Source organism: Camellia sinensis, chromosome 10 (assembly GCF_055761805.1).
Source record: "Camellia sinensis isolate YWXY chromosome 10, ASM5576180v1, whole genome shotgun sequence".
Taxonomy (NCBI): domain Eukaryota; kingdom Viridiplantae; phylum Streptophyta; class Magnoliopsida; order Ericales; family Theaceae; genus Camellia; species Camellia sinensis.
This window is the reverse complement of record NC_138970.1, coordinates 35,840,368-35,912,456: the sequence shown is the minus strand read 5'-3', so window position 1 is coordinate 35,912,456 and position 72,089 is coordinate 35,840,368. Positions and strand designations below refer to the sequence as shown.

General features: G+C 36.2%; 1 protein-coding gene and 1 non-coding gene across 2 annotated transcripts; one reads left to right on the top strand and one right to left on the bottom strand.

Moving 5' to 3' along the window:
• The first annotated feature begins 36,671 nt into the window (after positions 1 to 36,671).
• TRNAN-GUU (transfer RNA asparagine (anticodon GUU)) lies at positions 36,672 to 36,745 on the top strand. Its single transcript has one exon. It is a non-coding gene; the product is annotated as a tRNA-Asn (tRNA).
• A 5,075-nt stretch (positions 36,746 to 41,820) lies between these two features.
• LOC114318487 (uncharacterized) lies at positions 41,821 to 43,390 on the bottom strand. Its single transcript, XM_082889956.1, has 2 exons — positions 42,428 to 43,390; positions 41,821 to 42,243 (listed from the first exon to the last, which is right to left on the bottom strand). The coding sequence occupies exons 1-2, from the start codon at positions 43,251 to 43,253 to the stop codon at positions 41,879 to 41,881; spliced, it is 1,191 nt and encodes a 396-aa protein (XP_082746082.1). The 5' UTR covers positions 43,254 to 43,390; the 3' UTR covers positions 41,821 to 41,878.
• Between the last annotated feature and the right edge of the window lie 28,699 nt (positions 43,391 to 72,089).

Here is a 72,089-nt window from a genome sequence, read left to right as displayed (position 1 = left end):
TGGTAGCTAATTAATCAATTTACTTGCTTTGTAATTAGTTAGTTAAATATCATGTTGTAATAATTAGTTAACTAGAATAGTTAATTAGTTTCATTTTGTAATAATTAGCCTAATTAGTTTAATTAGCATAGCTAGCTAGTTAGCTTATTCATTCGGACCCTCATTCGCGAGGGCGTAATGTTGTAATAAGTGTGTGTGCGTGTGTGCATGTCTTCCAACCCCACGTCTTTCTCCTTTTTATTTAATCACTTTTGATGGTTAGATTAGAGTCATATTTCAATTAGCATATCTCATGTTTGCATCCATTCATTTGTCTTGCATGTATCGAGGCTCAGCGTATCATTCAAACTGCATTGCAATTTCAATACACTTCTTTGAATACGTGTTTCAAAGCATGCTATCAAAGTGTTGCAAATAAATGTTAAATAGCCGAGCATTAGGCATTTTGTATAGTTAGGATCATACATATTTCTAACTAATTTTTGTTTTGGCTTGGAGTACTCGGCAAGTTTTATGTTTTAGCATGCTTGCATGAATGTGATTGCCATATTGCCATGTTTCGCATACTTACCATGAGGTTATGTGCTTAAATGCTAAACTGCATGAATGCCTGTAGATGGAGGCTTTGTTGTTTGAATTGGAACGATTCAACGAATATGCTTTTTAAGCCGACTTTGTTGTGGCAAAACCTTATTTTAAGCCCACTTGAGGGTGGCAAATTCAAACCATTTTCGAAAATAAACATGAGTTGAATTTATTCCATGTCTTGCGACTAGTCTATACTTGTGTGTGTGCACATCAAAGGATTAGATTAATAATCGGAATGAGAACGCATAATGTTTATAAAAGAACATATCATGATTAGTAGAGGCCGATCTTTGATCGGGCAAGCGAGGGTGCTCATTTCAGGACCTTCCCCTCTCGTACCTAAGTTCCCGAGCCGAGGCAACTTTGGTGATGACGGATACGTGGCCTTTGGCACGAGTCAGGATTTCCTAAATTTCCCCAAAAATAAAATATTTAGGTAGCAACTCTGTAATCTGGCAAAGCAGTCCAATTTTTGGCATTTTTGATCCTAAAATCAAATTTCCAAAATGATTTGCCGGATTTGGACTCTTTGGTGTTTATCAGTTTCACATTGTACTTGTGAGATTAGACTCAGAACTGCGGTAGTCCGAACTATGAGGCCTTCTTTTCAAACCCTTTCTGAAAGGCGGGGGCGCGAAAAAAGGCGAGCCCACAATAATATATAATTATATATATATATATATATATTATGAGTAGACTATTAACATATATATGTAGATATGTCTGTATACAAAATGTAGTGACAGAATTAGATATCTTCTACTTGTCTGACAGTCCACTTGTTTGTCCCAGATGAGCTGCTACACGTGGCTGCTGGAGTAAGCTTGATGTAATATTCTTTTTCTTTGCAGTTGACATTCATTGCAGCTAGTATTTCGATGCGGGCCTGCATATAAAATGTAATTTTATTGTGTTAGTTTACAATTTACAATATGTTAAAGTATGTGCTTAATATTTTCATTCTATTCATATTTGTGTGCCCTCTCATTTTGATGATAAGGATAGTAAAACACTTGCCTTTGTGCTAAGTTGGCTTAAATTTTCTGCGGAATGGCCTGTTAGTTTTTCTATGTAAGCACCAAATATAGGGACTTGTAGAGTGCCACTGTTGTCTGTTATTTCTGTTCTTAATATGCATCTATATCAAATCAAGATATTCAAATGAAATAAGGTGAATAAGAAAATTGGAGCTCAATTTTTAAGAAATTTGAAATCTACAATTGGAATGAAATAAAGTGAACCAAGAAATCATACCATTCAAGATTAATCATTCATTGTAAAACCAGTTTGTTGACAAGGTAAGCATAGTTCAAGTAAATTTGATAATGAAATCTAATTAATCAAACGCGCATGGGGTTGTGCTATTGTGAGCAAAATGTATATAATGTTTAAAAAATTTATATCAATTCAGAAAGAGATCTTGCATTTTTCTATAATAAATTTGATCAATTGAATAGATTACAATTGTAGAGTTGACTTAATATTTTTTTTAATGATATCTGCAAAATGCTCTACTAAATAAAAATAATTTTTTTTTTATTAATGTGGATGAAATAGTTAGGAAAAATTTGTCGTAAAAATTATGCTAATGTTAAACTCTATTGAACATGAAGAACGCCTAGTAACATAGGAACAACTAATATTATACATTGGAGGAGCAACATTATATATATATATATTGAGAAGTTAAATATAGCATAATAATTATATACAATGTAAGTAATTATCTCCTTGTCTTTCTTGATGTACAATATTTTTTATTTGGTGTAACAAAGTTTCATCATTATATTTGCAGTTGTCATATATTTCTTCTCAAGTTGAATATGTAGTTACTGTTGATGAAAGTTTGAGGGATGGCTCATGCGCAAGGGGCTTGGACACCACCTAGTGTATTTAGTCACATTCTTAAATAAATCTGTGCTTATTGCTTATAAATAACTATAACATGCCATCATCAGATTGGTTATTAATTGAGCTACATAAGATTTAATGTTTTGGTTTCCATACATTGGGCTTATTTTATTGATGTTGTGTTTGTTTTGTTATGAGATGATTGGTCCACCATGTGTTTGCAAATATGTTTGACTAAGAGATTGAGATGTTTTGGCTTCCATACATTGTTCACCATGTGTTTGATCAAATTCTAAAAAAAAAAAAAATTAACAAAGCTATTGGCAGTGAAAGTTGTATCTAACAAGTGTTCTTTTGTGGCCCACCAAGTGATTTCTCACATACACTTTAATTGTTATAAACTTCCTTAATTCATTAATCCAGCTTTACAATAAATAATTTCACTGGAGCAAGATTAGTTCAGGAGGAGGTGGAAAAAAATAAGACATTGAATTTAATGAAATGTGAATGATTAAAATTAAAAAAAAAAAATCAAACACAATTGATTGGGAATGTGTAAAAATAAAGGGAATGGAATAACGTGAAATTTGAATGTGAATGGTTTTTAAAAAAAAAAAAAGAATAACGTGAAATGTGAATGATTTAAGAACTAATATTTGATAGCATAACTGAGAGAAAGATATCCTAAGAACTACAAGTATTCAAACATTTGAAAAACATCTTCATTCAAGAACACATAATGTTGAATAAAGCCAAAAAAATAAATAAATAAAAATCAGGTATGCAAACTCTCTTTAAAAAGAGTCTTGCCAATCAACTAAGAAATAAGCAAATGATGAAAAACAACTTGAAAAACAAGTTCTGGACTTACAATTTAAAACAGCTGAAAAATTGACTTAAAATCCACCTTGATGTTGAGAGAAGGAAAAAAAAAAAAAAGAGCAGGAAAAAAAAAACTAGCAAACTAGGAAAAAAGAGCATGAAAAAAAAAGGCGAACCAGAAAAAAAAAACCCGCAGCAAACCAGGAAAAAAATGAGAAACAACATTTAACAACAGAGTTTGATACCTAAGAAGCTTTACTTATCTTGTTGTGGAATACAATAAAGTTGCACACAAATTTTCATGTAAATCTAAATTCTGAGTTGGCATGTTTACATGGCTATTTAGGTTTCTAGAACTTATTAATACAGTGACTATTTGATATATACACTATAATGTGATGGTTGAGCAAGCCTATATTTGAACTTGTCTTTTGAGCCAGTCTTTTTTAATTAATTTTCAGACTACTATATATTAATTTTTTTTGTTCTTCATTGCTCTTAAACGAGGTGTCATATGTACCATATGCAAGTTACGATAATTATATCAAATTAGAAATTAGACAAATTATATTAATTTTTTTTAATTAACTATTTTTTCCCCTAAATCAGTAAAAAAATTCATTACAAATAAGACAAATTATATAAAATTAGACAATTATAATTCAACAGTACATAGTTCAGAACTCATATGATAACAAATTTCAACTATTTTTTTCAAAATCATTTAGAAATTAATCATAAATAAAAGAAATTATATAAAATTAGACAATTGTAAGTCAACAATATATAACAAATTGATTTATACCTTGGTGTTGCTATGCATGCATCTGCATTGTATTCTAAGCAGTTGAATGTTGTTCCTATGTCGTCAATGGTGCTTCCATTGCATTTGTTGCAAGCAATATACCAAGGCCGTTGTGTTAACAGATTTGCACTGATTTTTCTTTTGATCCAAACATTGCCCTAATTGTCATAAAAATTGTTGTACATTTAATGTGTATGTGAATGTATATATGTATGTGTATATGTATATATTTTTTTTTGGCGACACATAGACTTGTTTTCAGTATTCGATAATGTGAAATGCATTCTAAATATACCTGTATATGTGTATATATATATATCTGTCTATATTTTTGAGGGACACATAGACTTGTTTTTAATATTCGATAATGTGAAATGCATTCTGAATATACCTGTTGTGATGGCAAACTATTGATGTCAACTACTTCAAAATTTTCAGAAGATGGTGTTGTGGAGGAAGGAAGAAGTATTTCTTTGCGGGCACAAATTCCTTCAATCTTCAGTTAGCTAGTTTCTTTCCTACATGTATCAAATGGTGTAGATATTAGTTTATGTAGTTTGAAATTGGAAACTTAGAAATATTGTTTTGAATATACCAGATTTGTAGAGCATGGAGTTCTGGAATCCTAGTGTTGAAAATGAATTTAGTTGCAAGAGTAGTTGACAGGGAGCAACCTATAAGTAAGACAATTGTATTTGAAAAAGTGAGTTTTTTATAATGTTATGCTATTTAAAAGAACCTTATAATATAAGCCAAATTGCAATTATATTATGAGGATTATGAACAAATTTATGATATAATGAGAAATTGAAATGCAAATAGAAATGAGAAAACTCCATCACTATTTGTATTTGAACTAATTTTGTCTTATCTTAGTGTGACAATTGGTGGAACATATTATTAATCCCAAACTAAGCAAACAATAATGTATACAAAGTTATTGGGCAGAAAGGAAATGTTAACTTATCGTTAAACTTTGTTGCTCTTAGCTTGGTCATGATAACAGTTGGCTGCTGTGTAATATTTGATGCAATTTGCTCGCATTCATTGCTAGAAAATTCATCCCATGCTAATAGTTTGATAGGATGCAAGCTGCAAAGAAGAAAAAGAAACAGCGTAATACAAATATGTTATGTAATGCTTTTGTTTTGTTTTTTTTTTCTTTTTATATTTTTAGAAGTGTAATAGTGTTCATTAAGATTTGGTTAAATTCATTTGAATTTGCATTCACTAACTTGTAATGAGCTTATGAGCCATCAAGGAGTAACAGATCTCGAACTTGAGCTGAAATACCATCTATGTGCTTTGTGATAGTTCAACCTGGTAGAACATGTATGACAATTGCAGTTATATCTGTCAAAGTTGAATATGAGGGATTAGTTTGTTTGCTTTTTTGAATATATAATGAGATGATACCATCTTGCGTAAATCATTTATGCGGACATGTTATCTTTTTCTTACCGCAATGTATGTTTGTCTCCAAAAATCTTGATGTGCTTGATAATTTGGTGAAATTGTATGGTTCCTCAGTTGGTGTTTCGATTGGCTCACTGATCTCCTCAATTGATAATCTTGAATTTAACATGATCTGGATGTTGTTATCAACAATTCTATGTCGAGATTCAATACGTCTGATGGTGCCATTTGAAAAGTAATATGATGTATGCACTTGTAATAGCGCATCAAATGTCGCAATGTCATCTCCAAAACAAGTTGCTTGGATTCTAAAGCCCTGAGATTGAATAATTACATAATTAGTAAGGAAATATTTGGATGTAAAATTGTATCTTAGGTAATCCAATTTCATTACAGTATAAAAAATGTACCTTAGTGTCAGCCAAAATGAGTCGCTAAATTGTTGTGCCAGATTTGAGAGTATGCGGTGCTTGTTTTTCTACCACACGAAGTTGAGCTTTCCAAGTTCTTATACGATCTGTTAATTGGTCTATTGTCATCGTGTTGTTTTCCATTTCTGTTGGAGAAAGATAATGAATTAGTAATTTCTTTTAAGCTATATTGGTGTGCAAAGCAGTGTGTATACTTGTAATGTTTTTTTTAAGGAAATCTTCGTACACAATATTTCTTGTTTGGTTATGTGAATGAATTCTTTGGTTGAAAGATTTGATTAGAACAGTTACGTTGGTACTACGTTGTGCTTGAGAAAGTGCGACATATAATTGGCCATGAGAAAAAACAGGTTGAGGAAGATATATGCCTACATTGCCTAATGTTTATCCTTGAGATTTGTTAATTGTCATTGCAAAGCAAGATTGCACTGGAAATTGTTTGCGTTTGAATGGAAATGGGAAGTTATATGTTTTTGCTAGTTGTAGTGGGATTCTAGGAATGAAAAAGGGCGGCCTTTGCAATGGCCTGTTGCAATTTCTGCATAGATGACATTAGATTTTAGGGCTTTGCATATGAGCTGGATACCATTGCACATTCCAGCAGATGGATCTATGTTTCAAAGGAGCATGATTGGACAATGTTCTTTTAAATGTAACTCATGAGAAGGTATCCCATTTGGGGTTAAGATATGGAGGAATTCTGGTTGACAATTGTATTGGTTGTCTTGGGTTGGGTTGGTTTGTCGAAGCTAGTATATGTGTGTAACTCGCTTAGAAATTTATTGATCAAAATTGAATTGATTTCGTCGACAAATTCATTTTTTGGAGTTAAAATAGCACGAGATGTTAAGTTTGTAGAATTGGTAGCATTTTTTTCGAAATTTGGATATAGCGATCCCGGGTTTTCCCCTTTATGTACAGTATTCTGGACTTAGGTTCCGCGGTTGAGTATTGTTGCATTTGTTTTATTTCCGTCCTTTAATTCCTTATATTTGAATTTTAGGATGTGTTGGGTAGGTTTGTATCAGGTTGAGAGTGTTTTGAAACAAATGGTTGCTGCCCAAATTTTGGTGTCTTCGCTCGAGCGAGCTCTATGTTTTAGATCCTTCGCTCGAGCCAGGGTTCCTTCGCTCGAGCCAGAGTTGAGTTTTGTGTCTGGTGGCTCAAGCGAGAAGTCTTGCACTCGAGCTTGCGTCTGCGTCTCTTTTTGACCTGAAGGTTGCATTTCTTGGCTCGAGCGAGCAAGGATTATGTTTTGGGTTTCTTCGCTCGAGCGAGCTTTTCTTCGCTCGAGCGTGCTTCTGGGTTGCAGACCTGAAGCTTCGAATTGTTGGCTCGAGCGAGGCTTTCTACGCTTGAGCGAGAATCCTTTGTGTCTGGTCGCTTGAGCGACGACTCCTTCGCTCGAGCGAGCCTCGTATATTTTAGTTCGCAGCAGCTTCTCCTTCTTCACTTTTTCTTCATCTCTTTTGGTTCAAACCCTAGATCCGGCTCCCTCTCTCTCTACACACACCTTCTCTCTAGGGTTTCATCTACTTCTAGAGTGTTTCTACCCCAATCTCTTTGTAAGAAAGATAGAGGGTCGCGAGGGCTTCATTTTAATCTGAAAAGTGGAGGATTTAGAGCACTTTGGGTTTTCTTCATCTTCTTCATTTGGTCTCTTCATTTCGAGGTAGGGATACCCTACTCCATCTTATGAGTTTTGACATAAATTTTAGTCATTTTGATTAAGGGGTGTTGTTTGGTAATTTTGGAAAAGTTAGGGTTTGATTCGTAATTATATAAAGAGGGGTTTTGTGTTTTGAAGCTCCATGTGCATATAAGACTTCGGGAATATGAGTTTGTGAGTCAAATTGGGGGAATTTGGTCTTAGGTTCAACATTTGAGAAAATGGGGAAAATGCCCTAATTGTGTTGAATAATTAATTTGAATAATTAATTTGTGAAAATATGAAATTGAGTTGAAATTCATAAAATTGGGGAATTATGAGATTGAATGGTGTAGTTGGATTAATTAATCACTCACCTATGAAAGTGTTAATATTATATCTGTTGATGCATTTATTATCTGTTTAGAAATAACTGCTTTGGGCTATCGGTGGAGGATAGTCTTGATTGTTGTAGACATTGTATGATGATTAGGGAAAATTGAAACTAATCGCATTGAATATGTCATTGAATATGACGGTTGGAATAATACAGCAAATGTGTGTATTGATTGATCATTGTATATGGTAAGTGTTTAAATACATCGTATATGTATATTACTTGGGAGGAGATAGGGGATATACTCCATGGTTTGAGAGGAGATAGGGGATGGACTCTCAAACCTGTTTAGGAGGAGATAGGGGATGGACTCCACTGATACAGCAAATCTGTGTATCACTTGAAATATGGAAGTGTTGAAGTATGGAAGTGTTTTAATATGAGTTACATTCTTATGTGAATTGTGAAGTATGGAAGTGTTTTAATATATGTTATAGTCTCATTGAATTGTTTGGCCAGGTTCTGTGCCATAATTATGAATCGAAACTGTATAAGTGAAGGAAACTAAAATGAAAAATAGATGTACTTGATATTGAATTGAAAAGTGTTGTGAGTTGGTTTATAAGTGTCCACCATATATCAAATGCTATTGTTTTAGTTATTTCTCATACTTGGTTTAGTATATCTCTCTTGGGCATTGGCTCACCCTATATGGGGCATCATTTTCAGGTTCAGGTGATATGCCACCTCCAAGGACATAGCTTGGGAGGCTTAGAGGCTGAAGATCCCTTTTTGTTGTTTACCTTTTTGTGTATTACATGTAAATTCAAGCCGAGGGCTTAATGTGCATGAGTTAGTACTCCCTTTTTGTAACCAAGTGTTGGCTTGGAAAGTTGTAAGCCCGTAGGGTATTTACTATTGTTGTCAACATGTAATACTTTGGTGATAAATACTCTGATAAATAGATGTACACTTTATTCTCTTCAATATATTGTCAATTTCTTGTATCATGGACGTATGAATTATGGGTTTATTTTGAGGGCGTTACAACTTGGTATCAGAGCGTACCGGGTTCGAATACTTTGGGTACGCGGGAAGTGGTTAGTACCACAATGGGTTTGTCTCTCTTGTTTGAGACTTAAGTGTAATGTTATGTAATTATTTGATAACATGTTTATGTGACTATATGGGTATGGGATTTAATTTGTAGGATGTTGATTGGATCCTTGGGTTTCTGGGAGGTCCTGTTGGAAAAGCACTTGATCAATGCTGTTTCTAATCGGAACTCTAGTAACGCCTCGGGACTGTCATTATCCGGAAATGAAATTCGTAAGTGCTTATGTGATTATGTGCTTACGTTGAATGAATTACAGTTGTCCATTGCATCAGGACGTGAGTATTATAGCTTCGGCACATTTATGAATGTGCTAATGTTCTTCATTACCTTTATTAGGATGTCAGGACGAGGACGTGGTGGTAGGCGAGGTAGGCCTAAGAGACAGGAGATGCCTATACTGGATGAGATTCCGGCGCAGCAGGAGGGTGTTGGTCAGGCCAATGTGGCCGAGCCAGTAGGTCAGCAGGACATGGGCGCCTTAGCCCGCAAGATGGCAGGAGCATTGAGGGAATCCATGGACATTCTCAGAGCTGAGAATCAAGTCCAAGCCCATGTTACTGAGACAGGGCCTTCTTTTCTGAAGAGGGAGTTTTTTCGGTCCAATCCGGATGAGTTTATGGGGGCTCCTAAAGAGCCACTGAAGGCTAATGAATGGCTTGAGCAGATGACGTAAACGTTTGAGATGCTTGGCGTCGAAGACGGGGCATTGAAAGTGACCTTGGCGTCTTTCTAGTTGAAGGGAGACGCGGGTCAGTGGTGGAAGTTCGTGCGAGGTCGTATTGGAGGGACTTGGGAGGCTTTCGTTGATGCCTTTCAGGAGAAGTTTTTGTCTCCCGTTATCAGGGAGAAGTTGAGAGATCAGTTCTGTCAGCTCAAGCAGCTGAGTTCATCATTGGCCAAGTTTGAGGCCGCATTTACCAGTTTATCTAGATTTTCACCTGAGCTAGTGGCGTCTGAGGAACGCCGTTGTCTGGAGTTCGAAAGGAAGTTGAGGCACAGACTCAAGGTTAGGGTTGCTGGGTCCATGACTCGGGAGTATGGACGCCTTGTGGATGTTGCGGCCCATATGGAGATTATTATGCACGAGGAGGAGGAGAGGTTGAGGGGCTCCAAGAGGAGTCATGGTGGCCAGTAGGATGGCAGGAGGCAGAGGGGTTCTAACCCTCAGCAGTCACAGGGTGCTTTTGTGAGATCTACCTTTCCAGTGCTGAGTTCAGGTTCTAGGAGAGGCAGTCAGTGAGACGTTACTTGTTACAAATGTGGTCAGCTAGGCCACAAGTCTCCAGCTTGCTTGCAGAGGGGAGGAGGGCAGATAGCAGCTTCATCTTCGGCTCGTCCTCAGAGCCAAAGTCAGGGCAGAGGTCAACCAATTTCTTGCTACCAGTGTGGTCAGGCGGGGCATCTGAAGAGGTTCTGCCCGCAGTTGAGTGGCACATCTGGTGCATCTGGTTCGAGGCAAACTCAGAGCCATCAGCCAGCTCAGTCAGTTCAGGCCTCGAAGGCCAATCAGGGAGCCTCATCGTCTCAGTCTATACAGTAGACTTATGCTCCGAGAGGTGAGCAGGTAGATCAGAGACCTTCAGGGCATGTGTATGCTGTTACCACGCAGGATCTTGTATCGGCTCCATCTGTTGTGAGAGGTACCTTTTTGTTTTGCAACTCGGTTGCTAATGTGTTGATCGATACGGGTGCATCCTATTCCTTTATATCTACTGCATTTGCATCTGTTTTGGGGTTGGAGTTGGGGCAGTTAGCATCTCTTATTTGTGTTGTATCACCTGTTGGGGGTGAGTTGATTTTGAAGCAGGGATGTAGAGGTTGTGATATTGAGGTGGCCGACCGCCGGCTTCCATTTTCTTTTGTAGTTATGGCTATGCCGGGTTTTAATGTGATTTTGGGTATGGACTGGCTATCGTCATACCGGGCTGTTATTGATTGCTACCGCCAGCGGGTTACTGTGTGTACCTTGAGCGGGGATTGTTTCCACTTCTTGGGAGACCGGGTTGGTAGTGTTTTGCCACTAGTGTATGATCCGCGAGGGCGGAGTGAGCTTAGTTGTCTACTCGCTAGCTGTATGAGTAGTGAGTGTGATAAGACCCAGACTGTATTGCCGAGAGTGATTTGTGAGTACTCGGACATCTTTCTCGAGGATCTTGTTAGTTTGCTACCCTATCGGTAGGTGGATTTTTCTATTGATTTAGTGCTCGGCACAGCGCCAATTTCCATGGCACCTTACCGTTTTGCCCCCAGCCGAGTTGAGTGAGTTGAAGATTCAACTCCAAAAATTGCTAGATAAGGGCTTTATTCACCCTAGTACTTCGCCGTGGGGAGCACTGGCCCTCTTTGCTAAGAAGAAAGATGGGGCTTTGAGACTTTGCATTGATTACCGGAAATTGAATCGGGCTACGGTTAAGAACAAGTACCCTATGCCTTGTATAGATGATTTGTTTGACCAGTTGAAAAGGTCCCGTTGTTTCTCTAAGATAGACTTGAGATGGGGTTACCATCAATTGAGGGTCAGGGAGGAAGATGTTCCGAAGACGGCATTCCGTACGCAGTCTGGCCATTACGAGTTTTTGGTGATGCTTTTTGGGCTCACCAATGCACCGGCAGTGTTTATGAACTTGATGAACCGGATATTCCAGGAATTCTTAGATCATTTTGTGGTCGTTTTCGTGGACGACATCTTGATTTATTCACCTTCGAATGAGGAGCACGAGAAACACTTGAGAGTGGTGCTTGAGTTGCTTAGAGCCCATAGGCTGTATGCCAAGTATGGAAAGTGTGAGTTTTGGCTAACAGAGGTTAAGTTCTTAGGCCATGTAGTCTCCAGGAAAGGGGTGTCTGTTGATACGTCAAAGATTGAGGCAGTGCAAGATTGGGCACAGCCTAAGAGTGTTTTTGAGATCTACAGTTTTCTAGGATTAGTTGGGTATTATCGCCGGTTTGTGAAAGATTTTTCCAGGCTAGCTTCACCATTGACTAGATTGACGCGAAAATGGGTCAAATTTGTATGGAGTGAGACTTGTGAAAAGTCGTTCCAAGAGCTGAAAGTTAGACTTACTATCGCTCCAGTTTTGATTATTCCGGAGAGAGGCTTGGGTTATGCGGTTTTTTGTGATGCCTCACGAGAGGGTCTGGGTTGTGTGTTGATGCAAGAGGGGAAAGTGGTAGCCAATGGCTCGTGGCAATTGAAAATACAAGAAAGGAATTACCCTACACATGACCTAGAGTTAGTAGCTGTGATTTTTGCCTTGAAGATTTGGAGGCACTACCTTTATGGTGAGAGATTCGAGGTGTTCTCAGATCATAAGAGTCTGAAGTATCTGTTTACACAGAAAGACTTGAATTTGAGGCAAAAGAGGTGGATGGAGTTTATTGAGGATTACGACTTCGAGTTGCATTATCACCTGGGGAAGGCCAATGTTGTGGCCGATGCCCTTAGCAGGAAATCCATTAGTGATGTAGCTTGTATAGCCAACCGGGAGTGGGAGACGTTGGGTGCACTTGGTGAGTTTGATTTGCTTCTAGGCGAATCTATTGAGTCTGCGGCCTTGTTTTTTGTAGTTGCGCAGCCTACACTTGTGAGTCGAGTGCTAGAGGCACAGGGGAGTGACCTTGAGACAGAATCCCTCCGGGGGAAGATCTCCAGTGGGAAGGTTGAGAAGGGTTTAACGGTGTATCCCAACTTGAGTGTGAGATACCGAGACCGTCTGCTTGTGTCGGAGTTTTGCCGAGAGAAGGTACTCCTAGAGTTTCACCATTCAGGCCTTGCGGTGCATCCGGAAGGCACTAAGATGTATCGTGCTTTGGGTCGCCAGTTTTGGTGGCGGGGTATGAAGAAGGATGTGGCAGTTTTCGTGTCTAAGTGCCTTACTTGTCAGCAAGTGAAGGCTGAACATCAGAGGCCAGCGGGTTTGTTGCAACCCTTGTCTATTGTCGACTGAAAGTGGGAGCATGTCACTATGGACTTCGTTGTAGGTCTTCCGAGGACTCAGCGGGGTAGTGATGCTATTTGGGTGGTTGTAGACCAGTTGACTAAGTCGGCGCACTTTATCCCTATGAGAGATTCGGTAGATCATCTTGCCGACTTATATATTCAAGACATAGTGAGGTTACACGGGGTCCCAGTGTCGATCGTCTCAGATAGAGATCCACGTTTTACTGCTAGGTTGTGGCAGAGTTTGCAGAGTTTGCAGAGTGCCTTGGGCACTAGGTTGACCTTTAGCACGGCTTATCATCCTCAGACTGACGGGCAGTCCGAGCGTACTATTCAGATCCTTGAGGACATGCTTCGAGGTTGTGTCCTGGACTTTAGTGGGTCGTGGGAGAGGCATTTGCCCTTAGTGTAGTTTGCCTACAACAACGGTTTCCAATCGAGTATTGGTATGGCACCGTTTGAGGCCTTGTATAGCCGATCGTGTAGGTCTCCAGTGTATTGGGCCGAGGTGAGTGATGCACTTTTGTTGGGCCCGGAGTTGGTTCGGGAAACGACGGAGAAAGTTGAGCTTATCCGTAAGAGACTTGTTATAGCCCAGAGTCGTCAAAACTGTTATGTCGACCGTAGGAGGAGGCCTTTGGTATTTAAGGTGGGTGATCATGTCTTCTTGAAAATATCACCTAGGCGGGGTTTGATATGGTTTGGTAAGAGTGGGAAGTTGTCCCCTTGGTTTATTGGCCCTTTTAAGATCCTTGAGAGGATTGGCGAGGTTGCCTACCGTTTAGCTTTGCCGCTGCAGTTGTCCAGAGTGCATGACGTGTTTCATGTTAGTATGCTTTGGAAGTACGAGCCGGATCCGTCTCATGTATTGGATTGGACCGACTTAGAGGTTGATGAGGATGCCTCGTATGGGGAGAGACCGGTGCGGGTCTTAGATAGGCGGGAACAGGTCTTGTGAGGCAAGACGATACCCTTGGTAAAAGTTTTGTGGAAATATCACGGGGTTGAGGAAGCCACATGGGAACGTGAGTAGGATGTCCGTGAGAAATATCCGGACTTGTTTGTTAATGTTTAACCATGTATTGGAATTTTGTTGTATTGATAAACTTTAAGAGCATTGAATGTGTCTTAAGTTGTAAAACATTGTATATGTTTTGGTATATGGAAGTATTATTGAATATGCCTTGAAAATGGGAGTTTAATTTAACATTGTATATGTTGAATGTGTTGTAGAAATGCAAATATATCATTAACATTGAAAATGTTATGGAATTGTAAGGCATGTATATTGAGACTTGTTGGAATTCATTGAAAATGTAAGACATGTTAATAATGCATGTTGAATTATATTGTAATTTGCCTCTTGAAAAGAGATGGGATGACTAGTAATGGGTCAAGATGTTGGTTATTGAATTGTAATATTGTTGGGAATTGAGAAATCATGTTTTTGAAACTTATATCTAATTTCGGGGACGAAATTCTTAAAGAGGGGGAGTTTATAGCGATCCCGGGTTTTCCCCTTTATGTACAGTATTCCGGACTTAGGTTCCGCGGTTGAGTATTGTTGCATTTGTTTCATTTCCGTCCTTTAATTCCTTATATTTGAATTTTAGGATGTGTTGGGCAGGTTTGTATCAGGTTAGGAGTGTTTTGAAACAAATGGTTGCTGCCCAGATTTTGGTGTCTTCGCTCAAGCGACAAAGAGAGACTTTTGTCGCTCGAGCGAGCTCTGTGGTTTAGATCCTTCGCTCGAATTCTTTCTCTCGAGTGAGAGTTGAGTTTTGTGTCTGGTGGCTTGAGCGAGAAGTCTTGCGCTCGAGCTTGCGTCTGCGTCTCTTTTTGACCTGAAGGTTGCATTTCTTGGCTCGAGCGAGCTTTCCTTCGCTCGAGCGAACGAGGACTATGTTTTAGGTTTCTTCGCTCGAGTGTGCTTCTGGGTTGCAAACCTGAAGCTTCGAATTGTTGGCTCGAGCGAGACTTTCTCCGCTCGAGCGAGGATCCTTTGTGTCTGGTCACTCGAGCGACCACTCCTTCGCTCGAGCGAGGCTCGTATATTTCAGTTCGCAACAGCTTCTCCTTCTTCACTTTTTCTCCATCTCTTTTGGTTCAAATCCTAGATCCGACTCCCTCTCTCTCTACACACACCTTCTCTCTAGGGTTTCATCTACTTCTAGAGTGTTTCTACCCTAATCTCTTTGTAAGAAAGATAGAGGGTCGCGAGAGCTTCACTTTAATCTGAAAAGTGGAGGATTTGGAGCACTTTGGGTTTTCTTCATCTTCTCCATTTGGTCTCTTCATTTCGAGGTAGGGATACCCTACTCCATCTTATGAGTTTTGACATAAATTTTAGTCATTTTGATTAAGTACTGTTGTTTGGTAATTTTGGAAAAGTTAGGGTTTGATTCGTAATTATATAAAGAGAGGTTTTGTGTTTTGAAGCTCTATGTGCATATAAGACTTTGGGAATATGAGTTTGTGAGTCAAATTGGGGGAATTTGGTCTTAGGTTCAACATTTGAGAAAATGGAGAAAATGCCCTAATTGTGTTGAATAATTAATTTGAATACTTAATTTGTGAAAATATGAAATTGAGTTGAAATTAATTATGAGATTGAATGGTGTAGTTAGATTAATTAATCACTCACCTATGAAAGTGTTGATATTATATCTGTTAATGCATTTATTATTTGTTTAGAAATAACTGCTTTGGGCTACCGGTGAAGGATAGTCTTGATTGTTGTAGACATTGTATGATGATTAGGGAAAACTGAAACTAATCGCATTGAATGTGTTATTGAATATGATGGTTGGAATAATACAGCAAATGTGTGTATTGATTGATCATTGTATATGACAAGTGTTTAAATACATCATATATGTATATTGCTTGGGTGGAGATAGGGGATGTACTCCATGGTTTGAGAGGAGATAGGGGATGGACTCTCAAACCTGTTTGGGAGGAGATAGGGGATGGACTCCATTGATACAACAAATCTGTGTATCACTTGAAATATGGAAGTGTTTTAATATGAGTTACATTCTCATGTGAATTGTGAAGTATGGAAGTGTTTTAATATGTGTTATAGTTTCATTGAATTGTTTGGCCAGGTTCTAAGCCATAATTATGAATCGAAACTGTATAAGTGAAGGAAACTGAAATGAAAAATGGATGTACTTGATGTTGAATTGAAAAGTGTTATGAGTTGGTTTATAAGTGTCAACCATATATCAAATGCTATTGTTTTAGTTATTTCTCGTACTTGGTTTAGTATATCTCTACTAGGCATTGGCTCATCTTATACGGGACATCATTTTCAGGTTCAGGTGATATGCCACCTCCAAAGACATAGCTGTAGACACCCCATTTTTGACCGACCTTAAGACTCAGACGTCACCGATTGAGCGCTTGGTGATATTGCATAATGTGCTCGTTCAGAAGTTTCAGAGTCTTGGCTGCGAGCCCTGCCTCCGGACTTCCGAACCCTCTTCTGTGCCTTGCCTCGGTTTGCGAACCAGACTCGGTTTTCTCTGTTTCTTTTCCCAAGGGGAGGGAGAGGTCCCGTAGACCATCTCTCAGTGGCCGTAGGCTACATTTTGTAGCCGCAGGCCATTTTGCCCATTTCGGAGCCCAGTTTCCGGTTTTTCGGGACCGTTGGCCGTGCGCCTCGGTTCGGGACCGCTTAACCATCTCTGTTTACTCTAAATTTTGGCATACATCTTATTTTCTCCCTTTCAAGTGACACTGGGGCCTGAGAAACCCACTTCGTGGCCGAACGCCACTTTCGGTGCTTGGCAGCCCATTTTCGGGACCCCGAACTGCGTGTTTTGGCCCCCGAGCATTCGTTTTGCATTGCTTTTCGTTCATTTTTGGCAGGTGCCTCTGTTTCATCACCAGGAAGGTCACTGGAGGGTGGGAGGCCAGCAATTATCTTGGCAACCAGTTATATTCCATTTTCGCCCTCCGACGCCCGTTTTTCGCGCTTCCGAGCCAATGTTGAACACCTTGGGTCCACTTTCTTCAACCCCAAACCACATATTTGTGATGTACACACATGGGAGGACCCTAAAAGTTCATGGCCGGCCACTAATGTTTCTTGACCCTTTTGAACCCCTCCTTCCGAGCCAATGTTGAACACCCTTGGGCCACTTTCTTGAACTTTGAACCACATATTTGTGATGTACACACATGGGAGGACCCTAAAAGTTTATGGCCGGCCATTAATTCCATTTGAACCTTTTGAACCCCTCCTCAAAATGGCTTGTTCTCTCTCCTGTTTTAGAGTTTCCAAATTCGAACCACAGGGTTGTGATGAGGGGACCCGGGAGGCCACCTTTTTGTGGTGGCCGGCCACTATTTGAACTTGGCCTTTTTGACCCCTAGCCGGCCGGCTAGGGGTGGTGGCCGGCCGACCACCTGCAACAAAAATACCTGGCCGGCCTGCTTCCTCACTGTGTGTACTTTACAGCTGTACAGCTGTTTCCCCCAGAAAATATCTATATCCGGGGGATATTTTGTGGGGAAACAAGGGCCTCAATTCCCTCCACTTTGGCCTAAGGTCTTCTCTCCCTCTCTTGCATAGATTGCTGGCCTCCCAACTCAAGAAAGAGGGTTAGAAGGATTGGTTGGAGCATATACATACATATCACCCCATTTCCTTCAAGTTTTGGGCTCCATTTCTTCATCATCTTCAAGCTCTACCATCACCACTCCATTTCAGCAGCAAGGGGAGGAACTCCAGCAGCTTAGAGTCATCAAAGTTGGTCCAAGGAGCAACAAAAGCATTGGTCTTCAAGGGTGAGTAGCATTCCCCCCCTTTTTGGTCCATTTCTTGCACCATTTATAAGCCATACATGCTTATTGATTTGAGCTCCGACCAAAACTGAAAAGGTCATTTTTTTGAGCTCATTTTCTTGTTTCATTAAGGGCTCAACCCGATTTGAGCCCTCCATATTGCACTTGCTTCAATATCCTCCTTGAATGCCATTTTCTTGCATGCTTTGGCAGCCTATCATGCTTCTGTTTTTGGTCTTTTTAAAGGCCTAGAAATAGTCTTATTTTGACCTTCTTAACATGTTTCATTAAGGGTCTTTGGCTGTTTGGTGAATATTTTATAGACTTTGTGTTATAGCCTCTTTTGAGCCTTATTTTGCATTGCATTTCTAGCATGTTTGTATACTGTTTTGGAGTTTTTACAGTTCTGTAAATAGTCATATTTTTGGTCCCTCTTCAATGTTGTAGAAGGGAATTTTTCAGTTTGGGCTTTTCATATACCACTTGCCTCTTTGGCCACCTTTTGGCCCTTTTTCTTGCATGGGAGTGCAGCCATACTTGTGTTTGTTTTTGAGGTTTTTATAGTTCTGTAAAATGTCTTATTTTTGGCCCCTCTTCAATGTTGTTGAAGGGCCCTAACCTATTTGGAGTCAGCAGCTGTGAGTTGCTTCATAATCTCATGTTTAGGGCCATTTTTGCATGCCATTGTTGCCCTATCTTTGCTTACTGTTTAGCCATGATTTGTACTGGAAAAATGCCTATTTCGGGGCTGCCTCGCTTCTGTCTTTTCATTGCATGTTCATATTGTGCATGTTTGGTATAGCTATAGGCCATTTCAGGTCCCAAAATTCATGTTTCGGGACTATTCCATGCATCGGGTGTGTTTTCGCCTCATTTCGGGGCTGTTTTCCCCCACATTTCATTGCTGAAAATCCATTAACATGTTTGCATGCCATTTCCATGCCATTGCATTGCATATACCATTGCCTCGGTTTGCGTGCCCGTGTGCACGCATTTCGAGGCACTTCATCTTCATCTACCGGCCTCTTATGTGAGTGTGGCTGAGGCTCTCTCATGTTAGTATAAGTCCATGTTGCATTTTTCATGCCATTTTAGCCATAGTGCATTGCGTATGCCATTGCCTCGGTTTGCGTGCCCGTGCGCACGTATTTCGAGGCACTTCATTTTCATTCACCGGCCTCTTATGTGAGTATGGCTGAGGCTCTCTCATGTTAGTATAAGTCCATGTTGCATTTTCCATGCCATTTTAGCCATAGTGCATTGCGTATGCCATTGCCTCGGTTTGCGTGCCCGTGTGCACGCATTTCGAGGCACTTCATTTTCATCCACCGGCCTCTTATGTGAGTGTGGCTGAGGCTCTCTCATGTTAGTGTAAGCCCATATCACATTCCCATGTCATTTGCATTGCATATGCCATTGCCTCGTTTTGCGTGCCCGTGTGCACCCATTTCGGGGCATCTCATTTTTACAGCATAGTGCATACTAGGTTGTATCTTAAATCGCATTCTGTCATTTTCTCGGTTTGCGTGCCCGTGTGCACGCATTTCGAGGCATGTCATTCCATAGCATTGTGTATGTTAGGATTGTATCTTAGTTGCATTTCATGCATGTCATGCATATTGCATCGTGTTCGGGATAGGAGTTAGCCTGGGCACGGGAAACGAGGTGCGTTTCGTACTCCGAGTGACGGAACGTGTCTCAATTCCCTAGTCACCGACACTCCGGATTACCCATGATGGAGTTAGGTTCTTGTTGTGTTTATACGTGCATTCATTCTATATTGAGTTGCACATTTCGACTCCTCTGCCAGCATGCATCGATATGCGTGATTGGCGGCACGACGATCGAGGTATGCATATATTTGTGAAAATACATTGCTATGCCCCTTTCCTGCTCTCTGTTGCAGCAAAATGAAGAATCAACAACTTTTTGGAGTTTGGCGCGCATTTCAAGGAAAGGTGTAAACAGAGGCTAATTGGGGCATCCCAGTGGATTTCCGCGCAAGGCAGCCCAAACATACATCATTCATCAGAAGCAAGGCAGTCCCTGGCTTGCACGCCAGTTTTACAGCTTTCTTAGTTAATTTGATTAATTAATTAGGAATTTGTATATTATTTGGACTGTAATATTTGGACTGTAATATTCTTTTATTTGGGACTGTATTATTTATTCGGACCCTCTGTGCGAGGGAATAATTGTAATAAGTGTGCGTGTGTGTGTTGTATGTCTTCCAACCCCACGTCTTTCTCCCTTTTATTTATCCGCTTTTGATGGTTAGATTAGGGCATGTTTAAATTAGCATACAGTATGACAGCATGTTTGCATCATTCATCTGTATTGCATGCACCGGGCTCGGCGCATCATACTAACTGCATTTGTATTTCAATTACAAGTTGAATACATGTTAGCTGTAGCATTCCATATGCCACGTTTAGAATAGCCGAGCCTGCTATAGTTGCATTTTGCATGTGTTGCATTAGGCATTTCTGTACACTTAGGATCATGCATGATTTCTAATGTAGTTTCTGTCTTGGCTTGGAGTACTCGGTAAGTTTTATGCTTTAGCATCCTTGCATGCGTGCGAGTGACTGCCATGAATAGCATGCTTACCATGAGGCTAAATGCTTATGTGATATATCTGCCTGAGTGCCTGTGGGTGAAGGTTGGGTTACTTGGATTGGAATAAATCATCAACTGTTTGTTTTAAGCCCACTAGATAGTGGCAAAACCATCTCTTCTAAGCCCACCTGAGGGTGGCAAAATCTGCATTTTAAGCCTACTTGCGAGTAGCAAACCATCTTTCAAAAAACGAACATGAAATGTTTTGTTCCAATTCAGGCGATCCAGTCTATACTTGTATGATGTGCGCATCACATAGTAACCTAGGCTAATAACCGGAATAAGAACACACAAAGTTTTCAAAAATAGATATCATGGTTAGTAGAGGCCGATCTTTGATCGGGCGAGCAGGGGTGCTCACGAAGTGACCTTCCCCAATCGTACCCAAGTTCCCGAACCGAAGCAACTTTGGTGATGACGGACACGTGGCCTTTGGCACCGAGTCAGGGTTTCCTAAATTTCCCATTAAAAAAACATTTAGGCGGCGACTCTGTATCTGGCAAAGCAGTCCATGTTTGGCACTTCTTTCAAAAATCTGTTTTTCTCAAAACGATTTGCCGGATTTGGACTCTTTGGTTTAGACTTAGAACCGTGACAATTTGAGAGTCCTGAGCTGTAGTGACCCCCAAAATGAACAGAACGGGAGCTTGTTCCTCCCGGGGCGTTCGGGGACGTCTACAATAGCTTGGAAGGCTTAGAGGCTGAAGATCCCTTTTTGTTGTTTACCTTTTTGTGTATTACATGTAAATTCAAGCCAAGGACTTAATGTGTATGAGTTAGTACTCTCTTTTTGTAACCAAGTGTTGGCTTGGAAAGTTGTAAGCCCGTAGGGCATTTACTTTTGTTGTCAACATGTAATACTTTGGTGATAAATACTCTGATAAATAGATGTACACTTTATTCTCTTGAATATATTGTCAATTTCTTGTATCATGGATGTATGAATTATGGGTTTATTTTGAGGGTGTTACATTGGATAAATAGAATCTATTAGATTTTGTGTAGGATTGGTTTCATCTTCCATGGTAACAAGCATATCTTCAGGTATGGTAATAATTTCTTCATCTGTATTTGTTTCATTGTCGTTGCCTACTTATAGAAGGAATTCGCAAAATTGTGGGTCATGCAAGGCTTTTATATTTTATGTGAGATGAAGAATGTGAAAATTTGGCCACAATATTGATTCCATTAAACTATTATTAATGCATTCTTCGTGTGTAGCTCGAGGAGTAACTGGTAAGACTTGGTGAAAATCGCCACCAAAAACTACAACTTTGTCAGCAAAATATTTTTCATTAGAGCATATGTCACGAAGCATGCTTTCAAAACCTTCAATACTTTGTTTTTTAGACATAGATGATTGATCCCAAATAATCAATTTTGGTTTTCGAATAAGAATGGCTAAAGAGCTTTGTTTGCAAACATTACAACCAGAGTAATTGTCTGCATGTAGGGGGATTTTAAACCGTGAATGGACAGTACGACCACCTGGAAGGTTAGAGGCTGCAATGTCAGTACTTGTTATTGCTAGCGCTATTAATCCTTTAGATCGCAATGTAGTTAGTAGTGCTTTATATAAGAAAGTCTTTCATGTACCACCAGGGCCATCAATAAAGAAACTTTCGCCAATGTTTTCGTTGATATGATGCATAATGATGTTATATGCTATTCTTTGTTCATTGTTTAATAGATTTATGGTGGCTAGATCCTCATCAGATATTGGTATGTTTAGTTCATCCTCAACTTCTTTGCTTGTTTTTTCGACAGTAATATGAGCTTTGTTATATGCTGGAAGATCATAACCACTAATTTGTTTGCCCATTGATTCAATGAAATTTGCAATGTGGTTAAGAGTGTAGCTTTGTATTTGATCATTTGTTAGATGCGGCATTTTGCTTATAATCTTCTAATAAATTGTCATAAAATTTATCCCATAATGTTCTTGGGTTGTTAGGCTCATAGAAGACTAATAATGTGGCGAACAAGCGGCACAAAGCAAATGGCATTTGGAAGGTGCTTGCCTCAGTTAGGCATTCTTCAGTAGCATTATCTTTTTCAAGTAGGCCATATTTTTCAACTGTTTCTCTAAAGGAATTGTATGTCATTCCATTAATGGTACGCAAGTTTGTGAAATTGGTAGCTCCTTTAATATGTGTTAGAAGTATTTGTAAAAAATAACATTCTCCTTCTAAAGGGTTAGCTGCTACAATTCGACTAATTTTTCTGTGTTTTTTCCTAGGTTTCCAATGTTTGCTTTGATTGTTCCAAACATAATGTTCAGGAAATTCGGAATATAACAATTGTCGAGTATGTGAGCTTGAACTATTTGTTGAGAAATATTTAGTGAGCATTGTTTTTTAGGCATGTTCTGAATTTAAAATGTTGTATAGGCTTTCATGTTGTCAGAAATTTATTGATTGCATGTTTGGTAAGTGTAATTGGAAGGCTATTACAACTAGTGAAATGTCATTTAATGGGAATTTGAATATATGCCATGCAGCTTCTGGTGGAGATATCCAACGACCATTTTGAAATGTGGTGATTTCATAAACTAAAGTTTCACTCTCATTTGTAATAAGTTGAAAAGCAACACGATCATGACCTTTGTATATATATTTGTAAAGATATTTTACTACTTTTATTGTTGGGCAGATTTCCACATTAATATGGCAATCAAATTTTGCAAGTAAGTATGGATTATAAGGAACAACCCATCGATTATCTAGAAGAGATCCACGAACATTTACAACTATTCCAGAGTTTCTTCTACGATAAATTGGATAAAAGTTTTTGCCACTTTTTCTCACTTCTGAAAATTCTCGAGGATATTTGTTCTTGCATTCGTGTTTTTTGTTCATACATACATTGTGTGGGTTTAGAATCCCACACGGGCCATGCATCATATATTTTATAACTGCATTGTATAAGTGTGGGTTTATGTTTTTGTCAGAAATTTCAGTAGAGATGTATTTGTCATATTGACCAGGATTTAATATTTTTGTGTCACGACCCAAACCCGCCCCTATAGGTTTAGCATCGTAACTGGTCAGTAATCCGTGGACTACCAAAGGCCTCTGAACAGATTAACAAGATTAAGGGGCTAGCGGAAGCAAATACATAAATATAATTGTCCAATGAGCTGTGTTGACTTATATGAAACGGAATATTTAAAAACTTTATATACATATGCAATAGTCATTCACACATTATACCCACACACATTATAGTATCTTAAGTCCAGCCAACAGAATTAAAATAAGTTATACATATACATAGAATCAACAGAACTTGAACTCAGGACACTTCGGGAACCTCTACGTAAGGCACAATGGTTGGCTGACAACAGAACACAGATCCAGACAAAAGCCTTCAGGCTCGGGCTCCAGAATGCTCACCTATACATATATATACACACAGTGAGCTAAAATCCAATGAATAACATTAAGGTAAAGGGGTTACTAAACGGAATCCGAATATATTACAAGCGAAAAACAGATCATAGCATAATCATCCTCATATCAAAACATAATAATGGTACATCCCATAGAACACATCACAGAACGTCTTCCGACTAGAGTAATCGGTTCCGAATACCGATTAAACACATATCACCACAATGAAGTGGCTAACGAGATCTCGTAAACACATGAATGTCATGGACCCGCATTTTCATGCCGTCCCCCATGACTTGGGACTATCTATGGATGCCATAATAGATTTCAAATACGGAATATCCGTTCACAAAAACAGATATCATTTCAGAAAACATAGCTTATCACATTTCAGTTGGAACATAATTCATATAAATGTGTCTTTACGATAACATTACTCACAGTGGTTCCAGTATGTGGTCAATCAATCCTCGAGTCTTGACCTACAACCACAAAATACATAACACAAGCATATCTTATCATTACACATGTACACGGCCAACACGGTTTAGCTTACATTATATTGATTCTTGTTCTTCCTTAACACATTGCTCAAAACACACTATTGAATCTCATAACTTAGTATATTCTTTTCTTAGTGTATTTCATTAAGGCTTAGGAATGCCTAAGATGCAATGAGGATGCCACAACATGCCTTGGAACAGTTAGTCAAAATTTCTGAAAATAAGGTCCACGCTCAAGCGTAGCTTTCCCCGCTCGAGCGGACATGCAAAATGTGAATGGTCGCTCGAGCGCACATTCATTCGCTCAAGCGATTTGTAAAAGACATGAAACTTCTGGGAGCTTGCAATTCACGCTCGAGCGGACTTTTGGTCGCTCGAGCGGAGTGCACGCACTCAGACTGGTCGCTCGAGCGTGAACTCCCACGCTCGAGCGTAGATGCAAATTCTGGAATTTCCAGATTGCACCTTCAAGCTCAAAACTCGAATTCCAACCTTCAAAACACATCTCTTAGGCCCCAAAACTTGAGATAACATAGTAAACTTGTAAAACATGAAGAATTTAGGATCATTTTATAAAATTATGGCCCAAGGGTTTGTTAAAAACTCATAATTTCAACTTAAAACATGATGAATGTTCATGAACACAACATGCATGAATTTTTCTTGTATCAAACTTCTCAAAACATGATCAAACACCACAAAACAACTTGAAACTTGATGATTTCCCCAAATGAAGATGAATTTCAAACATGCAAGAGAAAATTCTTGGAGTTCATGCTCAATTTGTGAGAAAATGTACATGAATGCATGAATTGTAACTCAAATCTCTATTCTAAGCTCAATATACACATCAAACTCGTAATCTTGAAGAAATTTCATGCTAAATGACTTAGTTACACAATCTAGAGGTTGTAATCTTACCTAGAGTTTTGAATTACTCTTGTTCTAGCACAATCTTTGACCAATTCAAGCTATGGACTTTAATTTCTCTTTAATCTCCTCCTTTCTCTCATTAGAATTGTGCTCCCTCTCTCTCTCTAAAATGTTTCACCAAATTTAAGCACTAAGGGGCAAAAGAATTGAGCTCAAAAATGAGCTTAAGGGTTATATATAAAACTATGATGCTAAAATACACTAATTAGAACATAAGGTTGCCAAACGCGACTTAACGAATCAGACTGAATCAATTTTTAATAAAATTTGCCATATGGTTCTAAAAATTCCAAATAACATATCGGTGTAGCCAATTTCGGTTTCGGATGCCGATAAGGCTTTCAATTTACATATTAAAGTGGAATTCCAAACAGATATTTCTATAAGTAATAGATAGAAAGCCAAATATCATGCAAATCACATAATAAACTCATAATTTATTTTGTTCGCTTAATTAACATCCTTGTACCGGTTAGTGGCTAATTGTGGATCGGGGTTATTACATTTTGCATGTCTTTTTAGAATGATTAAAAAATGGATATGAGGAAGTCTACACTTTTGATACTCAATGACATACATGTAAGCAATTACAGGTCCAAAAAGTTATTTTTTGATAATTTCAACTTTTAGCTCAACTATTTTGACACGAAAAATACGAGCAATAAGGTCTGGTCTATTTTGGGCTTCTTCAGTATGCTTTAATTCAGCTTTGATTTCAGGCCAAGAAGGGTTGCATGTCATTGTCAAGAATATATCAGGCTTTCCATATCGTTGAACTAAAGTCATAGCATCTAAATATCTCCGCTTCATATCTCTTGGGCCACCAATAAATGATACTGAAAGAACAACTCGGCGACCTACATTTGATGCCTTCGTTTTGCCTAGTGTTACACTATCTGCAATTTCTTGATAAAGGTCAGTTCGAATAGTATCTTGGTTTGCTTGTATGTAATCTAGTCAAGTACTTTCAATCTTAATGTACATGTCAACAATAAATTGTTGTAATAATCAGGCAGAATGGAGTAAGATAGAAGGATTTGTTGATCTAATTTGCAATAGGTAGCAATAGTATGTGCGGCATGAAATTGGTGCCTGAGAAGTTGTCATTAATTGGGATGCTACACTCGATAACAAACAATGAACATAAGTTTTATTAGTTAATTCTATATTTTGGAGGCATACATTTTGATCTGAATCATTTGTAATTTACCTTCTTTTTGTACACCCCAAAACTCTGATGAGGCTATTGGCAAAAACATTGAGTCACAATTGTTTGTAGCAGATTTGTTTGATTTGCTACTCTTTTTTTTTTCTTTTCACACACCACGATGCCATCCAATTTCACCATAAGGAAATAGTAGTGAATATTGGAGAGGATCGTAACAACCATAGTAATGAAAAACTCTTTGGTTGCCACCTGATTTACAATGTACAATAATGTCACGTGTTTTATTCCTTGCACTTTCTTCTTCGACCCAAATAGTTGCAACTTGTGAAGCAATAGGTGCATTATACATTCTTTGGTCTAAGTTAGGGTTCGTGCGAATGACAATGCTTTGTTCTTCATCAAGGCCAATAGCTTTTAAGCTACGCAAGAATTGAACATAAGGATTTTGTGACAATATATTCATAATTGTTCGAATAATAGTTTGGGGTAGCTGAGGGGAAAGTTGGGAACGATGTTGTAATTCATGATCAGTATCGAAGAAATAAAGTTGAAGATATTTTGGAGTTATATTGGGTGATTCCAAGGAATTGATATAATGATATATTTGTCCTTGAGCTCGAAAAGTATATATGCCTTTTTGTTTTCTTGCTACATTGGTATCAAGTTTGACACCCATAGAAGTAAAGGCAAAAAGGTTATTGTATGTACGAATATTAGCTCGAAAATGTTGGGCATCATCGTTGGGAGTAGTTAGCAGTTCACATAGAGCTTTAGGTGGATGATTAATAGAAAGTTGTATATCGCCTTTTTCACAACATGTTCCTCTAGGTTCGCATGCAAAAATTTTTGCGTGACAAAATCGGCAACATGATGCCCTAGGAAGAGAAGAAGCTTTGGATGGCGGAATTGAAAAGCTGTGATAAATTCTACGATTTGTTTGAGGGCCTTCCATGACAACAAAAATAGCATGTCAATACATTTATTATAAAATATTTGTCAATTTGTGACAAAATATTGGATGCTTACGTTTGGGTGTTGGTTTTGCTAACATGTTTGCAACACCAATTGTGAATGGTGTTCCTTGCAACTGGGTTAGAGTGGCTTTTTGTGAGGATGAGCTACCTAATCTCATAAAAGGATAATGAAGTTGTCAAACATGTGAGTTGAATATTTAAGATATATATATATATTTTGGACAATCAAATGAATAAAAATTTTCGTGTGATATTTGACAAACTTACCAATTAGAGAGGAAGATATTGCAATAACATTTTGGATTGCAGTACTTGAAGGAATTGCATGAATACCACTTCTACTTGTATTACTCGATGTCGAGGTGGTATCAATATAATGTTTCACATGAAAGTTGAAAAGAATTAATAGATTCATAGCTGTAAGATTGGGACATTAGAATTTTTGGGTTTTATTTTGGGCCTATAGATTGAATAATTTTACCATTGTTTGTTGTCACTCCACATGTTAATTGTGATTTAGCTTTTGCACAATTTTCCTTTTGACGTTGTGCCCTTTGTTTTTTTTTTTTTTGATCATCTGTTAATCGTGCATAATATGCACACTAACATTCTCGATTCTTTTCGCGTCAACGAGCTGGAAAACTATATACGATTATTACTTATGTTGTGACAAGGCTATGAGTATTTTAAGTTTAAGCGTACCTGTATGTTCATTGATATCACCTTTTATTTTGTTTTGTTGAGAATCGCTCATGCTTGCATAAATAAAAAGAATACAACAATATTTTTATTCTATCATCTTTTCTAATAATATTGAAGTTCAAATGCACAATTTATTCACAAACTATAAAGCAAAAATCACAATGTATATATATATATATATATATTATCACAAATATACATAGCTAACCTTTTGATGAAGAGTCGATCGTGAATGCAAGCAAGGTTTAGTCCAACAAGCCACCTTTGAAATGCAAGATTCTGGTAAGATTATTTAGATAATGCAAAAGCTTTGTTAACTATGTGGGATAAGCATTTTGGAAAACCAGAGAAGCAATCCAAAGGTATAAGGAAGAGAAACATTTAATTGCATATAAGTTTCTTTATGTAATTTATACATACTATCATATTCACGCAATATTCATAGTTAGTAATTCATGTTGTTCTGATACATGGAAGTTTTAAAATATAATCTATATATGTCTATGCATTATATATATATTATCACAAATATATATATAACAAACCTTTTGATGACGAGGCGATCGTGAATGCAAGCAAGGTTTAGTCCAATATTCATATTGTTTTGTACAAATGGTTCAATGGATAGTGTTTTGCTTAAATTTAATATTTTCTTTGCGATTTAATTTGATTTTCTTTTGGCTAGAATTTTTTTTTTTTTGGTTGGAACTTTGGCTTGTAGTTTTTCGAACTTTTCTTTCTAAACAGATTTTGAAGGCCTTTTTTCTTATGTTGCTTCTTTAGAAAAGTTGGTTTCTTATTATTTCCTCTATGTGCTTAACATTTTTTTTTTTTTTTTGATTTGTGAACTCGATAATTGAAGTCATTATTAAAGATTAAAGCGTATTGTCTAAAATATCATACATTATTCTTAATCGAAAACCAATTCAGTGATTTGAAGAATGATGTGAATTAAACTGTTCCAGTTCAATAATCGTTCAGCAAATCTACTAGAACTTTTGTTTCCAATTCTTGCTACTGCAAATTCAATCAATGAACTCTTGGGTAAAGTTCATTCACTTGTTCGAAAAAAATCCAAGGTTTTGTCCCCGTGCTTGATGTCTAGATATTTATAGATGTCTTGGTAAACAATTTATTCTTTATGATTTGATTTTGCCCCCTTTTTTTCTTTTTTTCTTTTTAATATATAGGGTAAGCATTTTGCAAAACCAGAGAAGCAATCCAAAAGTAGAAGAAAGAGAAATTTTTAGTTGAATATAACTTTGTTTATGTAATATATAGATACTATCATATTCATGCAATATTCATTTTTTATGTATATATATTAATGCAATATTTATTTGAGGAGTTCATTATATTCATTGGTGAGACCATATTCATGTTCATCTTTCTGCTATTCTTCATTCTTTTGCGACCCAAAAATTATTTGGCATTAAAATGTTTAGGGATTAGGAATTATATATATTTTTTGTTTGATAAATAAGGCATTAGGAATTATATTTCAATCAATATGAAAATAACAATAGGAAGAGTTCTTAGGACTAAATCTTAATTTTCTAGGCATTTTACTCATTAATACTTGATAGAGCTAAATCTCAAAGCCATTTTGCTATCAAGTATGGCATTTGATGGATTGGATGAGAGCTCAATTACACTGTAGTTTTTGACACAAGATTTCGAACTTCTTTCGAACTTCTTTGTTGACCATGGATTTATTCTTAAATCATGTTGGTGGTAGAGTAAGTTTTCTCATGTTTCACATAAGATATTTAAAACTCAGGTCTATTTTGTAAGATGTATAAATCTTTGGTTTCTCCTTTCTTTTAAGTTTTTCTTTTTCTTTTTCTTTTTAAATTTCTTTTCCACTTTAAAACAGTGGACAATTATATTTCAAATATAAAAAATAAAAATAAAAATAAAGCGTTAAAACTTTGCAATCTAAGAACGTGAATTTCTTGGAATTGACCAAACCCTTTCGGTAGCAATGGTTCAATGGCTAGTGTTTTGCCTGAATCTAATATTTTCTTTGATGTTTAATTTGATCTTCTTTTGGCTAGTTTTCTTCTTCTTCTTTTTTTCTTTTTTTTTTCTTTTTTTTTTTTTTTTTTTTTGTGTGTGTGTGTTGTTGGAACTCATAGTTTTTGGCTTGTAATTTTTTGAACTTTTCTTTCTAAGCAGATTTTGAAGGCCTTTTTTCTTGTCCTGCTTCTATAGATTACTTGTTTTCCAATTATTTCTCCTCGTTTGATATTTTGGCAGTTTCTAACCTTTGGGAGACAGCAACTTTGTACGTATCAGCAAACCTGATTTGGTTCACCTAGATGAAGCTTTTATGCTTCCAGGAAAAGAAGAAAAAAACAAAAACAAAAACATATGTTATCAAGTACCAAAAGTTTGGCTTTCTATCTAAGCAAAATAAGTTGAAAATTTTGCTTGGTGGATCTCAATTGATATTGTTTACAACAAGGTTATCTCTCGAATAGAAAACAAATAGTGTGGAGTGTAGAGCAATGTAGGTGGAGGCAATATATGCAACCACATTGCTTCAAAATTTGTACATATTTTGTCACAATTCAATAGGTAAACAATGGCAGTGGGATACTCGTGGCTGCTGCAATAGAACTGTTGCTCAGGTTTGTTATCTTGTGTTAAAAAACTATTCTTTGTGCCTACATCTCTCAGGTTGTGAGTTGCTTTCCCAGCCTTGTTTTGTGTGTTTTTTTCTGTTCCAATCATATGTTTTTTCTTCCTGGTTTGCCCCATTTTTTTTCCCCCTAGTTTGCTGGTTTTTTTTTTTTTTTTCTTTCCTGGTTTGCTGTTTCAACTGCGCAAATCATTCTTGAAAAATTCAACTATTCAAATCAAATTCATATCAAAACAACATAGCTCTTAGATTTCTTATTTCAAATAACAAAGCAAATTCCAAGAAATTTTTGGGAGCTTGCTGACTGAAGTTTTCTAATACAAACAGTGGACTAATCAAGGGATGACATATGCTAAAGTAAATGAAATCACACAGCTGTAGATGATGAGAGCAGAAAAGTTTTATATATTATTTGGTGATAGAAGAAAAATTTTGTATTTTACTTTCTTGTATTTTATGCAAAGGTGATGCAAGGTTGATCATTGTGACTTTTGGGGCTGACTTGTATTATTTGTGATACTAAAGGCTGATTATCTTTGTTCGCAAACCTGTCCACCTATTAATTTTTGCTGTTTTAGTAAGCTGGTGAATGGTTGTCAAGTAGAAGGTAATGTGGTATCAGTGACAATTATATTGGAGGGGATTTGATATTTTATTTTGGATGATTGTTTTTATTCTAATAAGAAAAGAAATTATTGCTTTAATTCAGATGCCTTTTAAGAAATGGATCATGAGTCGATCTTTTCTGGTTGCATTTCTATTAAATTTTAATGCATCCCCCTTTTAGTCATTCTTGGAAATTGGATGCATGCTTACTTTGCTCTTCTTGTATATGTAGATGTTATACTTCTTTTCACTATATTGTGGAGATGAGTTTGATTTCTTCTTGGGAGCTAACTTATAACAGAAATCATGTTTGCTTTGTAGTCATTTATATTTTCCTGATTTGGCTGGTATGCTCCTAAAAGTTGACAAGTTATTTTTTGACTCTCTTAAGAGTCCTAAATTGCATTGATGTAGGTAGTGAAACACATCTATGACAGAATTATTATGTGGTCTTCATGTTGGGGTTTTGGATTGTTGAGATTAAAAAAAAATTGGGGTTGTCTACTCATTCACATATAAGAGAATCAGTGGACAATTTTGCCCAATATGTTATAGACTTTGGAAATTAGCCAAATATGACATCTAACTTAGACATGAATCAGAAGCCCGGTGAAATTTTTTTATTGTTATGGAAAATTTTTCTAACTTACACATTGTGAAAAATGTAGTTATGATTGATTAGAGTACAAAATATGAAATATTTGTGTATTTGATATTGGTGATTTTCTTAAAAAAACCTTGTATCTTTGCCTTTTTGTATTATTTCAATTGGATGTTTTTTTTTTCCTGCTCTTTTTCTTCCTGGTTTCTCGGATTTTTTTTCCCCCTGGTTTGCCGTTTTTTTCTTCTTGATTTGCTGTTTCAACTACCCAAATCATTCTTGAAAAATTCAACTATTCAAATCAAATTCATATCATTGTTAAAATCACATGTCAACTACATATAAATTTTCACTATTCTTATTTTTGAAGTTCACTATGGTTTGGCTCAAAAATTCAACGACAAATGAATTCCAAAATGATACGAAGGAGGTGATGTACACAAATTTATTTTTTTTTTCGTTAGTTATCAAGTACTAAAAGTTTGGGTTTGTATCTAAGCAATCTAAGTGGGACATTTTACTTGGTGGATCGCAATTGATATTGTTTATACTAAGGTTAATTCATTTACATATATTTGCTGCATTTTTTTTTTTTTCAATTTTCCATACTTTGCTACTCTTTTTTTTTTTTCCCCTACTCCTCTTTTTTTTTTTTCTCAACATCATGGTGGAATTATTGATTGTAAAGCCGGATTGATGAATTACGAAAGTTTATGAAAGTTAAAGTGTATGTGAGAAATCACTTTTCACTGCCAAAACACATGCTGAACAATGTATGGAAGCCCAAACATCTCAATCTCTTAGTCAAACATATTTGCAAATACACGGTGGACAAATCATCCCATAACAAAACAAACACAACATCAATAAAATAAGCCCAATGTATTGAAGCCAAAACATCTCAATCTTTTAGTCAAACATATTTGCAAACACATGGTGGACAAATCATCCCATAACAAAACAAACACAGACTCACTAAAATAAGCCCATTAATTAATGTATAGTCACACAAGCAGACAGAGAGACAGAGAAGATGAGCATACTGGTTATTTTGTTTGCTACAGCTACAGATAGAACCAACAACAGCAGCAGAAGGTATGTATATAATTCTACACAGTCGGCCAGATGATGCAAAGCACATGTAAGACAATCGGTGATTTGCAGATTGGAAAATTGGAACCACATAATTTCTCGACACCAATTTATTACTCAGCATGACTCACCTGCTTGATTCTGTATCTCGGGAACACAAGCATCACCATTTGAGAACGACAACAACAAACACCGTCTCACCTCGTTGGAACTCACAGGTGAAACATAACAATCATTAGAAGAAACTTCCACCGCTTCCATGTATAGGTGTTTTGTTTTTTTGTTCCTATTTTGAAAGTTCAACCAATTAATATATTAGGGCCAATTAGACAATTTGATTAGATGCAAAGAGGGCAAATCAGACAATTTCACGCGTTAGATGCAAAGGACTTGCTTACTTTCATTCTTTTATATATAGGTTATAGATTAGAGGTGATTTCAGTTTGATTTTGGACAGTTTGTGAATTGGTTTGGACCTGTCCATATATATGCGGTTTGGAGAAAATTCAGCTCACAACTGTCCACAGTGTGGGTTGTGACTTGTGCAGATATGGTTCACGGATGTACGGGAGGTTGCGGGCATTTTGCGAATTGGACTTTTTTTCTTTAAAATTTTATTTTAGAGCATTTTTTTCTCATTTTGTAAATATTTATTTTGGGTCATTTTCCCCCCATTTTTTAAAATGCTCCTACATTAATAATTAATGAATTAAAACTTATAAAATTAAAAACACAACAAAATCAAATCCTAACACAAAGTCCAGTCCTAAATTAGATCATTAATCTCATTCACTATCTACTACTCAACAATACAATTAAATTAAAATTATTCAAAATCCTAAGCTTACCTAGAAGTCCAGGTTTAAAAAATAAAAAATAAATAAAAAAAGGTCTAAGTGTGGGCAGGTTAAACTCACAACCCGTCCGCAACTCGCAATCATGCCATATTCCAAAACACATCCACCCGCATTGGGTCTGCGAAACCGCCTATTTATATACGGATCAGTTCGGATTGGACGGGTTGAGAAGTTTGGATAACCCTATGCACAACCCTAACTTAGATAGATAGTTTGTGGATGCTTTGAGAAATTGCTATTTCAGTAGACTATTTTAGTTTTTGGCTATTTTAGTAGGCTAAAATTTTTGTTTATGTTTACTTTAGTTTTGGAATTATGATTTGAGTGTAAAATTATGATTTAAGTGTGGAATTGTGAATTGAATTTTGACAAGAGAAAATCTGTTTGGTTAGGAGTTTTAAAAAGAGTTTTGAATTTTGAAAAGAGTTTTGAATTGTATTTTGAGTTTTGAGTTTTTGAATTTTGAGCTGTATTTTGAAATTTTGAATTTATTTTTTAAAAATATTAAAAAATATTTAAGAAAATTTTATTTTTTATTTTAAATATATAACTTTATTTAAATATTATATTTTTACACACTCAAACTCAATTCAAAAATAATTTTTAAGACTCAACTAAACGCATAATTCGAAAGTTCACACTACTTTCAAAACCCTATATTTAAATCGTAACCAAATATATAAATATATATATATATATATTAAAAATATATATTTATAAAATAAAATAAAATATTTAAAATAAAAATTATATATTTAAAATAAAAAATATTTTTTTAATTTTTTAATAATTTAAAAATATATTTAAAATATTTAAAAAAAAACACAGTACACAAATATATGAAATATAGTGCATATTAAAATAAATAAATAAAAATTTAAAATATAAAATATTTACCCTAAAAAAATAAAGTTAAGAAATTTTTTTAATATTTTAAAAAAAAACAAATCCAAAAAATTTTACAATACAATTCAAAATTCTTTTCAAAACTTATAACCAAACAAATTTTAAATTTTAAAAACTCAACTCAAAACTCATAACTCAAAACATGACTTTGCACTCAAATCATAATTCAAAAAATAATTTTAAAAAACAAAATAAATTTTTTCTTTTTAATTTTTGAATTTCTTTTTTAAAATAAAATTTTGAAAAGAGTTTGATTTTGAATTTTGAATTTTGAATTGAGTTTTGAGTTGTTTGTTTAGTTATGAGTTTTGAAAATAATTTTTGAATTGAGTTTTGAGTTTTGAGTTTTGAATTTTAAGAAAAAAAAATTTGGTTATAAGTTTTGAAATTTTTTATTAGAATCACAATTCTACAATACAACTAAACGATATCTTTGTGTTTGAGAAGATAGTTAGATTTTTTTAATAGTTTGATGTGATATTTGTGAGAGAAAAAATAAAATAATTATGAATTTGATGTGACATTTTGTCTTTTTGTAAATTTTAGCATAAACAAAGCAAAGTAGTGTTGGATCATGAGTTTCAAGAAAAAAATTATAATTTAGATGATAATCTAGGGAAATTTTATGGTACACACCCCTTTAGGGGTGTATACCATGTGTACCTTATCATAATAAAAAAAATGTTAGAGATTTTAAATATTCCACCAAATGTCTTACACGGGTAGGGTCTCTAATATTACCCCACGTCCATATATGACATTTGGTAAAATTTTTAAGATATCTAACATTACTCTATCATAATTGGCGTAACTTCGTTACAATATTCCGTAACATCAATCACAAAATGCGTAACATTGTAATAAATGAGTGTAACAAAATATCTAAAATTTTAGGAAGATTTATTAGAAAATTCTTTTTCAAGTGTTTATATCACAATTAGTTTATAAGATATTCTTATATTCTAATAAGTCCTATTATTTGAACATTTGATCTACCAAATCATAATTCTCATAGTTAAGACATTTTATGAACATTTCTACCCTTACGAATATTTTTTAAACGGTTAGCAATTTTGTGACATAAACATTCATATTTTACAATGTGAATATTCACATTGACGGTATGAACATTCACATTGACGGTATGAATATTAACATTGACGATGTGAACACTTACATCTAGAATATTCACACTGTAAATGTGAATTATTAGAGTTATTTTGGTAACTATGTTATCCATAGAACTTATTAGAATATAGAAAAAATAATGTGAACTAAATGGAACATAAGTAGGTGAAAAGGAATTTATAAAAAAGTGTCCCAAAATTTTATAGGTCACGTAACAAAAATTTGTGACTTAGGCCTCGTTTGGGAATATGTTAATTTAGTAACTTTTTGGTTATTTGGCTAAAATATGAGCTAAAAAAATTAGTATGTTTGGAATGACTTTTTAGCTTTTTACAAAAGATGCACAAAAAGTAGAGAGAGAAAAAAATTTTTGACTTTTAAGTATGGATTGTTGGCGTTTTGACTTTTTTAATAACTTTTTGACTTTTTAGCTAAGCCGGTTGCTTCCCAAACGAGGCTTTAGTTAGAACATTTTTAGTACAGTAATTTATGATGAAATTACTCATTTTGTAATTGATATTACGAAATTTTATAATAAAATTATATTAATTTATAATAAGGTATATATGATACACACCATTGCACTGGTGTGTAGTGTAAGATTGATAGTCTATAAGTATTATTAGAAACTTTCATAAATGTTATTTACAAAAAAATATATATATATAAATAAAATATGTGACGTAACATTGCTGGGAAACTTTTGGTCTGTTGATGGCAAATTCTCTTACTACCAAGAAGTTAGGAAATGGAACGTTGTTAATTATAAATATTCTGTGAAATAAACCGTAGACAAAAGTGCTGGAATAGCTCAGTTGGCTAGAGCGTGTGGCTGTTAACCACAAGGTCGGAGGTTCAAGCCCTCCTTCTAGCTAAGTCTCTCTCATTTCAGTTTTACCAAAATTTAATTTTAATGAAGTCTCGTTTTTTTTTTTTTTTCCAAATCATAAAGCCCCATATATTTACCCAACTTTCACAAATGCCTCCGTTTGGAAAGGACTTTTTAGTTTTTTTAACTTTTTTTGTGAGAAAAGAGTGTAATAATTATGAGTTGAATGTGATGTTTTATTTATTTTGACTAAAATAGCCTATTTATTTTTTTTTTTGCTAAAAAAACCTAAAAACCTTCTTCTCAAACCCTTCTTCCCAAACGGTAAGTTTTTTTTTTTTTTTTAAACTTATTTAAACATTTTCTTTTAATTTATTTAATTGTTTTTGTCTCACATATTCTCAAAATAAAAATAAACAATTGCAAGTAGCTCATAAATTTGACCAAACAACCCGAACAAGCATATGCCAAAGTTGAATTTGTAGTACTTATTGTCAGGTACGGTTTCAAAACATTTGGTGAGCTATCCTTTTCAATTTCTTTTTCAAACCATTTAATTCCTTGTCTTTCCACAGTTTAAAGAAAAAAAACCAAGAATTTTTTTGGGTGAAGACAATCATTTAATCCATTTTTGAAAAGTTAAAATAAATAAATTAGGTAAGATGGGTTGATCATAATAATAGTACCTTTCCCATTAAAAAAAATGAGTGTTTTGTCCATTAGGTGCAACCTCAATGAGTTGTATCCCACCGACTATAATTTCTGTCGATCAAGAGTGAAACAATTCTTTAAACTCGACCTCAATAATTCCGAGAACTTGACTTGGTAAATAGGGTTTAAGACTTGAGAGTTTACTCTTTTCAAGATCTCAAATTTGACTTACTAGTAAAAACGTTTAGGCCATAGGCCGTAAGGTTTAAAAACTCTATTTCAAAAGGTTTGCTCTACTGGTGCCTTGGTGGTAGGTCCCTTCCTATGGGTTGGATTAAATCAGGTCGGGAACCGGCTGTCCCAGGGCCTGAGCCTACGGAGGTCGTGATGTCCCCACATAACCTCTTTTTTTTTCGTTCAAAAAAAAAAAGAAAAAGGTTTGTGCAGGACTTTAAAAAAAAAAAAAAATCTCCAAATTTTCATTACCACTCCAAAAGAATTGAGTTTTATTTTTTAAATTTTTATTAACAAAAAGAATAATTTTTACCGATGTAAGCTTAATCATAGAGGGATAACTTTTGAAGGTAGACCCTATAAGGAGTCGAGACCCCAAAAGTCACCTTTAAATGATTGTTACATAACCTGACCACTTAACCATGTAAAGAAATAAAGTATAAGAAGAGTATACTGTAACTGCATCAATAAATTGAACCAAGTTAGTTTAAAAAAAAAGGCCTAACCACATAGGGGTAACCTTTGGAGTTAGATCTTAAGAAGCCAAGGCTCCAGAGGTTACCATTAGGTAGTTACCATACAGCAAGGTCACTCAATTATACAACGATAAGATACAGACTTACACATAGGTGGAAATTTGAACTCATACTCCTAACACTGAGGACGATTTGCCCAGGCTCAAAAAATTTGTCCTACCAACCATATATGTTAGTACCTCAAGACTTAAGCCACAAAATCTTGTCAGGATGCCACAACCCTTGTGTTGAACCAAGTCAGTTTATTTGTTAGTGAAGGATAAAATCAGGTTATAGAAGCCGCAAGTGAACACTTTATTCAATGAATTGCAGCAGGCTAGAAGGCGCAAATGAAGACTTTATTCAATAAATTGAACCAATTAGTTTTTTGGTTTTTTTTTTAAGGATAAAATCATTGTCAAGAAAGAAAAAAAAGGACCATTCGTTTAATAAATGGCAAAATAGTTTTTTTTTTTTTTTTTTTAGTGAAAAAGTTGGATGGGTTCTTAATTTATTTATTTTTAATTCTTTTAATCAAAAACAAATAAATTACTATGTTTAGTGGATTAGACTCGAACTGAATCTAGCATAATCAATCTAATGTGATCTGATTAAACATTAATAAGAATCTAAATCTCATAATGATCAATTCGAATCCTAGTTCCATTTATACCGATATCTAATCAGTAAACTTGATCCATAATATAGGGATTATTCAAATGGACTCGTACTCTATCAAACTTGACCCATAGTTTGTGCATTTCTTTTTTTTCTTTTTCTTTTTTAAATAATGTGTTAAATTGTTTTATTTTAGAAATATTTCTGCAATAATTCAAATGAGTTGCAGGAAGCTTCCGTGTTACAACTTACAACATTTATCAAAAAAAATTTGTTATAAATCTTTAATTTTTTATTAAATAAATAATTAAATAACTCACATAAATATAAAATTTACAAAATTTAATTTTCTTAACGTCACCAAACTTCAAGGGTAGGCGACAAGTACATACAAGAAACACGTTTGCATTGCGAAAACACTTTCAGAAAATTCTACTTTTCAGAACACTTTTCAAAAAATTTTACTTTCTTATTTTTCGTATTTTTTTGTTTTTACTGAATTTTTTTAATATTTTAAGTATTTTTTTTACTTTTTAAACACACCTAACATAAATACGCTTAAAAAGTAAAAAAAATGTAAAAAAAATCTTTTAAAAATTCACTAAATACCAAAAATACAAAAAAAAAATACAAAAATTCAGTATATTTTTTGTATTTCTATGTATTTATTAATTTTTTAAAATATTTTACTTTTTAGATACCTGTAACTAAGGTGCATATAAAAAAATTAAAAAAAAATATTTACTAAAAACAAAGAATACGAAAATCAAAAAATTCAATTTTCAAAAAATTTAATCCAAAAAATTTAAACCAAACACACTTACCCAAAAGTCACAGGCACAGGCTTTAGATTTAGACCAACGTGTGATGAGGGTGGTGAGTCCTAGGTCCTCATAAAACTACCGCACGAACACGAAGTCGGTGACCCTCATTCACTCACACCACAATCTCAGTTCACATTATTGTAAATTTTTTACACTCACCCTCTCAAAATAACAGTTTTTTAGGGAATTTAAATTTTTTTTTGATAATATAATTATTATATTCTAAAATTATTAATTTTTTTAAATTATTTTTTGATAATATATTTTTTGAGAATATTAATTGTCATAATTATATTTTTTGTATTATTAATGAATTTAAAAAAAAGACAAAATAAGAAATTCATATTATTTTAATCATTAATTTTTAAAAATAAATTAATATTTTGAGATAACGAAAAAATAAAATAAGAGACTAATATTTTGAGATAGAAAGAATAGTTTTTAAATTTTTTTATTAAAATATAAGATAAAAAAATAAAATTTTTATAAATAAATTTTTTCATTTTTTTATCAAAAAAAATGCAAGAAGTAAAAAGAATAGAAAAGAATTTTAACACTTTTATATAATTTTTTCATTTTTTAACTTCTTAATTATTATTATTATTATTTATTTATTTATTTTTGACTAAAGCACTCTCATACCAAACAAACCATTAATAACGTGTCTGTTTAGTAAAAATCTTGTTCGGAGGTTGGGTGATGGTCGCACCAGATGATAAGTGGTGGCCAGTGGGATTGAAGAAAGAAGAGTCTGACAACTTAGGCCAAGTTTGGGAAGATTCAAAAAAGTCAAAAAGCCAAAAAGTTACTCAAAAAGCTAAAAAGTTAACACTATTCACCAAAAGTCAACAATTACGGCTGCACAACTCCCAATTCAAATTTTTCCCTACAAATCAATTTTTACAATTTTTTATTACACATTTTTCAATAAAAAGTCAAAAAGTTAACCCAAACATCCATATTTTCAACCTCAATTTTTTAGTCCAAAAAGACAAAAAGTGCACTTTTTTAGTCTTCCCAAACTTGGCCTTATTTTAAAAATAAGTGAAAATACCTATCTTTATTTTCAAAAAAAATTCAAATTAATTCCACTTCTTTTAAAAGCAAAATCAATTTATCAAACCAAATTTTGTTTCCAGTCTCCCAAAACAATGCCTAACTTTGATTAGAGTTGTGTATGATGCGATTCGACAATTTGAGAATAAGATTACAAATTAAATTGTGAATGATAGATTGATAAATAAATCATAATTTGGGGCGATTTTAATTTTCTAGTTTATTGAAAAAATTTCTTAAACAATTATGAAATATTTACATAATATAAAACATTAATTTGTATAATATTTTAGGTAAATTACAATAAACCCCTGCCTGTGTTTGGCAAGTGGGTTTGCAGGCTTTTTTGGCTATTTTAGCCACAAAAAACAAAATAGACTGTTTTAGCCATAACAAACAAAACATCACATCTAACCCATAATCATTACATTCTTCTCTCACAAAAAAACTCAAAAAAGCCAAAAAGCCAAAAAGCTCTTCCCATACCAAACTTTTAAGCTCAGGCTAAAATAGCCAAAAAAGTCAAAAAGCCAAAAAGCCAACCCACTTCCCAAACGGAAGCTGAAATTTGATTAAAAGACGAATTGTTTCATGTGGTTTTAGAAATTACATTTCATTCCCAGATGTTTCAAATTTCATAACAAATTGTCCATTTTATTAATAAATCATCAAGTCAATTAACAGTTTTTAATAATATTAAAAATATGCTTCAATTAATAATTTAGGTAATTTTATTATTGTGTATAGGAGAACAATTATGAATTTTATTTTTTTAGTTAATTCCGTTAAATAAAAAATTCTAACAAAGAATATTTGTAATTTTTCAAACCACAGACAATCTGTATGTTAAGAAAACCTCAGCGGGTATATAAGTAATTTACCCTTATATTTTTTATATATATAACACAAACTAATTTTTCATAATATATATATAACTACTAATTTACAATAAATTTCATATCTTAAATATGTCTCACATTTATTTTTACTTTAATATTTTATTAGAAATTAAAAAAAAAAATATATATATATATATATATATGTATTAATTATAATAAAGTGGAGTGATTTCAAAGACAGATTATAAATTTCAAAATTTAATCCGCAATTAGCAAATGAATCACTATGAATTGGGTAATTTTAACAATTTGACAATATTTTGCACATCCCTAACTTGGTTTATAAAAATATGAAAAACAAAGCATATCATCACCTTACCAAGTTCTGTAAAATGAAACTTGCACATTTTATTCAAAATTTTCACAAAGTTTCAACTAGAATTACAAAGCTAATTTGTTCATGTTACATAGGACTAGTTCATCTACAACCTGGTGAAACAAGAAGTCAAGAATTTGTTGCCCAAACACAGTACAAATCTCTTCAATATCTTCAAATTCAATGACTTTCTCATTAACCCAATGTGTCTCTTCTATGCCTTTCTCTGTCAATCTAAGAATCTGAGTCAACATTACATCATAATACTGGGTCTCACTAGTCTGCTTTTCCTTGTCATCTCTGTTCTTTGCTTTTATCACATGATGCTCATCTGCTATGAAGTTTCGAGTGTAATTTGAAGAAGGGTTGTTGCTGTCATTGTTAGCAACATTTGATGATCTTGAATTTGAAATTGTTACGTTTGTGTGACCTGTTACAAACATTAAAAATAAGACTATAAGCTTGGATGATGATGATACAGTTTCTGTTTTCGAAAATGCAAAAAACAAAAACGAAACGAATAAAAACACAGAAATTACAAAACAGAGTATAAAAAAAGTACATGGTGATTCCAAAAACTAACCTGATGTAGACTCATGATGAAGATCAAGAACCGAAACAGGACTCAAATTTTCCAAAACACACGGATTGTTGGACTTTCTTAGCCATGTTGTTTCGACTCTTTTTCTTGTTCCCAATCTTCAATTCACTCTTTGTTTTCTTCTGATTCACATTCTTAACTCCGCTTTTTTTTGCTATCAAACTTTCACGAGCTTGTCTTTGAACAACAACAACCTTATTCTTACGATCCAAATTAACATTGTCAACCTTCAAAGAACAATTTCTACACAGCTTGTTTGGCTGATCTTCCTTTCTCCTAAAAACCTTCCTCTTGTTTTCAAACTTTGTCTCGCTTAAATTCTCTCTGCTTCTCTCTGTTTTCATCTCTTGCTGCTTCAAATCTTTCAAAGCCATGTCAGAACTCAAACCCATTTTGTTCCCTCCATTTCCACCTACTTTCTCGAGGCACAAAACAAAAAAATCAAGATTCTGCTTTTTTGGTTGTTGTTGTTGCTGAAGAAAGGTTGGAACTTCGCGAAACGATAGTGATGTTCTGAACCGGCGATGGTGGGAAAGAGTGGGATTAAAATCTGGGAAGTAATTGACGGAATTGACTGATCTGCTACGGAGAATGGATGAGTCTTTTGGAACCAAGTTGAGATGTGGGAGTGAGTCTAGACCCATGAGTCTTGCAACTATCCCTGGAGTTTTGACTTGGGTTTTGAAATCATTTTTTGAGTTTTCGAAGGTGGTGGTTGAGATGGTGATGGTGGGATCGATGATGAGATCAGATGGGTGGGTTGGGAGGTTGCCGGTGCAAAGGAGGCGGCGGAGGATACCAGAGAAACACTTGGACGTGGAGTTCTGTGAGTTGGTCATGTTTGACAGAGAGAGATAGACTGTACTGTGTTTTGAAAGAGAATCGGGTAAAAGGGGGTAGACTGGTAGTGGTGTCACTAAAAGGCAACGAAGTCACAGGCACAGGCTTCAGATTTAGACCAACGTGTGATGAGGGTAGTGAGTCCTCGGCCTACATTATTGTTAAGGGGTAGTTCCTAGGTCCTCAAAAAAACTACTGCACGAAGTCGGTAAGCCCATTCACACACAATCTTAGTTCACATTATTGTGAATTTTTTATTCGTTCAGTCTCCAAATAATAGTATTTTTTTAAAGAAATTAATTTTTTCCAGTGTAATTATTATATTTTAAAATTATTCCTTTATAGTATATTTTTTAAAAAATATTAATTATTATAATTATACTTTTTATATTGTTAACGAATTTAAAAGAAGGAAAAAATAAAAAAAATTATATTATTTTAATCTTTAATTTTTTAAAAAGAACTAATATTTTAGAATAATAAAAAATAGAATAAAGGAATAATATTTTAAGACAGAAGAAGTAGTTTTTAAATTCTTTTTATTAAAATATAAGGTAAAAAAATTAAAAAAATTTATAAATGAATTTTTCATTTTTTTTATCAAAAAAACATGCAAGAAGTAAAAAGAATAGAGAGGAATTTTGACTCCTTTATATAGTTTTTTAATTTTTTAACTTTTTATTTTATTTATTTATTCATTGTGATTAAAACACTTGTATACCAAACAAACCATTAATAACTTGTCTGTTTATATTTCATAAAAAGTCAAAAAGTGCACTTATTTAAATCATTCTAAACAACTCCTAAAAATCTTGTTAAGAGGTTGGCTGATGGTCGCAGCAGATGATAAGTGGTGGCAGAGATGGTGGGATTGAAGCAAGAAGAATGACAACTTTATTTTAAAAATAAGTGAAAATACCTATCTTTATTTCCAAAAAGTTTCAAATTAATTCCATTTTTTTTAAAAGCAAAATCAATATATCAAACCTACAAATTTTGTTTCCAGTTTCCCAAAATAATGCCTAACTTTTCATTATTTTGATTAGGGTGTATATAGTGAGATTCGGATGATTTGAAAATAAAATTATAAATTAAATCGTGAATGACAGATTGATAAATAATCAAATTACGGTTTGAGGTAATCTTAATTTGTTACTTAATTGAAGAATTTTCTTAAACAATTATGAAGTATTTGCATAATATAAAAACATTAATTTGCATAATATTTTAGGTAAATTACAAATATATTCCCTAAAGTTTAATTAAAGTACGAATTGCCTCCTGTGGTTCTAGAAATTATATATAATTATTAATTTACAACAAATTTCACATCTTAAATATGTCTCACATTCATTTATACTTTAATACTTCATTAGAAATTACAAAATATATATATGTATTAACTATAACAAAGTGAAACGATTTCAAAGACAGTATAAATTTCAAAATTTAATCCGAAATTAGCAAATGAATCACTGTGGATTGGGCGATTTTCGAAATTTAACAATATTTTGCACAGCCCTAGTTTATGAAAATATGAAAAACAAAACACATCATCATCTTACCAAGTTCTGTAAAATGAAACTTGCATATTTTTTTCAAAATTTTCACAAAGTTTCAACAAGAATTACAATGCAAATCTGTTCATATTACATAGGACTAGTTCATCTACAACCTGGTGAAACAGTAAGTCAAGAATTTGTTGCCCAAACACAGTACAAATCTCTTCAACATCTTCAAATTCAATGACTTTCTCATTAACCCAATGTGTCTCTTGTATGCCTTTCTCTGTCAATCTAAGAATTGTTGGAAATGGTAGAAAAATTTTAGGTAAAATCAGAATTTTTTTTCAAGTTTGGTCTATTTTTTAGGTGGGCTCCGAGTGGCGATTTACTCGGGTCAAAGTGGTAACGCGTTCTATGCCGCGTTGTGATTCACGTGGTATATTTGGTTGCTCAAAACCATTACCGAGTGAATGGGAAATTGAAGCCAAAATGTGCTCCATGGAAATGGAGTTTTAGTGGAAATTCCTTAAGGTTGTAAATTGGCTTGTCCCACATTGATTCGGTGGGAAGTTTTGAAAGGGTTTATAAGGCTTGGGTGAGATACTTAGGGTGTGCTCCAAGGGGTACCCAAATGTTTTAGAGGGAGAGGTTATTGGCAAAATGGGCTAGACCCATTGGACCCAAAAATCACCACACGCGCGCACCGCCACCGTCCGGGCGGGCTGGGCTTGGGCGCGGGTGTGTGGTTGGGTTGGGCTTCTAATCTTTTTGGAATTAATGCACACCCAAACAAGGCCCTTCTCGTTTTTTGCTATCTGTTTGAATTATCAACATGTTCAAATCTGTTTGAATTCAAAACCAACAGATATCATACCTGTTCAATTTAAAACCAAGAGCCACCTTTACATCTATAAATAGGACCACCCTCATTTGATATTTTTCATTCAGAAATTTCGTATTTCAACTGCTGAATATATATTCTTCATCTTGCTGCATTTTATTTCTGAAAGAAAGAGTGTAAACACTTAGTGTGTTCGTAAAGCAAACAATTTGTAGTGCTACTATTGTTTGTGGTAAGATCATTTCATCTTGGGAGATAGATGTCCAAATTCTGAAAGCACCGTGGAAAGAACGAATCTGTCTTAAGGACACAGTGTTAAACACTGGACTTTATCAGAAAATCTATTCAAATAAATTAACCAAGTAAGTTGTTTAATTTTATTATGTTTTTATTTGTTTATTTAATCAGATTTTATTTTTGTTTTTGTAACAAAACAAAATCTGTGATTTTATTTATTTATTTTTATTTCGAGTTTGATTTTTGTAATCAAACAAATTCTCTCATTTTCTTTATTTCTTTATATTCTTGTTGTTGTTTTGTACACAACAGAATTTAATCTTTTTAAATACAGTGAAGATTGTCCAACAATCTTAAGACAGAATCCTTTTTTGGTATCTTCATTATATTTAATTTTCTGTGTTTTCAAAGTAATATTCTGGTTGGAAAAACAAATAGTGATTTATGCTATTTGACAGATAGTAGTAATATACTGTCTCTTTTCTTTGACAACTAGTAGTAATTTACTGGTGTCATTAACAATTGCAGAATATTAATTGGTATTACCGAAAATTATTGTGATATTTTATTTTTCTAAGTTTTAGTAACAAGGAAAATAAAATTATTTTGTTGTTATAATTTATTTTTTGGTTTTAGTAACTAGAAAATTAATTTGTGTTTTAATTTTTTCTGATTTTTGTAATAAGAGATTATGGCTACTACAACTAAAACTGCATCTGGCAGTGGTACTCCTATTGTTATACCTACATCGGTCCCTATCCAGAACCATGTTCATGTACCAATCAATCATGGAGAAAAATCGGAAAAATTTAACAGTACCGAGTTTAAGAGATGGCAGCAGAAGATGCTGTTCTATCTTACGACTCTTAATTTGGCCCGGTTTCTCCATGAAGAGGCTCCAGCACTTAAAGAGGGTGAAAGTGATCGGCAAGTTGTTGCCGCTGTAGATGCTTGGAAATATTCAGATTTGCTGTACAGAAACTACATCCTGAATGGCCTTGACAATATGCTATATAATGTATACAGTCCTCTGAAAACAGCAAAAGAATTGTGGGATTCTTTGGAGAAGAAATACAAGACAGAAGATGCCGGCACGAAGAAATTTGTCGTCGGTAAATTTCTGGACTTTGTAATGGTAGACTCCCAAACGGTAATTTCTCAAGTTCAAAATTTTCAAATAATTTTGCATGATATTCATTCAGAAGGTATGTCTCTTAGCGAGTCATTCCAAGTCGCTGCTTTAGTGGAAAAGTTACCACCGGCTTGGAAAGATTTCAAAAATTATTTAAAACATAAATGCAAAGAGATGACTATGGATGAATTGATTGTAAGATTAAGAATTGAAGAAGATAACCGAAAGGCTGAAAAGAGGAATGGGAAAAATCCCATTGAGTCCAAGGCTAATGTGGTAGAACAAGTTCATAAACCACATAACAAAAGGAGAAAGTTTACTGGAGATGGTCCTAAACAAGGCGATAGTAGCAAGAAGTTCAAAGGAAAATGCTATAATTGTGGCAAAACTGGACATCGAGCTTCTGACTGCCGCCGCCCTAAGAAGGGTCATGGAAGTACAAGTAAGAAGACCACCAATCAGGCCAATGTAACAGAATTGGATTACATCTCTGACGGAGTGAATGACATCAACCTCTCTTCTGTGGTGTCTGAGGCTAACTTGGTTGGAAATCCCAAAGAGTGGTGGGTTGACACTGGAGCAACTCGTCACATTTGTGCAGACAAGAAGATGTTCACTACCTACAATGAGGCTGCAAATGGTGAACAACTTTTTATGGGAAATTCTTCTACTTCTACTGTGGCTGGACAAGGGAAAGTGATCTTGAAGATGACATCAGGGAAAGAACTAACCCTCAACAACGTACTGCATGTACCTGACATCCGGAAGAATTTAGTTTCTGGGTCTTTGTTAAGTAAAAATGGTTTTAGGCTTGTATTTGAGTTTGATAAATTTGTATTAACAAAGAGTGGTATGTATGTTGGTAAGGGATACATGAGTGATGGTCTCTTTAAGTTGAATGTAATGACAGTTGTACCGAAAGTTGCTATGAATAAGAATAACACATCTTTTGTTTATATTCTTGAGTCAAATTTATGGCATGGTAGATTAGGACATGTGAATTTTGATGCTTTGCGTAGATTAATTGGTTTAGATCATATACCAAAGTTTGAAATTAATCTTAATCATAAATGTGAAATTTGTGTAGAAGCGAAACTAATTAAGGCTCCATTTAAATCGGTTGAAAGAAAAACCGAACCTCTAGAATTAATTCATACTGATGTATGTGATTTAAAATTTATTCAAACTAGAGGAGGCAAAAAGTATTTCATAACATTTATCGATGATTGCACAAGATATTGTTATGTTTATTTACTTAGAAGTAAAGATGAAGCCTTAGAAATGTTTAAACTCTACAAAACAGAAGTTGAAAATCAACTTGGTAAAACCATTAAAATGGTTAGAAGTGATAGGGGTGTTGAATATGATGCACCATTAAATGAATTTTGTGCACAACATGGCATTATTCACCAAACTACAGCCCCTTATTCTCCACAGCAAAATGGAATTGCTTAAAGGAAGAATAGAACCCTAAAAGAAATTATGAATGCCATGTTACTAACTTCAGGTTTACCACAGAACTTGTGGGGGGAAGCAATATTGTCTGCTAATTATGTTCTTAATAGAATGCCCCACAAGAAAACCAACAGCACTCCTTATGAATTGTGGAAAGGTCGACCACCTTCCTATAAATACTTAAAAGTGTGGGGGTGTTTGGCAAAAGTTGAAGTTCTTGTTCCTAAAAAGACTAAGATTGGACCAAAAACAGTAGACTGTGTGTTTATTGGTTATGCTCAGAATAGTAGTGCATATCGGTTTCTGACTTACAAATCAGAAATACCTGATATAAATGTGAACACTATTATAGAGTCAAGGAATGCTGTGTTTTTTGAACATGTCTTTCCTTACAAGAAAGGACATGAATTAAGTTCACAGAAAAGAACTTATGATTGTACACAAAGTTAAGAGACTAATGACAATCAAACACAAGAAACTAGTAATAGTCTCGATGTCACGACCCAAACCCGGCCCTATGGGTTTAGCACCGTAACCGGCCAGTAATCCGAGATTACCGAAGGCCTGCAGAACAGTAAAACAGAGTACAGGGCCTGGCGGAAGCCAAAACAGTAAATAAACAATGTCCAATGAGCTGTGACAGTCTGTATGCAAAAAGACTTTCATACATTTGTACGTAGACAGTACAGAACAGTATGCACAATATTTACAATCATTCAGACTAGGGACTTCATCCCTTACATAACAGTACAGTAACATGCAGTCTATACAGTCCATTCGGTTATTACAAAACAGTAAGACAGTACAGAAGGGGGAATTGTAAAACACCCCTAAGCCTTAACACGATAGGCTCGGAACCTCGCAGTGAGGCACATAGGCTGGCTTGACAAAACTGGAGTTAGCCTCGACGCTCCTAGCTGCGGTCTAGTGCCTGAACACCTACATATATATATGAGCAGTGAGCTAAAGCCCAGTGAATAACATAATGCGTAAAGGGGTTAAGAACGAATGTCCTTACGGTATGAAAACAGTTCAATTAAACAGTATTTCAGTTGCTCAGTCAGTACAGTCATATGTGGTACACCCATTAGCATAACAGTGCAGTAAGCAGTAGGTCTTAAAAGACCGAACAGTAATGATGGCCATCAGTCAGTAAACAGTGGTGGTTCCAACAAGGGAACCGACAGAGAATTCTGTCACAGTAACAGTAAACAGTAGGTGCTAAGGATGCCACAATACAGTTCAGAATATAGGACATACATTCATTCAATTAACAGTAATCAGTTCAGAAAACAGTATAGTTCAGTTGTTCAGAAGATAATCATTTGTGAACATATCTTTACACAATCGTTACTCACAGAGTTTGGGCTACGGTATGCTAGAGCGTGCCTCCCCAGTCGCCAACCCTACACAGTTAACAGATTGAACACACTAAGCTACACAGTTGGGAAAGATAGTAACTTAACCACTAATGCCTCGGTGTGTTCTACATCTATATCCTCAGTAAGATGCCTTAAACTAGGCCTAAGAATGCCTAGAATGGGATAAGGATGCAAGGATGTACTCAAAAAGCAATTTCAGAAGTTTCAGAAAAACAGAGTCCCGCTCGAGCGCAGGTTTACTCGCTCGAGCGGACATGCAACAAAGGTACACGCTCGAGCGTCAACTCTCCCGCTCGAGCGTACTGTAAAAGTACTGGATGGGTGAAATCTCCGCTCGACGGGCGCTCGACGCCCGCTCAATCGTGAGACACATGCCTCCGCTCGAGCGCCCAATCCTCTGCTCGAGCGGACTGTAAAACAGTGCAGAGAAAATACTGGATGCTCGCATTCCACGCTCGAGCGTCACTAGTCCCCACTCAAGCGGAAGTGCAAAATCTGGAAAACCCAGATTGCACCTCCAAGCCAAAAACCAAGTTTTAACAACTCAAAACTCGACCTCTTGGGCTGAATTTCCAGAAAACATTTGTAAACACATGGAATAACATGGCTCAAAACTCAATTTGAGAAATCAAAGCCCAAGGGTGTTTAATTCAAACTCAATTTCAAACCATTTTTCAAGAACAAACCTCAAACATGACATGTATGATCTTCAAATAACTTTCAAACTTCAAAACATGCTCTAGCAAGCCAATTGATTCACAAACAAGATGAAAACATGGCCTACACTCAAAACATGGACATGCATGTAACAATTTGCCATGAACTCAACTCAAAATCCAACAATACTAACATGCATGCATGAATTATGCTCTATTTCAACATACATGGACTAATCAAGGCTCAAATCACTAGAGGCTCAAGAACTAAGCATGAACAAGTTCAAATACATTACTAGAAGGTTAAATTCTCTTACCTATGTCTTGAATTATAGGCAAGGAAGCTCAATTATGCAAATTTATAGTCCAATCCTCTTAATTTCCAAGCAAGACCAAGCAAAGTGAGATGAAATCTAACTCTCTCCCTTATCTCTCTCTCTCTGGTCGGCAAAGGCAAGGAATGAGCTGAGTAAATGTTTTGTAATGCATAAGAATGAGTCCTCAAAGTATTAAGTAAGTGACCCACTAGGATGGCAATTTAGTAATTAAGCCTAACTCTTTAATTGGCTCATTTTAATCTAATTTAATCATACCAGATCAATTTTCGGATAACTATACCATAAAATCACATAAATTACAATGATCATAAAACATCAATCAATTCCCGGCTCGGCCGCCGATAAGGCCTCCAATTAGCAGTTTGAACATAAAACATGAACAGATCAAGTAAACAATCAAACAGATAGAATACAGATCAACACACATACTCAGTCGATTCAGTTCCAGTTTTCAGTCAGTCAGTTCAGTACTTTATTCAGTTCACTTATCAGTCATAATCAGTTCAGTTATTAGTCATAATCAGTTCAGTTATTAGTCATAATCAGTTCAATTCAACGGTAATCAGTGTTTATCGGTAAGCAGTGGTGAGGGTTATTACACTCGACCAACAGGATTTAACTAATGATGAACCAAGACGAAGTAAGAGAGCAAGAACATCAAAATCCTTTGGTCTAGATTTTCTGACATACTTGTTAGAAAATGAACCTCAAAGCTTTAAGGTAGCAATGACAGGTCCTGAAGCACCTTTGTGGAAAGAGGCTGTTAATAATGAAATTGAATCCATTATGCAAAATCATACTTGGGAATTGGTGGATCTTCCACCAGGTTCTAAACCTCTTGGATATAAATGGATATTCAAGAGAAAAATGAAAGCAGATGGTTCAATTGATAAGTATAAAGCAAGACTTGTTGTTAAAGGTTACAGACAAAAGGAAGGTCTGGACTATTTTGACACATATTCCCCTGTGACAAGAATAACATCCATTCGCATGCTTATTTCTATAGCAGCGTTGTTTAATTTAGAAATACATCAAATGGATGTTAAGACAGCTTCCTTAAACGGTGATCTAAATGAAGAGATCTATATGGAACAACCCGAAGGGTTTGTAGTATCAGGGCAAGAAAAGAAAGTTTGTCGACTTGTAAAATCCCTTTATGGATTAAAACAAGCACCTAAGCAATGGCATGAAAAATTTGATCATGCAATGCTTACTAATGGGTTTAAGATAAACGAATGTGACAAATGCGTCTATGTTAAAAATACTAACCAAGGATATGTCATAGTTTGTCTTTATGTGGATAACATGCTTATCATTGGAAGCAGTCAAAACATGATCAAATCAACTAAGCAGATGCTTAACAAAAGATTTGATATGAAAGATATGGGGGTCGCAGATGTTATATTAGGAATGAAAATTACTAAAACATCTGACGGATATGCATTATCTCAATCTCATTATATTGAGAAAATTCTTGATAAATTTATCAAGGATGATTTGAATTTAGCTAGAACACCTGTAGACATCAGTCTTTATTTATCGAAAAATAAAGGTGATGCAGTGTCTCAGTTAAAATACTTCCAAATCATTGGAAGCCTAATGTACCTAATGAATTGTACTCGTCCTGATATAGCTTATGCTATCAGTAAATTGAGTAGGTACACTAGTAACCCTGGAGAAGATCATTGGAAAGCGATCATTCAGGTTCTTAGATATGTAAGATTTACTCGTGATCATGGTTTGAACTTTACTCGATATCCAGCAGTACTCGAAGGTTATTGTGATGCCAATTGGATATCGGATACTAAAGATTCAAAATCCACTAGTGGATATGTCTTTACTCTAGGAGGCGCTGCTGTTTCTTGGAAGTCCACGAAACAAACTTGCATCGCACGATCCACAATGGAATCTGAGTTCATTGCTTTAAACAAAGCAGGTGAAGAAGCAGAATGGCTTCGTCACTTCTTAGAAGACATTCCAATGTGGCCAAAACCTGTGCCAGCTATTTACATTCATTGTGATAGTCAATCTGCATTAGGTAGGGCACAGAATCACATGTATAACGGTAAGTCACGACATATTCGTCGTCGACATAATACCGTAAGGCAATTGTTGTCAAACGGAATAATCTCAATAGATTATATAAAATCTAAAGAGAATATTGCGGATCCGTTAACAAAAGGTTTGACAAAAGAGCTAGTGTATAGTTCATCGAAGGGGATGAGGTTAAAGCCTATTACATAAGAGTCGTCATAATGGTAACCCTACTTATATGACTGGAGATCCCAAAAACTAAGTTCAAAGGGACAACTAAGTTATGTATGGCTCACCAGAAATCACCAAGGGATTAAAAATTCCCTACCCATTCCTATGGTGAGAGTGATATCTGCAACATATGTTGTATGTAGGGGTATAAGGATAAGCTTTGCTTTTAATGATTACTTATATCTTGATTAAGGTATATAATCAAGACGAGTATAAGGAGATACTCACAATAATAATCACCTATATGAGTGTTGAACTGGGACCGGTTCTAAGAGAATGAAAACGCTAAATTCTCTAGAAACACTTATGAAAACCAAGCGCGTTCAAGGCCAAAATGAACACAACAGTGAGAACCACGATGTGTTAGAAGATATTTTGTGTGAAATCTATTGTCTTGGCTTACACAAACAGCTGAACAATTCAAGGCATCGCGTCCATTGGTTAGCCAGTAAGTCCGATAGGTTATCACTAGGGAAGGTTCAAGGCCGAAAACTACCTATCCTGATGCAAGATATTTTCGACTTATACTCTTTCGTTAAAGTTTGCATATTGTTGCATTTCTGTTGTCATCAAATTCCATTCATGTGGGGGATTGTTGGAAATGGTAGAAAAATTCTGGGTAAAACCAGAATTTTTTCTCAAATTTAGTCTATTTTTTAGGTGGGCCCCGAGTATCGATTTACTCGACTCAAAGTGGTAACGCGTTCTATGCCGCGTTGTGATTCATGTGGTATATTTGGTTGCTCAAAACCATTACCGAGTGAATGGGAAATTGAAGCCAAAGTGTGCTCCATGGAAATGGAGTTTTGGTAGAAATTCCTTAAGGTTGTAAATTGGCTTGTCCTACATTGATTTGGTGGAAAGTTTTGAAAGGGTTTATAAGGCTTGGGTGAGATACTTGGGGTGTGCCCCAAGGGGTACCCAAGTGTTTTAGAGGGAGAGGTTATGGGCAAAATGGGCTAGACCCATTGGACCCAAAAATCATCACACACGCGCGCTCGCGCCGCAGCCGCCGTCGGTCCGGTCGGGAGGGCTGGGCTGGGCCTGCGCTTGGGCTTGGGCGCGGGTGCGTGGTGTGTGGTTGGGTTGGGCTTCTAATCTTTTTGGGCCAAAAACATTTGAATTTAATTTTATTTTTTGGTAAAATAAAATCCATAGTTCAAATTAAACTGATTTGGATTTTCTGTACATCCAATTAGGGCCCTTCCCGTTTTCAAACAGAAATAAACTAGTTTGGAATTAATGCACACCCAAACAGGGCCCTTCCCGTTTTTTTCTATCTGTTTGAATTATCAACAGATTCAAATCTGTTTGAATTCAAAACCAACAGGTATCATACCTGTTCAATTTAAAACCAAGAGCCACCTTTACATCTATAAATAGGACCACCCTCATTTGATATTTTTCATTCAGAAATTTCATATTTCACCTCTGCTAATTATATTCTTCATCTTGCTGCATTTTATTTCTGAAAGAAAGAGTGTAAACACTTAGTGTGTTCGTAAGGCAAACAATTTGTAGTGCTGTTATTGTTTGTGGTAAGATCATTTCATCCTGGGAGATAGACGTCCAAATTCTGAAAGCACCGTGGAGAGGACGAATCTGTCTTAAGGATACAGTGTTAAACACTGGACTTGATCAGAAAATCTATTCAAATAAATTAACCAAGTAAGTTGTTTAATTTTATTTTGTTTTTTATTTGTTTATTTAATAGATTTTGTTTTTGTTTTTGTAACAAAATAAAATCTGTGGTTTTATTTATTTATTTTTATTTCGAGTTTGATTTTTGTAATCAAACAAATTCTCTCATTTTCTTTATTTCTTTATATTCTTGTTGTTGTTTTGTACACAACAGAATTTAATCTTTTTAAATACAGTGAAGATTGTCCAACAAGAATCTCAGTCAACATTCCATTATAATACTGGGTCTCACCAGTCTTCTTTGCCTTGTCATCTCTGTTCTTCTTTACTTTTATCACATGATGCTCATCTGCTATGAAGTTTCGAGTGTAATTTGAAGAAGGGTTGTTGTCATTGTCAGTAACATTTGATGATCTTGAATTTGAAATTGTTATGTTTGTGTGTCCTGTTACAGACATTAAAAATAAGACTATAAGCTTGGATGATGATGATACAGTTTCTGTTTTCGAAAACATAAAAAAACAAAAACGAAACGAATAAAACCACAGAAATTACAAAACAGAGCATAAAAAAAGTACATGGAATTGTCATTCCAAAAACAAACCTGACGTAGACTAATGATGAAGACTCAAACTGTGATAATGAAGATCAAGAACCGAAACAGGACTCAAATTCTCCGAAACACACACGAATTGTTGGACTTTCTTAGCTATGTTGTTTCGACTCTTTTTATTGTTCCCAATCTTCAATTCACTCCCTGTTTTCTTCTGATTCACATTCTTAACTCCATTATTTTTCGCAATCAAACTTTCACGAGATTATCTCTGAACAACAACAACCTTATTCTTACGATCCAAATTAACATTGTCAACCTTTGAAGAACAATTTCCACACAGCCTGTTTGGCTGATCTTCCTTTCTCCTAAAAACCATCCTCTTGTTTTCAAACTTTGTCTCGCTTAAATTCTCTCTGTTTCTCTCTGTTTTCATCTCTTTCTGCTTCAAATCTTTCAAAGCCATGTCAGAACTCAAACCCATTTTGATCCCTCCATTTCCACCTACATTCGCGAGGCACAAAACCAAAAAAATCAAGATTATGCTTTTTTGGTTGTTGTTGTTGTTGGAGAAAGGTTGGAACTTCACGAAACGATAGTGATGTTCTGACCCGGCGATGGTGGGAAAGAGTGGGATCGAAATCTGGCAAGTAATCAACGTAATTGACTGATCTGCTACGGAGAATGGAGGAGTCTTTTGGAACCAAGTTGAGGTTGGGAGTGAGTCTAGACCCATGAGTCTTGCAACTACTCCTGGGTCTTAACTTGGGTTTTGAAATCATTTTTTGGGTTTTCAAATGTGGTGGTTGGGATGGTGGTGGTAGGATCGGTGATGAGATCTGATGGGTGGGTTGGGAGGTTGTCGGTGCAAAGGAGGCGGCAGAGGATGAAATCATTTTTTGGGTTTTCAAAGGTGGTGGTTGGGATGGTGGTGGTAGGATCGGTGATGAGATCTGATGGGTGGGTTGGGAGGTTGCCGGTGCAAAAGAGGCGGCAGAGGATGCTAGAGAAATACTCGGAAGTGAAATTCTCTGACTTGGTCATGTTTGAGAGAGAGAGAGAGAGAGAGAGAGAGAGAGAGAGAGAGAGAGAGAGAGAGAGAGACTGCGGAAAGGCAAAAATTATGTTTCCAAAGAGAATAAGTAAAAGGGGTAGACTGGTAGTGGTGTCACTAGAAGGCAACGAATGGTTGTATCCTAATTTTCATAATTTGAATGCTTCTTATTTTAAGACACATTAGGAAAAATATTTGTATAAAAAATTAAGAGGATTAGATATTAGTTGTTATGTATTTGAAAAAAAAAATTATATTATAAAAAGAGATAATTATTTTTAAAATTATATTTATCATCTATTTTTTGAAACAAATATGATTCAAATATATAGCTATTAATATTCAATTATCTTAATTTTTTACATAAATATTTTAATTGAAGAATTTTAAAAAATGAACAGTTCAAATCATCAAAATCGATTCTAAAATAGACTTACTAAAACCAAAGGCTCCCTCAAATTGAAATAATAACTTTAATAAAAAAACAAATCCTTTCTAATACCATGACATGGCTTATGTGTTAATGATGTACACAAAAAAAAAGTTATAGATAAAACATGTTCAGTTTTTTTTTTTTTAGGTAGTTAAATAAATGAATAAATTATAAATACACCTCTGAGATATATTTAAAATATGAATTATTTCATGTGATTTTGAAAATTATATCATGTCCTTGAAGTTTTTTATTTCATAACAAATGGTCATTTTACCAATAAATCATCTAGTCACAGCTATTATTGATGTCAACAAAATATTTCAATAAATAATTCAACTAATTTTATTATTATATGGTAGAGTATTTAGAAATTTTATTTTTTTTAATTAATTTTGTTAAATAAACAATTCTTACAAGCATTTATAATTTTCTAAACTACAGTGGACAATTTATATTTTAAATAAATCTCAGAGAGTTTATTTATAATTAACCTAAATAAATAAACAAAGATAACCTATTTTATGTTGATAATTATTCAATAATTTCATAATATTACATGATAAATATTTACCGAGTGGACAATATTTTTTTTTCAGTCAATGTTTGTTTTAATTTTGGAAAATTCTAACATACACACCCTTAAAAAAAGTGTATCATATACACCTCTAATTATATTATTTTCTTCTTTAATTATGACCAATTTTTTTCTTTAATTGTAATATTATTTTAGTTATGACTCATGAATTCTGTAATTATGTCTTATGTTTTATTTAGTTACTAGCATGTCATTCGTGCTATGCACAGATTGTGTTTACAATTATCTATATATGTGAATTGCTTTTTTTAAATGTCTTTTTTTTTAAATGTCTCTTTTTTTTTCTTTTTTATATTATATTAAAGTTTAATATTTTGATAATAATCATATGTGTTGGACTTTTCAAAGAATTAAATGTCTTTTTTATTTTATTTTATTTTATATTATATTAAAGTTTAATATTTTAATAATAATCATATGTGTTGAACTTTTCAAAGAATTCATATGTATTGGACTTTTCAAGGAATTTGTTTTATACTTGTTCTTAATGTATTAAAGTGTTATTATGAGGGATAATAGTCATATGTGTTGGGACTTTTCAAGGAATTCATATGTGTTGGACTTTTCAATTTTTTTTTTTTTTTTTTTTTATACTTGTTCTTATTCTTAATGCATTAAAGTGTTATTATGAGTGTAAGGCTTGAGGGTTAAGAGAAGTTAATAAATGCTATGTTTTAAAAAAAAATCAAAAAATCAAAAAATTTAAATTGGAATATTGAAGCTTCCACAAGACTTGGGGTTAGAAACTCTTTTTTGCTTAATAAATAGATGCCATTTTGTTATGTTATGACTTAGAAAGTATAAAATTATATAACTTTTTACTTTTGTTATAAGGTGCATGTTTTTTAAGAGTGTGTATCACAGCATTTTTCTTTAATTTTTCATTTACCAAAAGTATTACACAGACAATATCATATAATTTTAATAATTTTTTAAAGCATGTATAAAAAAATGATTAAAAAAACTCTGTATGTAAATCATTTATTTTGTAAAATTTATCGAACAAATCCTTGGTGTAAACAATTAAATTAATAGAGTATTGGTAGATGATCTGATTATATTATTATATAATATAAGTAAAAATGTTGTAGCCATTTTGAGGTTGAAAGTCTCAATCTAATTTTCTTAGTTTTTTTGAATTTTATAACACTTAAAATACATGAGTCATTCTATGATTAGCTCAAACTATAATTTATATAAATTAAGGTAATTTTTAAATCCTCTCAATCATTACCAAAATTTATGAGTATTGCTTCCTTAAATTTTGTGATTATTATTCCTAGAATTACCTTATTCTAATTGGAATTATAATCTATATGATTATATATACCAAACTTCAAAGACTTCTATAATTATATTTAAAAAGTTTAAGAAATATAACATTGGGAAGAGAGCTTCACATTAGGTCCTCAATTTTTATTTTTTGTTTTTTTGTTTTTTTTTTCTTTGAAATACAATCAAACATAATTCTTTAAGTTTACAAAAAAAAAAAAAAATAGAAATACAAAAAAAATTATTTAGAGATTTTAGCTTGAAAAACAAGCGAATGGTGCAAATTAACTTATGAATATGATCCACATATTTTAAATGACGGATGGATATTCATATTCTCTATTTAATATGAGTTGTTGTTGGGTTATTTTAGCCAATTTCTTTGTATATATCCTTTTTTTTTAATAAAGTTTTTTATATTTATTTTTTTATAAATGAAAAAAAATAAAAAATACAAAAAAATTAATTTTATAGCCGGCTAAATCTAGCTCTAGTACAACAAGAGCACCAAGCTCCCTCCTATAGATAAAACAAAACAAAAGGCCAAGGATCCCTTGTCCCCAAATATCCCTGTCCTCCTGTCCCAAATCACTCGCAACCATTGGATATGTTTTGAGATTCTCATATAATCCAATGGTTGTGAGCGATTTGGGATAGGAGGACATGAATATTTGGGGACAGGAGATCCTTGCTCAAAACAAAAGTGATGGTAATCTTGGGTTTGACATCCTTATAATAATGACATAAGGGGAATCATATGGAATTTTTATTACAGTTGTGGGGATATATTTTCTGAATACCAACACGTGGCATGGTGACGCCGACGTGTCAGCCGAGGTGCCACGTGTCCTGGTCGTGACGCCGAGATGATCTCGGCGAGGCCGAGGTTAACTCCGAAGATATCGGAATCCGAGATAAACGAATAATGGACAAGAGTCCTAGGGCGAAGAAGGGACGTAGCCAAGATAAGGATAAAGCTCTTAGGGAGTTTATCTTTATCTCTTAAAGAGTCCAAAGTAAGCACTAAATTGGACTTCATAGAAGTCATACTTCTAGTAGGACTTGGATTGAGTATATTAAGTTTTGCGTATAGAAGTTTTGAGTATTAAGTTTTGCACTTGATTATCTTTGAGATATATACTGACTTGATCGTCGGAGTGCCCCCGGGTGGAAGAACCACCGTCGGAGCCTTTTCTTTCTGTTACAGGTTACTGAAGCCATCTATTCTGCCTGTGCTCTCCAGCTGGTTACTAAGCAGGCAGTGTGGTCAGATTTTCACCCATACAATTTGGCGCCGTCTGTAGGAACGAAGGAAGAATAGATGGCCAGTAACGGACAGCAGGAAAATATTGGGGATAACGCTCCTGCTGGGAGTGGCAGACCAATTGACCTTGACATTGAAGGAGACAACCACAATACAGAAGCCCGTGACCAGGGTCACAGAGAGAAAGACGTCATCCAGGAAAGCGACACGTCAAAAAGAACAGACCAAGGAAAGTACTACAATGAAGATAACCTCCAGGTATGGAGGGACAGATGCCTACGGAGGGATGAGGAAGTAAAAGAATTGGCGAACAAGTTGGCAGACCTTCAGTCAGTCGTCAACTTCATGATGCAGAATAATGTTATGCAGCCACCATACCCGCTGCAAGATACGCCGATGCCAGCAACCAACGCCCAGAAGGGCGGAAGAAAAACAATCCCCGACGTCCCTCAGCATACCAGGAGCGGAAGGCATTCTCACCGACCTTCCAGGGAAGTTGGACGAGAAGAACCGGGGCAAGAAGAGTCCCGAAGGACGCACCATATGAAGAATCCAGAGCCCAAAGAACATTGGCATGTTTAAAGGCAAGCACTCTGCTTTGACACAACCCATGGAGAAAGATCCAAACGGGCCCACCACAAGGACGAAAGCAGTGTACCAAAAAGACTAAAATCCATAGACAGCCGAGCTCCAGGAAGGAGCAAAGAAGACCTGAGGGACTACCTCAAAAGGAGGCAGCAGAATGTTGAAGCCGAGGTAAACTCCCCAGTAAAGCCGAAGACAGCCTTCTCGATGGAACTGGACAAATTCGAACCACCAAAAAGATTCAGTATGCCGAGGTTTCAAATTTATGATGGCAAGTCAGATCCAAACTTTCATGTTGGACTATACTTGAATTCAATGGCGTTATATAGCGGGAACGAGCCGTTGCTCTGCAAAGTATTCCCCTCATCCTTTGGGGAAATTGCATCTGATTGGTTCCATAAATTATCAAAGGGAAGCATAAAGACATGGGAAGGCCTGGCCGAGATGTTTGTGGCCAAGTTAGTGACCAACAAGCTGCAACCCCTGAGGGTTGATGCTTTGATGGCTCTAAGAATCACCAAGGAAGAAGGCCTTAGGGCCTATGCGAAGAGGTACTACGAGGCGTTCAACCGAATACCCGAATGCAACCAAGAGGTAGCGGTCGTGTCTTTCAAAAACGGCCTGAAAGATGACTGCCCACTACGGAAGTCTTTGGCAAAAACATTGCCAAAAAGCATGGAAGAACTCATGGCAAGAATTGAGAAGTACGCCAGAGCCGAAGAAGATACATCGGAAAACAAAGAGGTAAAGCAAGAAAAGGGCAATAGCTCGCCGAAGCGAGGCCGAGGCAACAATGGGCCGACCAAACAAGAAACAGAGTTGAGAAGTAAACAGCCGGTAACGACGGTATTCCGAATCCCAATCCATAAAGTCCTAGATCAAATTCGAAACCAACCTTATTTCAGGGCTCCGGCAAGAGCACCAGGGGAATTCATGGGAAGGAACGTTGGTAGACGTTGTGCATACCACAATGAAGAAGGACACCCAACTCAAGGTTGCAGAGCCTTGAAAGCACACTTGGAGGACCTGGTGAGACAAGGCCTTCTGAGGGACCTGGTCGATGAAGCCAGGACAAGGGAAGAACAGGCAAGGTTGCCTCAAGCACCAGCAGCGCTGCCTCCCCCAGCACAGCCACCACAAGCAGGAGGACCGAGGGTGGTTAATGTGATCCACTCAAGGGTCAACGAAAACGAAGTCAGAGGGGAGACCCAGAAGGTAAGACATTTACAGTATGTCTACCAAGTCGGGGAGAAGAGACATCGGCCAGAAGAATGCCAAGGGCCGATGATAGCCTTTACTGAAGCCGACCTGGAATTGGTCCAACATCCGCATAATGATGCCTTGGTAGTATCCCTCCAGGTTGGGGAGTGCCAAGTGAAACGCATCCTAATAGATCAAGGCAGCTCCTATGACATCATGTATGTCAGATGTTACAAGGAGCTGGGCCTTCACCCTGATGACTTAGAACAATCCAGCGGCCCCATGGTCGGCTTTAATAGAACGCCGACATGGCCACTGGGCGCAACAAGCTTGGAAGTACAAGCCGGCACTAAGAAGATCCAGACGGAATTTCTGGTAATTGACACGCCCTCACCATACAACATCATCTTGGGAAGGCCGTGGTTGTATGCAATGGGGGCAGTTCCCTCAACGTTGCATCAACTACTGCGGTTCCCAACAGAGCATGGGATTGAAGAAGTCAGAGGGGATCAACTGCAAGCAAAAAACTGCTCCATGACAGTAATGAAGTCCACCTGTAGTATACGAGAGCCAAGGAACGCAGAAGTTGAAGATGAGGACATGGAGGTCCTAGAAGACGTCGGGAAAGAACCAGCCGAAAAAAGCGAAGAGGCGCTAAAAAAAATCTTTGTCCAGGAGGACGACGAAGAGCGTTTCTTTCTTCTCGGCTCAGGCTTAGTTAGAGAAGAAAAGAAAGAACTGGAAGATTTTTTAAGGGCAAACATAGAGGCTTTCGCCTGGGCACCTTATGAAATGTCAGGCATTGACCCCGAGGTCACTTGCCACAGACTGAACGTCGACAGATCGGCAAAACCTGTGATTCAACGAGCCAGAAGACCGACGTTGATGCACGTCGAAGCAGTAGAAGAAGAGATAGACAGACTCTTGGAGGCCAGGGCCATCCGAGAAGTTCAGTACCCAACATGGCTGTCCAACACAGTAGTAGTAAAAAAGAAGAATGGCAAATGGAGGGTTTGTGTAGACTTTACCAGCCTCAACAAAGCCTGCCCCAAAGACAGCTTTCCTCTGCCCAAGATCGACCAACTGGTAGACGCCACTTCAGGACATGAAAGGATGAGTTTTTTGGATGCATACAGAGGGTACCACCAGATTGCCATGTACCCTCCAGACGAGGAGAAGACCGCGTTCATCACCCCTAAAGGCCTATACTGTTACAAGGTAATGCCTTTTGGGTTGAAAAACGCAGGAGCAACCTATCAGAGGTTAGTGACAAAGATGTTTAAACACCTGATTGGCAAAACAGTAGAAGTCTACATCGACGACATGGTCGTAAAAACCAAGGAATCAAAGGGTCATCTTGCCGACCTAAAAGAGGTCTTTGACATACTCAAAAGATATCGGCTCCGACTCAACGCCTCGAAGTGCGCCTTTGGAGTTGGATCAGGTAAATTTTTGGGGTATCTGGTAACAAGAAAGGGCATTGAGGCCAGCCCAGACCAAATCAAGGCCATCCTGGAGCTACAGAGCCCAACATCGGCAAAGCAAGTTCAAATGCTTACTGGAAGGGCCGCAGCCCTAAACAGATTCATAAGTAGAAGCTCAGATAAGTGCAGACCCTTCTTCAACCTGGTGAAAAAAGCCACAGACTTCCTATGGACAGAAGAATGTGAAGCCGCCTTAACCGACCTAAAAAAGTACTTAACCACAACTCCGGTTCTTTCCAACCCAGTACCAGGAGAGGAACGTTTTTTGTACTTAGTAGTCTCAGAACACGCAATCAGTGCAGTGCTAATCCGAGAAGAAAAAGGGGAGCAAAAGGCTGTTTACTATGTGAGTAAAACTTTGGCCAACGCAGAAACAAGATACCTACTACTGGAAAAATTAATGCTGGCCTTAGTAATGGCTTCAAAGAAGTTGAGCCATTACTTTCAGGCACACAAGATTGTGGTCCTAACAGAGCACCCACTGAAGTCCTTGTTGCAACAAGGAGACTTAACAGGAAGGATAGCAAAATGGGCAGTAACCCTGGGCCAGTTTGACCTGGAGTTTAGACCGAGAACAGCAATAAAGGGCCAAGTTTTGGCCGACTTCGTCGCAAAACTCACACCTGAAACCATCGCACATCGGGCTCCGTCGAGCCAAGATGAGCATTGTCCCAACAAGCAAAAAGAATCCTAGCCAAAGACAAAAAAGCAAGAGAAGGAGAAGCTCAGACCCTGCAGCATCTACATCAGCGATTCATTCAGACTATTCGTCGATGGAAGTTCAAACAGCCAGGGAGTAGGGGCAGGAGTACTGCTGATATCTCCAGATGGAGAAATAGTAGAACAGTCCATCCGTTTGGGGTTCAAAGCCTCCAACAATGAAGCAGAATATGAAGCATTAATTGCAGGGCTAAAGCTGGCAGCAGCAGCAGAGGCAGATGAGGTAAATGTTTTTTGTGATTCACAACTCATTGTTAACCAGTCAACAGGAGAATTTGCAGCCAGAGACGAAAGAATGTCGGCATATGCAAAGGAAGTCATCAGATTGGCAGCCCTATTTCAGAACTGCAGATTACTCCAAGTTAGCCGAGATGACAACACCCACGCCGACGCGTTGGCTAACCTGGCCAGTTCAATTCAAACTGGAAAAACAAGGACAATTATGATCGACTACATGTCGGCCCCGAGCATAGATAAACAGAGCACCAAACAAGAAGCAATGTGCGTGGACTTGGGACCAAGCTGGATGGATGCAATAATTGCATTCCTAAAAGAGGGGAAGCTGCCAGAAGACCACAAGGAAGCACATAAAATCAGACTGAAGTCGGCCAGATTCAGTCTAGCAGCAGAAGGCCATCTCTACAGGAGGTCCTCCACTGGGCCGCTTTTAAGGTGCGTACACCCTTTGCAGGTTGAAGATTTTCTTTACGAAATTCATGAAGGAATTTGTGGAAGCCATGCTGGGGGCAGATCATTAGCCCACAGGGCCATTACCCAGGGGTATTGGTGGCCCTACATGCAAAAGGATGCCGAAGCCTATGTGAAGAAATGTGAACAATGCCAAAGGTTTGCACCTTTGATACATCAGCCAGCTGCTGACCTGAACCCAGTATCCAGCCCTTGGCCGTTTGCCCAGTGGGGCATGGATCTGGTTGGACAACTTCCCCAAGCAACTGGGCAGAGAAAATACTTGCTGGTAGCAACAGACTACTTTACAAAATGGATAGAGGCAGAACCTCTTGCCAAAATCCGAGATGTGGACGTCAAGAATTTTATATGGAGAAACATTATCACCAGATTTGGGATTCCAAGAGCAATAGTTGCCGACAACGGAACACAGTTTGACAGCAAACTCATCAAGAACTTTTGTGCAAAATTCAAAATCAAGAATTATTTCTCAACACCAAGCTTTCCTCAAAGCAATGGGCAAGCAAAGGCATCCAACAAAGTAATCCTGGATAGAATAAAGAAGAGGCTGCAGGCAGCAAAAGGAAAGTGGGTAGACGAGCTGCCCAACGTACTTTGGGCATATCAGACTACGCCGAGAAGATCAACAGGAGAATCCCCCTTTGCCATGGCTTATGGCACAGAAGCAGTCATTCCATTGGAGATCGGCATCCCAGGGATCAGAACCCAGGGAGTAGAGAATGGCACCAATGACGTACTCTTAGCCCGAGATCTGGATTTGTTGGAAGAACGAAGAGAGAAAGCTGCAATTCAGCTTGCAGTATACCAGCAACAGCTTGCCAGAGCTTACAACAAGAAGGTCAATCCAAGAGATTTTCAAGTCGGCGACCTAGTCCTAAGAAAGGTCGTCGGGAACAAGAAGGATCCCAGAGAAGGCAAGCTTGGCCCAAACTGGGAAGGACCCTACAGAATTACTTCAGTATTAGGCAATGGAGCTTATCGGCTTGAGGACAATGAGGGCAAAGCATTACCCAGACCTTGGAATACTTGTAATTTGAAATTTTTCTATCATTAGATATACATCATTTTTTAGCTGATATCATCAATAAAGTCTTTTCAGAATTCTTTCAACACATATGATTGATAAAGTTATACATTGATGTTTATTGAAGACATAATTAATGTGAACCCAAGTCAAACTCAGGTTCACATTGGGGGCAAAGAAAAAGTCGAGATTATTCCTTAATTCACTTGTTGAAATTTGTAGCAATTTACAAGTTGGAATTAAGCTGATTCCTTATCTTCACTTGTTGAAATTTGTAGCAATTTACAAGTTGAAGTTAAGCCGAGATTATTCCTTAATTCACTTGTTGAAATTTGTAGCAATTTGCAAGTTGGAATTAAGCTGATTCCTTATCTTCACTTGTTGAAATTTGTAGCAATTTACAAGTTGAAGTTAAGCCGAGATTATTCCTTAATTCACTTGTTGAAATTTGTAGCAATTTACAAGTTGGAATTAAGCCGATTCCTTATCTTCACTTGTTGAAATTTGTAGCAATTTACAAGTTAAAGTTAAGCTGAGATTATTCCTTAATTCACTTGTTGAAATTTGTAGCAATTTACAAGTTGGAATTAAGCTGATTCCTTATCTTCACTTGTTGAAATTTGTAGCAATTTACAAGTTGAAGTTAAGACGAGATTATTCCTTAATTCACTTGTTGAAATTTGTAGCAATTTACAAGTTGAAGTTAAGCCGAGGTTATTACTTAAGTTCTCATAGCAATATATGGGTTGCTTAAACCTAAGGAAGATGCTTAACACTTGTTGAAATTTGTAGCAATTTACAAGTTTATGTTAAGCCGACATATGATCACCCGCTGAGGTATACAGAAATTTACAGGTTGAAGTAAAGGCTAAGTATATTGTTTACTACTTGATGAAATTTGTAGCAATTTACAAGTATGATAGACCGAGATCACTGTTTAATACTTATTGAAACTTGAGAAGAAGCTTGCAAAGTTTACATTGAGTAGTATATGCTTTATACTTGTTAAAATTTATGCAAAGGTTTGCAGGTCAGTATCTTGCCGAAGTAAAAGTTTTGTAGTTATACCCGAGGTATGTAACCCCGAGAAGATTGCACAAAGGAAGCAAAATGGAAAAGCATGCAAAAATTTCTAAGTATAGAATTACGCAGAAGCAATCAACGGAACGTCACAAGATTAAAAAACATCTATAGAAAGAGTAGTTGCAGTTACATATTGAAAAAGTTACGTCGGCCATAAGAAGGAGTTTTACATTATCCAGAAATTAAAAGAGAGTACAGAGTGCAAAGTACAGAAAAAGAAGAAAAAAGTACAAAAGGCATTTTAAATCAAGACTCTTCAGTATTAGCAGCTGCAGGAACTGGGACCTCGGACGATTCTGGTGGAACCTCGTCGGCCACTTTTTCCGCTTGTATCTCGGCATCAATCTCTGCTAATGTTTTCTCAACACTTCTTTCTACCAAGAGAAGATCGGACGATAGCTGCCCAGTGACAATTTCTTTGGCTGCCTCCTCAACCTCATCACCCTCCTCATCTAAGGTTAAGTCCAAAACCTGCTCAGCAGGAGGAGGGGACTTGGCTTCAGCAGCATCCTTGGATTTCCTCACCAAGGCTTCATCATCATTTTTCTCTTCATTCTCATCCTCAGCATCAGCCTTCGTCTCTGATTCCTCTTCAGTCTGACTTGGAGGAGGAAATGGTAAAGGAATGACATCGGCATTACGAAAGGGCGAGTCAACAGGGAGATCAAGTTTTTTAATCAAGGACATCCAACCAAGGGAAAATCCCCCGTTGCATGCCTGCCTGACTTGAAGTTTATAATCCTCTGCGACGTCGGCCATACCCTGGGCATAGGCCTTTCATCGGCCTCTTTGACTTCAGCCTCTTTGGTGGCCAGAGCTTGCTGGAGCTCTTTCTCCGCTTGGGCCTTCTTAGCCTCGGCCTCTCTTTTCTCAGCCTCAGTAACTTTTTTAACGGCCTCAGCGGATTCGGCCTTCTCAAGAGCTAAAGTTTGGGCTTTAGTTGCAGCCTCGGCCTGATCCTCCATTTTTTTCATCTTTGATTCAAGAGATTTGATCTCCTTCTTTAGGGAAGACGCTTCCCTCTTCATATCAACCAATCTTTGCCGATTTTCAAAAGATTTCATTGAAAATGAATGGGCGTGTTGGATGGCCTGAAGAAAAAACAGAAGTGTTAGAAAATATTCAGAGTAAGAAACAGAAGAAAAAATCACGAGTGCAAACAGGAACACTTACCTGAACGGAGTGTTGGAGCATGAGAGCGTAATTCTCATACTCACTGAGCTTAGCATTTCGCTCCAAATCATTCGGAAAGAGAAGAGCAGTACTGACGGCAACACCTACGTTGATATCGTCGGCGCTTTCACTGGCCATAATAGGCCTATCCTCCAGAGTTAGTTCAGGGGCCCATGGAACGTCAGGCTTCTTGGACGCCGAGGTCGTCGCAGACGATGACCTCGGCTTTTTTGATTGTGTAGACCTTGAGGGTTGGGCTTCAGCAGACCTCTTGGTGGAAGCAGAGGTTGATTTTTTGCTTTCTGCCAACTGAGAAATAGGCAAAGCATCCTCAGCCTCGGCATCAGTAGCCTTGGCCTTGGGTTGAGCCTTTTTTACTCTCTTCGGTTTTGGTGGGGGCATCGCATGCGTTGGCACTACATCGGCGTCGGTTGGAAGGTCGGCAAGCAGATCTTGAGCGACAGGCCTTGGACGAACCATCTCGGCAGTCTTCACAAGTCTTCGTCGACGTTTACATTCTGGAATTGGTATTAAGTAGGGGGCCGAAGTGGATGGAAGATCGGCTGGGTCAGAGATGGATCCTTGATCTGTTCGGGATGAAGAAGCGGTTACAGTTGTAGCAGTAGGTGGAGAGAGACTCTTTTTCTTTCTTTTTGGGATGTCGGGTAAAGTGGATTTATATGTAAGGATGAAGTTTAGTAACAGTGGGGCTTTTCGTTTATGGACTGGAAGGTCAAGGAGTTTTTTCAGATCTGTTCCTGGGAAGAAGGATTGACGGAAGTTTTTCGGTGGCTGATGAAGATCTGCAGGACAAAGAAACAAGACGTCAGAAACAGAAAGTATTAAAGACTTAAATAAAAACAACTAAGTGTTGGCTCAGGGCTCTTACCCTTGCCCTCTTTTACTGTTCGAGGAAGAGGGTAGAGGTGGACATCTTCATCTGGGCCAAATTCCCAATTTCCCGAAGCGATAACAAAGTCATCCCCAGCCCCCTTGTTGGAGTCTGGGAGGTCGGCTACAATTTTGTACTTGGTAGACCTTGGCTTAAGGTAATAAACAAAGCCCCTTTCCTTCAGATTGAGGGGGCACATTGTATAACAGTACTGAAGGTCGGCCAGGGTGATCCTAAGATTCTCCTGCCTAGCTAAAGCTATAATACCGTTAATCACCCTATAGGAGTTGATGGTAAGTTGCATGGGGTTCAGCTTGTAGAAATAAAGAACTTCACGAAACAAGGGATCAAGTGGAAGCCGAAGTCCACATTCAGTAAAGGCAACTATAGGAAAGGGCATCGTATGGTCTGTGGGCATGATGGTATCATCGTCCCCAGCTAGCTTAAGATGAACATCGGCTGGGATAGAGAATTCCTGCCTAAAGTATTCGAGTTTTGTTGGGGTATTTACCCTATGGCTCCACATACCCATTACGTCGGTCTAAACAAAAAGGAGTGTGTTTCAGAAGATGGGCGTTTTAGAAGGATTGCAAAAACCTCGCCAAAGGCCTAGGAAAGGACTGATAAGGCTTGTTTCGGTTTTTCCTAAAATTTGAAGGTTCTACACACAAATCCCAAGCCTAAGAACTATAAAGATCAAGATCGAAGGCACAGATCTGGGACAGATACAAAAAAGAGAAAACAAAGACGAAGTTTCAGATTCAAGAACAAAGATGGACTATCAGAAACACGAAGAATACAAAGGGATAAAGGTCAAGAATTATGGCAAGAAAAATGTTGAAACAGTGCAAATGTTCAAAATATGAGAGAAATCGAGCAACAAAGCAGTAATGGTAAAAACACATAAAGAGAACTAAAAGTGAAAGGAACAGAATCTTACCAGAACAAATGAAGCCGGAGCAGTATTCGCCGAAATCAGATGTCGGTTGTGACAGCAAAGAAAGCTTCGCAAGAATGGAAGATTAAAGACAGTTGCAGAAGAGAGATTGAAGCAATGGCAGATTCGAAGAAAAAAGGGCTTTCGGAGAGAGAAAGAGCAAAAAATCAGAATGACAAAGTAAAGAAAGAAAGAGGCAAGGAAAAGTTTTGACAAAAACGTGAAGCGGCGGCAAAAATAGGGCATTTATTATGCCTAGAGCAACGCACGCGTTAGACGGCGCAGACAAATGACAGACGGCTTTCAGGCGCGTCACAGACACGCTCCAATGAAGACAATACACGTAAAAAGAACGGTTAGATATGCATGACAGCTCATGCGCGTGGGAGAGTACGTTCGAAACCTTGCTCGAAGTGGATTATCTCGGCTAAACGGTTTTTTTTAGCCATTACTCAGAAAAGAAACGTCGAAATATCGATATAGGTTCCATCACCTCAGAATGCCGAGGTAATAGAACCTAGGGGGCAGTTGTGGGGATATATTTTCTGAATACCAACACATGACATGGTGACGCCGACGTGTCAGCCGAGGTGCCACGTGTCCTGGTCGTGACGCCGAGATGATCTCGGCGAGGCCGAGGTTAACTCCGAAGATATCGGAATCCGAGATAAACGAATAATGGACAAGAGTCCTAAGACGAAGAGGGGACTTAACCAAGATAAGGATAAAGCTCTTAGGGAGTTTATCTTTATCTCTTAAAGAGTCCAAAGTAAGCACTAAATTGGACTTCATAGAAGTCATACTTCTAGTAGGACTTGGATTGAGTATATTATAAAAAAGAGGCACCCCCGTGGGTCTAAGGTATGCAATTTATGTTTTGAGTATTAAGTTTTGCACTTGATTATCTTTGAGAGATATACTGACTTGATCGTCGGAGTGCCCCCGGGTGGAAGAACCACCGCCGGAGCCTTTTCTTTCTGTTACAGGTTACTGAAGCCATCTATTCTGCCTGTGTTCTTCAGCTGGTTACTAAGCAGGCAGTGTGGTCAGATTTTCACCCATACAACAGTATAAGAGGAATCAAAAAGAGTTTTTACTATCAATATAAGAGAAATTACTTAGAATTTTTTAACGATCATGTGGCTATTTGAAAATCAAAGTATATGTGTATATTTTTTTATTAATTTACGTATTTTTTTAAGGGAAGACCAATCAATGGAGTACATTTTTTTAGATTGGAAAAAAAATTATAAAATAGAAGAGGCGTGAAATTTTGTAACTTTATGTCTATATAAATTTGGAAATAGTGGAAGGAGTAATTGATTAAGAGTCACAAAATTTAAAATTAAGAGTCAAAATTGATTAAATTGAAAGTGTAGAGAGCAAAATGATATAAAGGGTAAAATGTAGGAACTACTAATATAAATTGTTTCTATTTTATTAATTTCTTACTCATAATTTAAGTTATTTTTAATTTTTTTTCCCCTTCTGTTTAGTAGCCTTTTATATTTGGCAACTATTGCAAAAAACTTTGAATGTATGATATGAATGTAATGATATTTTAAATGGATGAAAAATTAGTGTATATTTAATTGCATTATTATTTGGATTGATTGGCATTTAATTTTGAAATAATTCAATTTGCTTAATTGATTTACAATTTATCATTATATTGTCAATGTTTCACATAATTTTTAATCTTTTGTGTTTATTATGCGCTTGTTGGCTTTTTGGCTTTCGAAGGTTATTTTTGTAATTGCGAGCGTGCCAGCAAAGATCAATCAATCCTTACAGAAAATTAATTGCCAACCAATTATCAGATGATTGTGTTTTAGTTCTTTCAGCCTCAATGAAGAGGACTTTTACTGGTGGCTTGATTTAGGAGAATTAAACAAGATAACAACTAAATGAAGAACAATTTGAAGCATTTCATTAAAATGAAAAACTTACAATGATCCAAACTCAGCCTCGTAGAGGTTTACAGCAACAATCTACTACTTGAAACTACTCATATGAACGAAGTGCAGTGCAGGAATTTAAAGTACAGGAAATGTAAGACTAGAAATGTAAAACTGAAAAGGAAAATAAGTAGAATACGACTGGTTTTTTGGATCTGAGTATGGGGGTCTTTTTGTGGGCCTTCTCTGCTATTTATACTTCTCAAGGATGACCATCGAACTATATTTCTAACCATCGAACTACTCCTCCATGATCGCTGATCATGTTGCCTTATAATTAGCTCCACTATACTATCACTTGCAATTAGGCTTCCCTCTTAAATTTGAATTTAAATGTGAGTAACCATTGAAGCCACACCACCTTGCATCTCTTTGTTGATCCACTACTACTCAGATCTCGTAATAACCAATACTAACTGCCACGTGTACAATCAGGATCGAAGAC

What these genes read in the sequence shown, in the direction of transcription:
- LOC114318487 (XM_082889956.1), bottom strand. Translation starts at nt 43,253, where the DNA reads ATGACCAACTCACAGAACTCCACGTCCAAGTGTTTCTCTGGTATCCTC. An exon ending in AAAATTTGAGTCCTGTTTCG is followed by an intron (nt 42,244 to 42,427) that starts GTTCTTGATCTT and finishes TGTTTGTAACAG; the next exon opens with GTCACACAAACGTAACAATT.